The sequence below is a fragment of the Zea mays genome, chromosome 4 (assembly GCF_902167145.1).
Source record: "Zea mays cultivar B73 chromosome 4, Zm-B73-REFERENCE-NAM-5.0, whole genome shotgun sequence".
Lineage (NCBI taxonomy): Eukaryota > Viridiplantae > Streptophyta > Magnoliopsida > Poales > Poaceae > Zea > Zea mays.
In genome coordinates, this window is record NC_050099.1 from 41,603,234 (window position 1) to 41,673,772 (window position 70,539).

Below are 70,539 nucleotides of genomic sequence, written 5' to 3' on the forward strand. Positions count from 1 at the left end.
CTCCAGAACCACGATGCTTCCGTTCTTTTGTTTCACAGTTTCATGTATAGGCTTTTTAAAGAGAGATCGTGAGCTTAATCCAAAAATAATACTAAATGAAACAGAGAAGAGCTTTGCTGTGAACAAACTTTGTAAAATTCCATACTTAGGTACCATATCAAGAGATGGTCCTTACTGTATTTCCACCGCAGTGAATGTCATATTCTTGAAAAGAGAACTCCAAAATTAGAGCGTAGCCTATCCTTTCTATAATGGAAGATCACTAGTAGTGAACTAGAGATAGATGTTGACATTAACTCCCATATATAAAGTGGTGATCCAACTGCAAATCCTGAGCTGCTAGCGCAGAGTAGCTACCAGTACATTAGTCAGCCATGCATGCATAATTTTTTAGAAGACGAAGATCGCATATATACTTAGAAATATAGGCCAAAAGAAAGGCGCGATCCCTCTAAGCAAGCACACCAAAACGTCAGTGCTTACTGTCCACAAGTAACGAATATATGTACCACCTTGCTATGTTACATTACATATAAACTGGACCAATCTACCTAAGGATGACTGATCGAATCGTAGCATCAGTTATAAAACCAAGAAAAAAAGGTAGCTATTGCATTGTTCTTGATCCTCTCTATACAATGTTAGCAGAAACGACATAAAAAACGAAGTAGATCAACCAACAAATCACAGAGCACGACATAGAGATTTACGTGGAAAACCCTTTGTTGACGCCTTTTCGGAGCGCCAAACACTCAACCAGAACCGTGGCGGTGCCCTCTGCACAGGGGCGGACGGTCCGCGCGCAGGGGCCGGACGGTCCGCGGCCTGGTACGAGGCGCGGTGGTGCTCTCTGCGCAAGGGCGGACTGTCCGCGGCCTGGGGCCGGACTGTCCGCGACCTGGTGCGCGGCTAGGGCTCCCTGCCTGACGGCCGGACGGTCCGCGCGTACGCAGGGATGGCGGAAGATCGCCGACGGCGCCTGGATCTCACTCCCGGGAGGGACCCCGTCGGGGAGTAGAGATCCTAGGTTGTGTCTAGGCTCGGGCTGGCCGACCTAGACTCCTCTAATCGACGTAGAGCCGAAGAGAGACGAAGAATTTGGGGATTGGATAGCTAAACCTAAACTAGACTAGAACTACTCCTAGGATAAAATGTGAAATAGAAGTTGTATTGATTCGATTGATTATTGCAAATCGGCCGTAGACCTCTCTATTTATAGAGGAGGGGGGCTGGACCCTTTACACAACTGATTCCGAGCTAATCCCGCGAATATAGTTAACAATCGTAGCACAAAACTCGGAACCCTAAACTGCTCTGCGCAAGCACGGACCGTCCGACCCATAGGCGCGGACTGTCCGGACCGCGGACCGTCCGGCCTCAGGGCCGGACCGTCCGCCGGCTCAAAAGTGTGCTCAACATATGCCCCCGTGCCTTTTGGTGGAGCTGAGCAAACCAAAAGCAACTAACACGATGTGATTACATCGGTTCTCTTAGGCATCCTGCCACATACTAGGATGGTACTGTTTGAGGAAACGCCCATTCAAAGCCTTAGGCAAGTCCTTGCCTTGTAATGTTTGTAGCAAATAGGCGTTGCCAGACATCACCTGTTTTACTTTATAAGGGCCTTCCCAGCTTGGTGACCATTTCCCGAACTTCGGGTCTTTATTCCTTAGAGGCAGAATGGTCTTCCACACCAGGTCCCCTACTTGAAATGATTTTGCTTTGACCTTCTTGTTGTAGGCCCTGGCTACCATGATTTTGTCCTTTTCTATTGCTCCCAAAGCTATCATCCTTTTGTCAGTCACCTCATCAATATTATCCATCATTGAATCATAATAATCGGTAGCAGTTAGATCATTTTGTCTGGCGAACCTGACAGCATTTAAACTTATTTCCACAGGCAACACTGCTTCCTGCCCATAAACAAGCTCAAAAGGAGATACTTTAGTAGCCCTATGTTTAGATATTCTATGAGCCCATAAAGCTTCAGACAAAATCTTATGCCAATGTTTAGGATTATCAGATATTTTCTTTTTTATCAAATTAATCAATGTCCTATTGCTAGACTCGGCCTGACCATTGGCCTGATCATAATATGGAGATGAATTAAGCAGCTTAATTTTGTATAATTCAGCAAATTCACGTACCTCCTTTGACATAAAAGAAGTACCTTGATCTGTATTTAAGGTCTGGGGAATGCCGAATCTATGAATAATATGCTCAGTTATAAACTCAATTACCTCCTTGTGTGTCATGTTCTTTAGAGCAACGGCTTCAGTCCATTTGGTGAAGTAGTCAGTGGCAACTAACACAAACCGATGCCCCTTTGATGATGAAGGATGAATTTCTCCAATAAAGTCTAATCCCCACCCTCTGAACGGCCAAGGCTTGATGATAGGATGTAATTCGGCTGCAGGGACCAACTGTAGGTCGCCGAATTTTTGACACACTTGGCAACCCTTGTAGTACTTGAAACAATCAGCTATCATACTAGGCCAATAAAAACCAAACCTTCGCAACAACCACTTCATCTTTGGAGCTGATTGATGAGTACCACAAATTCCTTCATGTACTTCGGCCATGGCTAATATAGCATCATCTGGGCCCAAGCACTTAAGCAGGATATCATTGACCGTTCGGCGGTAAAGTTCATCACTCATCAAAACATACTTGAAAGTTGTTCGCCGAATGTTCTTATCTGTCCTGATATTGGGATTTCGTAAATAATTAAGTATAGGTGTCCTCCAATCACTTGCATCGGCTTCATTGTCAGCCGAATCGATTAAGAGAACTTTTCTGGTAACCCCGGACGGTCCGGCGTCATCACGCGGACGGTCCGCGACCTGGGAATTTGGTTCTGCACTGGTTATCAGATTTTCAGTTTTGTGAAATTTCCCTCTCTTTATCCGATAACCTGATGCATCTTGTGCCAAATTGTTAGCTCTATGATTCTCAACTCTAGAAATATGCCGAATACTGAATTCGTCAAAAGAATGGATTATGCTCCAACATTTCTCAAGGTAACTATTTAGAGTACCATCAAAACATTGATATTCTTCTAACACTTGTTGGATAACCAGCTGAGAATCACCAAATACCTTCACATGTTTTACTCTCATACCATTTAAAAGTTCTAAGCCGAATAGGAGGGCCTCATATTCAGCTTGATTATTAGTGCAATAAGTTTTCAATCGGCTAGAGAAGTCAAAGGAGACATTACTTGGTGAAACAAGTACAATGCCAATTCCTTGCCCTTCATTGCAAACCGATCCATCAAAATATAAAGTCCAAGGAGTAATAGTGAGGTATGACATGTCTAGCTCATGAATATCATTAACCCGATGTTCTACAATGAAATCCGCTACGACTTGGCCTTTCATAGATTTCAGTGGTTCATAGGCCAAGTCATATTCTATTAGTGCATAAGCCCACTTACCAATTCTACCACTCATAATTGGGTTATGCAACATGTATTTGATCACATCGGCTTGACTAGAAACAGTGCAATGACTAGACAGTAAATAACATCTACATTTGGTGCAGGCATAAAACAAGCATAAGCATAACTTTTCAATAAAAGTGTACCTTGTTTCAGCATCCACCAACCTTCGGCTTAGATATGTCACCACATGCTCCTTCCCCTCAGTTTCTTATGTCAGAACAGCCCCAATGACCTTATCCTCAGCTGCAATGTATAATCGAAATGGCACTCCTGCTCGTGGTGCTTTTAATACGGGAGCCGAAGATAAGTATTTTTTGATGAGATCAAATGCTTCTTGCTGTTCCGCCCCAAGCGAATTCGGCATCATTCTTAAGCCGAAGAATAGGGGTAAACGCATCAATCTTCCCGGCTAGGTTAGAAATAAACCTTCGTAAATAATTCACCTTGCCGAGGAACCTCTGTACCTCGACCTTAGAGGTCGGAGGCCCCACATTCCGAATAGACTTGATTCGGTCAGGGTCTATCTCTATACCATGTTCATGTATGACAAATCCTTAAAACTTACCAGCCGACACTCCAAAAGCACATTTACGTGGGTTCATTTTCAAACCATACTGACGCATTTTATCAAAGGCTTTGCGCAAATCAGCTATATGAGAACTAAACTCAGCCGATTTGACTACAATATCATTAATGTAAACTTCCACAGTGTTTCCTAACAATTCATGGAAGATCAAATTCATAGCCCTCTGATAAGTGGCACCAGCATTTTTCAGACCAAATGTCATGACAACCCACTCAAATAAACCAATGAAGCCTGGACATATAAAGGCCGTTTTAGACGCATCTTCTTCGGCCATGAAAATCTGATTATATCCGGCATTACCATCAAGGAAGCTAATAATTCTATTTCCTGATGCATTATTGATTAATGTGTCGGCTATGGGCGTAGGATATTCGTCTTTAGGAGTTGCTCTATTTAAATTGCGAAAATCAATGCATACTCTAAGTTTACCTGACTCCTTCTTCTCCACCGGCACAATATTGGAGACCCACTCTGCGTATCTGCAAGGTCTGATAAAATCAGCTTCTAGTAGCCGGTGGATTTCGTCCTTGATGCGTGGGAGAAGATCTGGACGAAATGTTCTAGCTCTTTGCTTGAAAGGTCTGAAACCAGACTTGATAGGCAGCCGATGCTCTACGATCTCTCGGCTTAATCCAGGCATCTCAGTGTAATTCCAAGCAAAGCAATCTGAATATTCCTTCAATAGACCGATCATCTCATTTCTAGGATCGGTCTCCAGGGTCTTGTTTACAAAAGTCGGCCTTGGAGTTTTACCATCTCCTATGTCAATCTCCTCCAAAGGATCGGCCGATGTAAACCCCTGTCCTAGTTTATCAAGATCTCGGAATTCCTCTATCATGTTCCTCGCAGAGGAATTAGATGATCTTTGTATGATGGCGGACTTTCCGGTCTCGGGGACCGGATCATCCATAATACTATCCTTTTGTTGTGATATATGTTCGGTCTTAAAGTCCGAACCCTTTTGTGAAAGACCAGACCATCCGGCCTTGGAAGCCGAACTGTCCGTGGCCAGAGACTCATGAGTTTTGTGTGTATTCATCATTTAAACTTTATTTAGGATTTAGCCGATTCTCCATCGGCTCTAGCATTACAGGAATGAAACCTTTCTTATCTATACTTATGAATTGATAATTAGAAAAATCTACTCCTGTGAGACATGTAGCAGTCTCATAAGTCCAGAGTACAGGGGCATCGGCCACAGCGATGCAGGCCGATACATCAGCATGTACTTGTTCTATGTCATCGCCTACCCATTGTATTAGCATTTGATGTAATGTAGAAGGTATACATTGATTGGCGTGAATCCAATCTCTGCCTAGAATTAAACTGTAATTTCCTTCTACATCAGCGACGAAGAATGCAGCAACAAGGGTCTTAGTCCCGATGGTTAATTCAACGGACGTGACTCCCCTGGCTTTGATCGAACTATCAGTTCCAACACCGCTGAGGGTCATGTTGGTCTTGACAAGTTCGTCATCTTGTTTACCTAATTTTCTGTATAATGAATAAGGCATTAGATTTACAGCCGCCCCTCCGTCTACCAACATCTTAGCAATCGGTATCCCATCAATGTGACCGCGCACGAAGAGCGGCTTTAAATGATTTACCGATTCCTTTGGTTTAGTAAAGGCGGCTTCTTTAGGACCAAAATCAAACTGGGCAACAACAGGTTCATCGTCGCTGATGATAGTACAATCGGCAAAAAATGTAATAATATTTACATCCATACCTGGGCGTTCTGGAGAAGCCTCGTAGTCGACCAGGTCTTCTCCCAGCAAGTCGTCCTCTTCCATTGATGTTGTCGTGTCGTTGGAGGCCTCCTGGTGAATGGCGGACGGTCCGCACGCGGGGGCCGGACGGTCCGCGCCTGGTGCAGGTTGTCCAGAGGCTTCCTGGTGAACGGCGGACGGTCCGTGCGCGGGGGCCGGACGGTCCGCGCCTGGTGCAGGTTGACTTTCTATTTCTGTGGCCGTGTGTTTTTTCTCAACGGCCTTCGGTCTCCATTTCTTTTGCGGTGGTGGGTATAGTGGATGTGTGTCATTAAATGTCTTTTCCGCCTCCTTCTCCTGGCTCTCCTTTGCTCTTAGGCGCTGTAATTTTCTCTTTTGGGATCGTGTCAATCCCGCTGGGCACCATCGAGGCATGGAGTATTTTGGATCGGCTGTTTTGATGGTAGCCGTATCCTTTTCGGTTGTGTTGGCCGATTCGCCGAAAATCATCGGCCTTTTATTGTCTCCCTGTATGACAACATCTGCGGTGCCTATTTTGATGATGTCCTTTTTTGTTGTTCTTTGAGTTGCTATAGGCATATGCCCCCCTGCCGGATTGGTCGGCCTTGAAGGCCGAGTAGTCCGGCAATCCTGTTGGGTTTGTGCCTAGTGACCGGATTGAGCAGTGCTCAATCGGTCTTGTACTGGTGGCGTCAACCTGTCAAAAACAGATGTTTGGGGTGCCCCCCAGGCGGGGTACTGTGGCATCCCAAATGGATATGGTGGCATGCCCCACATTTGATTTGGGACATACAGCGGAGGTAAATATGTGTATGGATATGGCATAGGTGGATATGGAGGTGGAGGTGTCCATGCAGGTAAGTTAGGTCTCGCTTGTATAGTATGACCTTTCATTTCTTCCGATTGGTGGGGTGGTCCAATCGGCCTGACCTGGCGCTGCTCATGAATGGGTGAGCGGGGTCGCTTTGCTGGCCGGTCACTGGGGCCGGCCTTCTTTTTTACGTATTTAGACAATAATTGATCAAAAGTTGGGCCGGCTTTAACCAACCGACCAGCTGCCTTGAATGTATTTGTTTTCCACGTACCTATCTCTGGTCGTCGTGGTTTGAAAGTACGTGGCCGTTGCGAGTCCTGAGTACGGTCGGACGTCCGCCGGAGCTCTCCGGACCGTCCGGTGGGGTCCCGGACCGTCCGCGCCTACGTGCCGGACCGTCCGGGATACGCAGCACGGGTTCCTGCATATGTCTCCCTGTCTGCGCTTGCCCCCAAGTGCTAGAGGCTGTGATGGTCACCTTCAGGGTCTCCCCTCCATCGGGAGTCTTCTCGGCCACCACTTTCCTGCAAGAAACTTTACAATCCCCATCGGCCTTTTTAGCATTGCCGATGATTGTTTCCTTGCCTTTGCCTTTATCGGCTGTATTTGGCCGAACCAGGACTTTCTTGCCCTCGAAGTCAATCATGTTCATCGGAAAGGGCTCTGTATCCACCTGCATTTCCTGAAATTTCAATCGTCCTTCGTTAATGGCCGATTGAATCTGTCGCCGAAATACATTACAATCATTAGTGGCATGAGAAAATGAGTTATGCCACTTGCAATATGCACGACGTTTTAGCTCGTCGGCGGATGGAACAGTGTGATTTATTTTAATATTGCCATTTTTAAGTAACTCATCAAATATTTTATCACATTTACCAACATTAAATGTAAACTTTACCTCCTCTTGCCGTTTCTTTTGAACCGGCTGTAAGGAAGCACAAGCCGAAGATTTGGCCTGTTTTGGCCAAACCATTTCAGCAGCGTACATTTCTGCTGATTCGTCATCTGAGCTACTTTGATCGCATTCTACTATGTGTACGCTGTGACGCATTGTTTTAGCAGTTTCTTTGCTCCGGCTTTCGCAAGCCAAAGCCCTCTGGTGTAACTGTGCTAGTGTAAAAAATTGGATGCCTTCTAATCTCTCTTTTAAATAATATCGTAGACCATTAAAGGCTAATCCTACTAGCTGTTTTTCTGCTAAATGAATTTGAAAGCGTCGGTTTCTTGTATCGCGGAATCTCCGGATGTAATCATTAACCGATTCGTCTTTTGTCTGTCGCAATGACACTAAATCTACCAAATCGAATTCATAATCACCAGAGAAAAAATGATCATGAAATTTTTGTTCCAGATCCCCCCATGATGAAATGGAATTAGGAGGTAAAGTGGCATACCATGCAAACGCGGTTCCTGTTAGCGATAATGAAAATAAACGCACGCGAAATGCCTCTATGTCTGCCAATTCTCCCAATTGTGCTAAGAACTGGCCTATATGTTCGCGCGTGTTTTTCCCTTGATCACCCGAAAATTTTGTGAATTCGGGTATTCTAGTTCCCTGTGGGTACGGGTGGTGATCAAATCGGCTGTCATAAGGTTTCCGATATGATTGCCCCCCAGGGACCATGCTTACTCCGAGCTTATCTCGGAACGCCCCGGCTATTTCTTCCCTCACTATATCAATGGCAGCCGGTGGAAGACCACCGGCTCTCTGGTCAAACACAGGTGGGGTTGGTTGCATATTAGTATGTTGTCGTTCCCCCCATGGGTTTGAGCTACGTGGTGCATTTCCATTTGCCCTATATGGCTCATAGGTTTGATCGTTTCTTTCCGGCCTTTTAGGTGGGGCCGGAAAGCTTTCCTGGGCTCTGGATCCTGAATTAATGGGTTGGTGCATTGCATAATGTGATGGGAAGTGTTGCTGGGACGGGCGAGGATTCAGGTAATAATCCTCCTCAAAAGACTCATGCGCGGACTGTCCGGATACGTACCCGGACCGTCCGTTGTTATATGCGGACCGTCCGTCATTGTATGCGGACCGTCCGACTGGGTAGTTTGGGTTCTGTGTCATATGTGGTGGCTCGGGTGCATATCTAGGTAACTCATTAAAAATAGGCCCGACTGTTGTTGGTCCGGACGGTCCGTGCTCACGTGCGGACGGTCCGGGCATGTGCAGATCGGCTGATTTGCTGCCGATTTGCGGTTGCTCAGGGTACGTGTCCATCGGCATCCCATAAAGGGGTTGTGACTGGTCGTGACAACCTGTAGCCGATGTGTTATGCGTGTTACCTCCTAACTCAACCTCGTGCGAAGGAAAATTGGCGATACTAGATTTATCAAATGCACGTACTAGCCTCTTAAGATCGCTTTGCATACCCCCTATGATGTTCTGCATTTGTTCACGCTGATCTTCTACATAATTTCTAAGAGATTGCAGATCGTTGGTATTACTTACATTGGGGATATCTGGCGTGGGTTGGAGCGAAGCCGGATCCGTCGCCCGATGTCGGACGACCTTGTTGTTCCTGTCCACTTTGAAGTTGGCCAAGAACTTTGCTTTCGCCTCCTGGATCATCCGCTCCTTGTGCTCCTCGAACTGGAGCTGCTCGTCAGCCGGCAAGGTTTCCCAAGTCGGCTCTATGATGTTGCTTGGAGAAATATCAGAGCTATCCCTTGAACCGGCCATTGAGGGCCGATTTGATGAGCTTAGATGTGTTGTCCCCAGCGGAGTCGCCAAAAAGTATGTTGACGCCTTTTCGGAGCGCCAAACACTCAACAAGAACCGTGGCGGTGCCCTCTGCACAGGGGCGGACGGTCCACGCGCAGGGGCCGGACGGTCCGCGGCCTGGTGCGAGGCGCGGTGGTGCTCTCTGCGCAAGGGCGGACTGTCCGTGGCCTGGGGCCGGACTGTCCGCGACCTGGTGCGCGGCTAGGGCTCCCTGCCTGACGGCCGGACGGTCCGCGCCCTGGGGCCGGACGGTCCGCGCGTACGCAGGGACGGCGGAAGATCGCCGACGGCGCCTGGATCTCACTCCCGGGAGGGACCCCGTCGGGGAGTAGAGATCCTAGGTTGTGTCTAGGCTCGGGCTGGCCGACCTAGACTCCTCTAATCAACGTAGAGCCGAAGAGAGACGAAGAATTTGGGGATTGGATAGCTAAACCTAAACTAGACTAGAACTACTCCTAGGATAAAATGCGAAATAGAAGTTGTATTGATTCGATTGATTATTGCAAATCGGCCGTAGACCTCTCTATTTATAGAGGAGGGGGGCTGGACCCTTTACACAACTGATTCCGAACTAATCCCGCGAATATAGTTAACAATCGTAGCACAAAACTCGGAACTCTAAACTGCTCTGCGCAAGCGCGAACCGTCCGGCCCACAGGCGCGGACTGTCCGGACCGCGGACCGTCCGGCCTCAGGGCCGGACCGTCCGCCGGCTCAAAAGTGTGCTCAACACCCTTCAAGACGAAAGAGAAAAACCACATGCACCATATAGGCGAAACCTTCACTATATATGGAGTGTTTACAGAATGCCGTTCGTAAACAGCGGCTTACAAGAGGAGTAAAACTGATGACACGATGCAAACCCTAATTAGAGTCACTTATATATACTAGACGACGTGTCTCCGCTCTGCTCGCCAACACAGCCTCCATATGCAGAATTTAGATCACAAACTTAACATACAACGACAGCTCCTCGCATGCCCATGTCGATCATTAACAAGAGTAATGTTGTCGTCCAGCATCTATTCTTCACACGCATGTAGCTAGCTAGCACAAGAAGCTTTGCTAAAAGCCGCTCTACTTTTCACCGGCCGGTCAGCTTTATCACCACTCACTTGCATATATGCATCGTTCCTCTTTACCAGGGCACAGCTAGCCATCTCTTGTATCGTATCAAGGAATATAAGCACAATTAAACCTATTAATTAGTAGGCCCCTAGCCTAGCCTAGCCAGCCCTAAGTAAGTTCCAATCTACCATGATTGGCCCGCGGCCGCCTACTAATCGCGTATCATCGTCGCTTGTTTGCTCATCAAGCTAAAGAGAACTACTATCCCATAATCCCCTCAGGGAAAAAAAAAGAGAACCCCATGATATAGTATATAACAGTAGCCACCTTTCCCTTTAGCACATATCTCTTGCTTAGTGGGTAAGGAGTAGGCGGTTTAATTGCGTTGATTGACAGGCGACGAAGACATGCCGGTGTCCGATTTCCGACCAGAAGGTGTTGCTGAACGCCGCCGCGCGCGTGAGTTTCAGCAGGCTCGCAGTGATGGTGGGCGTCCGGTTGCTTGTTGCTCCAATTATTGGTTGGACCGTTGGAGCTAGCATGGGAAAAGATTCAGGTTGCAGTTTCACAGGGAGATGATATGATGCCTCGTAGGTCTGTGGAGGCTCTTGTCTTGTCGCCATTGTGCATCCTGACTGCACAGTTATGGCGAGACTGGCGTCGGCCCTTACTTGTCTGAATCCTGTCTGAAATAAAATCGGGGAAGGAAAGGTTAGCTTTTTAGTTCTTGCAAATTAAATGAGCCCCCCTAGTAATCGCGATCCAGATAGTATTTGCCTGCAAACAGGCCACTGGATCGGTTTGGTTTGAGGTAGGTAGGTAGCTATGCGTGATGATCTTGTTCATCACTTGGCAGCTTTGTTTGTGTCGCCAGGTATGCGTGATGATCTAGTTCTTGTGTGCTAGGCTCTTTTCTTTTCCTTGTATATCTGAACCTAAGTGTTGGAAGATGAACTGTTGTATTGATAATAGATGGGGTTACAATATATAGAGACAGGAAACCTTAACCTTAATGGGCCGGCAGCCCAACAGTGGATATGGGTCGAAGTGGATATGGTTCATGACCCATGGGTCGAAGTGCAGATGGCTTTGCTGCAGCTTTGTTTGTTTGGTCAGCCAGCCAGGATAAGGCCCAAGCTGGCGAACAGGGAGAGAGCAGAGAACACATGTGCTTCTTGACGATTTAGCCAAGGGAAGGGAGACACGGCGAAAACAGATCTGTTGTCTCATAATAGTGTTGGCGCCGATATGGACGCCAAACACGGAATGAATCACCTGACGGTGCTCTTTGCGGAGACGTGACAGTCCCCGGCATAGGGCCGGACGGTCCGTGACCTAGACGCAGGAGCGGATCCTCCTCAGCACGCTTCCGAACTGTCCGCGTCTGGGCCGGACGGTCCACGATAGCGCAGAGGGTCCTCTTCTCCGCGAAGAACCCTAGAACTCGCACCAAGAGAGATCCTATCGAGGAGGAGAGATCCAAGGTGTTGATCCGGGTCGTCAGGCTGCCCGATGCTCCTCTAATCAACGTAGAATCGAAGAATGACAGTTGTGTAAGACTAAACTAGATCTAAACCTAAGGCTAAATTACTCCTGCTCCTAGTAATTGGAAGAACGATGCAAATAAGGTGAAATTGATAAGTAGATTTGATTGGATCGATTGTGAGGCGTTCAATCGGTCGTAGCCCTTCATCTATATAAAGGGGAGGGTCTGAACCCGTTACAAGTCGGTTCTCGAGTTAATCCCACAGGTTTAGCTAACAAATCTCGCTAGAAATCCGGAATCCTAACTGATTCTGCGCTACCGTCCGCGTCACCACCGCGGACAGTCTAGATCACGGATCGTCCGGCCCTAGGGCGAACAGTCTGCATGTCACCTTTATTGTTCAACATATACCCCCTGTCTTTCGGTGAAGGTTGACAAACCAAAAGCATATGTACTAAGCCTGATGCGAATCACCGACTTTTCAATCCAATAGGGTGATCATTCAACATAGCTCTAATGTATAAAGGCCATTTCGGATTGCATCTTTCTCGGCCATGACCATCTGATCAATAGATCGAAAGGTATAAAATAGAGATGCCCCTCAGCCTGAAAAGACAAAGGGGCTATGCATATACCACGGGTTCATCGTCGTACCATTCCATATTTGGACATGACAATATATCACCGATGAGTAGGCGGATGGAAGGTATCCTGGAATCACTGGATGAATAGACTACGCTTGTTGTGTTGCCTTTCAGGACATTTTATTCGGCTGTTTTGTTCAGGGTTTCTTTGTTGGCCGATCGTGTAGAACGTCCTTCTTGCTAGCATGTTTGGAGAGCGATTGATCAAAAGTAGGGCCAGCTTTGTCCAACCGACCATGTGTGTTACATATGATTTGCCCTTGTATCACCTTCTTTGATTTATGTGGAGGTCGACGCCTCTGGTCATGGGCGGACTATCCGACTGAGTCGGCCGGACCGTCTGTATGAGCATCGGACCGTCCAAACGCAGATGTCGGACAGTCTGTGATGCTCGAGTCAGGGACCTTTCCTAGACCGCTCGATTGAGCCTGTCCCCCGGCGCCTCCGGACTTGTTAGTATTTCTGTCCGAAGCTTTTCAAGCAATCCCTTCTTATGATATATTTGATGTGCGAGGCTCGCTGATGATGATGTTTTTCCTTTGCCTTTATCGGCCACTTCTGGCCGAACCAAGACCTTTTTGCTTGTTAGCTCTATTATATTGATAATAAATTGCATGTCCACTTGCATCTCCTGAAAACTCAGTCGACCCTCGTTTATAGCTGAAAGTTGCCTAGAGGGGGGGTGAATAGGGCGAATCTGAAATTTATAAACTTAAGCACAACTACAAGCCGGGTTAGCGTTAGAAATGTAAACGAGTCCGAGAGAGAGGGTGAAAAACAAATCGCGGGCAAATAAAGAGTGAGACACGATGATTTGTTTTACCGAGGTTCGGTTCTTTCAAACCTACTCCCCGTTGAGGTGGTCACAAAGACCGGGTCTCTTTCAACCCTTTCCCTCTCTCAAACGGTCACTTAGACCGAGTGAGCTTCTCTTCTCAATCAAACGGAACACAACGTTCCCGTAAGGACCACCACACAATTGGTGTCTCTTGCCTTGATTACAATTGAGTTTGATCACAAGAAAGAATGAGAAAGAAAAGAAGCAATCCAAGCGCAAGAGCTCAAATGAACACAAATGTCGCTCTCTCTAGTCACTATTTGATTTGGAGTGATTCCGGACTTGGGAGAGGATTTGATCTCTTTGGTTGTGTCTAGAATTGAATGCTATAACTCTTGTAATGTGTTGAAGGTGGAAAACTTGGATGCTATTGAATGTGGGGTGGTTGGGGTATTTATAGCCCCAACCACCAAAATGTGGTCATTGGAAGGCTGCTGTCGCATGGCGCACCGGACAGTCCGGTGCGCCACCGGACACTGTCCGGTGCGCCAGCCATGTTATCCGGCCGTTAGGGTTCGACCGTTGGAGCTCTAACTGGTGGGGCCTCTGGGCTGTCCGGTGGTGCACCGGACAGGTCCTGTAGACTGTCCGGTGCGCCAACTGCGCGTGCTCTGACTTTGGCGCGCACTATAGCGCATTTAATGCGGTTGCAGTCGACCGTTGGCGCGAAGTAGCCGTTGCTCCGCTGGCACACCGGACACTGTCCGGTGCTTCACCGGACAGTCCGGTGAATTATAGCGGAGCAGCCTCCCATTTTCCCGAATGTGGCAAGTTCAGCTTTGAGTTCCCTGGTGCACCGGACACTGTCCGGTGGTGCACCGGACAGTCCGGTGCGCCAGACCAGGGTGCCTTTTGGGATGTCTTTTGCTCTCTTTGTTTGAACCCTTTCTTGGTCTTTTTATTGGCTTATTGTGAACCTTTGGCACCTGTAGAACTTATAGACTAGAGCAAACTAGTTAGTCCAATTATTTGTGTTGGACAATTCAACCACCAAAATCAATTAGGAAAAAGGTGTAAGCCTAATTCCCTTTCAATCTCCCCCTTTTTGGTGATTGATGCCAACACAAACCAAAGCAAATATAGAAGTGCATAATTGAACTAGTTTGCATAATTGTAAGTGCAAAAGGTTACTTGGAATGAAACTAATATATTCTCATAAGATATGCATGGATTGTTTCTTTATATTTTTAACATTTTGGACCACGCTTGCACCACATGTTTTGTTTTTGCAAATCCTTTTGTAAATTCTTTTCAAAGTCCTTTTGCAAATAGTCAAAGGTAAATGAATAAGATTTTGAGAAGCATTTTTAAGATTTGAAATTTTTCTTCCCCTGTTTCAAATGCTTTTCCTTTGACTAAACAAAACTCCCCCTTAATAAAATCCTCCTCTTAGTGTTCAAGAGGGTTTTAGATATTAATTTTTGAAGAGGGTGTTCCAATTTGAAATTGTATCGAAAATAGGATACCAATTGAAAAATTCATCATTTCAAAACCTTTTCTTAACTTTAAATTTTGAAAATTGGTGGTGGTGCGGTCCTTTTGCTTTGGGCTTATACTTTCTCCCCCTTTGGCATGAACCGCCAAAAACAGATACTTGAGTGAAATATAAGCCCTTTTTCAACTACTTTTCTCCCCCTTTGGCAAACAATAAGATGAGTGAAGATTATACCAAAGTTGGAGAGATGCTCGGAGCGACGTCGAAGAATGAGTAAGTTGATGGAGTGGAGTGGAAGCCTTGTCTTCGCCGAAGACTCCAATTCCCTTTAAATCTATGACTTGGTTTGAAATACACTTGAAAACACATTAGTCATAGCATATAAAAGAGACATGATCAAAGGTATATTAATGAGCTATGTGTGCAAAATATCAAAAGAAATTCCTAGAATCAAGAATATTTAGCTCATGCCTAAGTTTGTTAAAAGTTTGTTCATCTAGGGGCTTGGTAAAGATATCGGCTAATTGTTCCTTGGTGTTAATATATGCAATCTCGATATCCCCCTTTTGTTGGTGATCCCTTAGAATATGATACCGAATGGCTATGTGTTTAGTGCGGTTATGCTCAACGGGATTATCCGCCATGCGGATTGCACTCTCATTATCACATAGAAGAGGAACTTTGGTTAATTTGTAACCATAGTCCCTAAGGGTTTGCCTCATCCAAAGTAATTGCGCGCAACAATGGTCTGTGGCAATATACTCGGCTTCGACGGTAGAAAGAGCTACAGAATTTTGCTTCTTTGAAGCCCAAGACACCAGGGACCTTCCCAAGAACTGGCAAGTCCCCGATGTGCTCTTCCTATTAATTTTACACCCCGCCCAATCGGCATCCGAATACCCAATTAAATCAAATGTGGATCCCCGAGGGTACCAAAGCCCAAACTTAGAAGTATAAACTAAAGATCTCAAGATTCGTTTTACGGCCGTAAGGTGAGCTTCCGCATACATTAGAATCTTGCACACATGCATACAGAAAGCATAATATCCGGTCGAGATGCACATAAATAGAGTAAAGAACCTATCATCGATCGGTATACCTTTTGATCTACGGATTTACCTCCCGTGTCGAGGTCGAGATGCCCATTAGTTCCCATGGGTGTCTTGATGGGCTTGGCATCCTTCATCCCAAACTTGTTTAGAATGTCTTGAATGTACTTCGTTTGGCTAATGAAGGTGCCTTCTTGGAGTTGCTTCACTTGAAATCCTAAGAAGTACTTCAACTCCCCCATCATAGACATCTCGAATTTCTGTGTCATGATCCTACTAAATTCCTCACAAGTAGATTCGTTAGTAGACCCAAATATAATATCATCAACATAAATTTGGCATACAAACAAATCATTGTCAAGAGTTTTAGTAAATAAAGTAGGATCGACCTTTCTGACTTTAAAGCCATTAGTGATAAGGAATCTCTTAGGCATTCATACCATGCTCTTGGGGCTTGCTTGAGCCCATAAAGCGCCTTAGAGAGTTTATACACATGGTTAGGATACTCACTATCTTCAAAGCCGGGAGGTTGCTCAACATAGACCTCTTCCTTGATCGGTCCATTGAGGAAGGCACTTTTCACATCCATTTGATAAAGCTTGAAGCCATGGTAAGTAGCATAGGCAAGTAAAATGCGAATTGATTCTAGCCTAGCTATGGGTGCATAGGTTTCACCGAAATCCAAACCTTCGACTTGTGAATATCCCTTGGCCACAAGTCGGGCTTTGTTCCTTGTCACCACACCATGCTCATCTTGTTTGTTGCGGAAGACCCACTTGGTTCCTACAACATTTTGGTTAGGATGTGGAACTAAATGCCATACCTCATTCCTAGTGAAGTTGTTGAGCTCCTCTTGCATCGCCACCACCCAATCCGAATCTTGAAGTGCCTCCTCTACCTTATGTGGCTCAATAGAGGAAACAAAAGAGTAATGTTCACAGAAATGAGCAACACGAGATCGAGTGGTTACCCCCTTTTGAATGTCGCCGAGGATGGTGTTCACGGGGTGATCTCGTTGTATTGCTTGGTGGACTCTTGGGTGTGGCGGTCTTGGAACTGTTCATCTTCCTCATCTTGATCATGGGCATCTCCCCCTTGATCATTGCTATCCTCTTGAGGTGGCTCAACTTCTTGATCTTCTTCTTCATCATTTTGAGCCTCATCCTCATCTTGAGTTGGTGGAGATACTTGCATGGAGGAAGATGGTTGATCTTGTGCATTTGGAGGCTCTTCGGATTCCTTAGGACACACATCCCCAATGGACATGTTCCTTAGCGCGACGCACAAAGCCTCTTCATCATCTGCCTCATCAAGATCAACTTGCTCTACTTGAGAGCCGTTAGTCTCATCAAACACAATGTCACAAGAAACTTCAACTAGTCTCGAGGACTTGTTAAAGACTCTATATGCCCTTGTGTTTGAATCATAACCTAGTAAAAAGCCTTCTACAGTCTTAGGAGCAAATTTAGATTTTCTACCTCTTTTAACAAGAATAAAACATTTGCTACCAAAGACTCTAAAATATGAAACATTGGGCTTTTTACCGGTTAGGAGTTCATATGATGTCTTCTTGAGGATTCGGTGTAGATACAACCGGTTGATGGCGTAGCAAGCGGTGTTGACCGCCTCGGCCCAAAACCGATCCGAAGTCTTGTACTCGTCAAGCATGGTTCTTGCCATGTCCAATAGAGTTCTATTCTTCCTCTCCACTACACCATTTTGTTGTGGGGTGTAGGGAGAAGAGAACTCATGCTTGATGCCCTCCTCCTCAAGGAAGCCTTCGATTTGTGAGTTCTTGAACTCCGTCCTGTTGTCGCTTCTTATTTTCTTGATCCTCAAGTCGAACTCATTTTGAGCTCGTCTCAAGAATCCCTTTAAGGTCACTTGGGTATGAGATTTTTCCTGCAAAAAGAACACCCAAGTGAAGCGAGAATAGTCATCCACAACAACTAGACAGTACATACTGAGAGCACCTAGAGGGGGGGTGAATAGGTGATCCTGTAAAACTTTAAACTTAAGCCACAAAAACTTGGTTAGGCGTTAGCACAATAATCGCCAAGTGTCTAGAGACGAGTCTCAACAAAACACAATAACCACGAAGATATCAATCACAGAGATGGCACAGTGGTTATCCCGTGGTTCGGCCAAGACCAACGCTTGCCTACTCCATGTTGTGGCGTCCCAATGGACGAGGGTTGCAATCAACCCCTCTCAAGTGGTCCAAAGACCCACTTGAATACCACGGTGTTTTGCTTTGCTTTTCTTAATCCCGTTCGCGAGGAATCTCCACAACTTGGAGTCTCTCGCCCTTACAAAGATGTTCACAAAGAAGCACGGAGTAAGGGAGGGATTAGCAACTCACACAAGACACAAAGATCACAGCAAGTACGCACACACAAGACCCAGACTTAAGCTCAAAAGACTAGCACACTAGAACGGAGCTCAAATCACTAGAATGTCGAACAAGTGCGCAAGAATGGAGTGTGAGTGATCAAGAGTGCTCAAGGAATGCTTGGTTGTCGTTCTCCATGCGCCTAGGGGTCCCTTTTATAGCCCCAAGGCAGCTAGGAGCCGTTGAGAGCAATCCAGGAAGGCAATTCTTGCCTTCTGTCGCCTGGCGCACCGGACAGTCCGGTGCACCACCGGACACTGTCCGGTGCGGATTTCTTTCCTTCTGTGGCATATCCGACCGTTGGAGCCTGGGAGCCGTTGTCGCACCGGACACTGTCCGGTGCACACCGGACAGTCCGGTGCCCCCTCCCGACCGTTGGCTTGGCCACGTGTCTCGCGCGGATCGCGCGGCCGACCGTTGGCTCACCGGACAGTCCGGTGCACACCAGACGTCTGGTGAATTATAGTCGTACGCCGTCAAATTCTTCTCGAGAGCAGCAAGTTCGCCTGAGCCAGTCTGGCACACCGGACACTGTCCGGTGCACCACCGGACAGTCCGGTGCACCCAGACAGAGCTAGCTTTGGCTGAAACAAAGCTATCTCTCTCCAATTTGTTTTCTCCTGTTTCTAGCACTTAGACACAATACATTAGTCCATAAAACAATGAACTAAGTCTAGAAACATACCTTTTGACATGATTTGCACTTTGTCCACTACATTGCATAGATTAACACAAAAGCACTTGCGTTGGCACTCAATCACCAAAATACTTAGAAATGGCCCAAGGGCACATTTCCCTTTCAATCTCCCCCTTTTTGGTGATTTATGCCAACACAACTTAAAACAACTAGAACAAGTGCAATATCAATTCAAATAAGAACTCAAATTTGTTTTGAATCAAATTTGGCATATATGGATCATTCTTTGCCACCACTCGGTTTGTTTTTGCAAATCAACCTCAAATTTCTATCTCTAAGTCAAACACACTTGTTAAGACATAAAGAGAGTCATTCCAAGAGAAATTGATTCAAGATTTCAAAAACTCCCCCTCTTTCTCATAATCAACACTTCTCCCCACAAGAAGCCAACTATTGATAAAAAGAGCCAATAAGAGTATTTTGACAAAACAAAAGCTATATTCTATTATTTTCAAAATTCTCAAGTGGTAGCTGATCCATTTATTGCTTTGGCCTTTATTTTCTCCCCCTTTGGCATCAAGCACCAAAACGGGATCAATTGTGGCCCTTTAACCCTATTGCCTCACCAAAATCTTCAACTAAGAGTAAAAGGCAATAAGATCATAAAGATGAACTTGGAATAAGTTACCCTCTCATCGGAGTGCAGTGGAAGTCTTGCATGGTCCAAGTCCACCTGTTTCCTTTCAATCCTCCTTCGAGACTGAATCAAGCAAACTCAAGCACATGGTTAGTCTCAAAGGGTCAAGTTGTAACACATCTCCCCCTAAATATGTGCATCACTTTGCAACAGACTTGTGAGGTCCGGGGAGTGCTTGTACAACTTGAGCACCATAAATAAGCAACACAATGCAAAAGGAACATGATCATAGGCATAAACACATGTATGCTATAAATCAATCCAGGTTCCGCGAATCTAAGACATTGAGCTCACTACGCAACTTGCAAAAGGTCTGCTCATCTAAAGGCTTGGTAAAGATATCGGCTAGCTGATTCTCGGAGCTAACATGAAACACTTCGATATCTCCCTTTTGTTGGTGGTCTCTCAAAAAGTGATGCCGGATGTCAATGTGCTTTGTGCGGCTGTGCTCAACAGGATTTTCCGCTATTCGGATAGCACTCTCATTATCACATAGGAGTGGGACTTTGCTCAGATTGTAGCCAAAGTCCCGGAGGGTTTGCCTCATCCAAAGTAGTTGCGCGCAACACTGTCCTGCGGCAACGTACTCGGCCTCAGCGGTGGATAGTGCAACGGAAGTTTGTTTCTTAGAATTCCATGACACCAGGGACCTTCCTAAGAATTGGCACGTCCCCGATGTACTCTTCCTATCGACCTTACATCCAGCATAGTCGGAATCTGAATATCCAATCAAGTCAAAATTAGACCCCTTTGGATACCAGATCCCGAAGCAAGGCGTAGCGACTAAATATCTAAGAATTCGCTTCACGGCCACTAAGTGACACTCCCTTGAATCGGATTGAAATCTAGCACACATGCATACGCTAAGCATAATATCCGGTCTACTAGCACATAAATAAAGCAAAGAACCTATCATTGACCGGTATGCCTTTTGATCAACGGACTTACCTCCTTTGTTGAGGTCAGTGTGTCCGTCAGTTCCCATTGGTGTCTTTGCGGGCTTGGCGTCCTTCATCCCAAACCGCTTTAGCAAGTCTTGCGTGTACTTCGTTTGGGAGATGAAGGTGCCGTCCTTGAGTTGCTTCACTTGGAACCCAAGAAAGTAGTTCAACTCACCCATCATCGACATCTCAAATTTCTGCGTCATCACCCTGCTAAACTCTTCACAAGACTTTTGATTAGTAGAACCAAATATTATGTCATCGACATAAATTTGGCACACAAAAATATCGCCATCACAAGTCTTAGTGAAAAGAGTTGGATCGGCTTTCCCAACCTTGAAAGCATTAGCAATTAGAAAGTCTCTAAGGCATTCATACCATGCTCTTGGGGCTTGCTTAAGTCCATAGAGCGCCTTAGAGAGCTTACACACGTGGTCGGGGTACCGTTCATCCTCGAAGCCAGGGGGTTGCTCCACGTACACCTCCTCCTTGATCGGCCCGTTGAGGAAAGCGCTCTTCACATCCATTTGGAACAACCTGAAAGAATGGTGAGCGGCATATGCTAGCAATATACGAATAGATTCTAGCCTAGCCACAGGAGCAAAAGTCTCCTCAAAGTCCAAACCTGCGACTTGGGCATAACCTTTTGCCACAAGTCGAGCCTTGTTCCTTGTCACCACCCTGTGCTCGTCCTGTTTGTTGCGGAACACCCACTTGGTTCCCACAACATTTTGCTTGGGACGAGGCACCAGTGTCCAAACTTCATTACGCTTGAAGTTGTTGAGCTCTTCCTGCATGGCCAACACCCAGTCCGGATCTAGCAAGGCCTCTTCTACCCTGAAAGGCTCAATAGAAGAGACAAAATAGTAATGCTCACAAAAATTCACCAATCTAGAGCGAGTAGTTACTCCCTTGCTAATATCACCCAAAATTTGGTCGACGGGATGATTCCTTTGAATCGTTGCTCGAACTTGGGTTGGAGGTGCCTGAGGTGCTTCTTCCTCTTCAACTTGAACATCATGTGCTCCCCCTTGATCATGCGCCTCCACTTGAGGTACCTGTTCGTCATCTTGGGTTGGGGGATGCACCATTGTTGAGGAAGAAGGTTGATCTTGCTCCAAATGTTCCTGTGGTCGCACATCGCCAATCGCCATGGTGCGCATAGCGGCCGTTGGAATGTCTTCTTCATCTACATCATCAAGATCAACAACTTGCTCTCTTGGAGAGCCATTAGTCTCATCAAATACAACGTCGCTAGAGACTTCAACCAAACCCGATGATTTGTTGAAGACCCTATACGCCTTTGTATTTGAGTCATAACCTAATAAAAACCCTTCTACAGCTTTGGGAGCAAATTTAGAAGTTCTACCTTTCTTCACAAGAATATAACACTTGCTCCCAAATACACGAAAATATGACACATTGGGTTTGTTACCAGTTAGCAGCTCATACGAAGTCTTTTTGAGGAGACGGTGAAGGTAGACCCGGTTGATGGCGTGGCAGGCCGTGTTCACGGCTTCCGACCAAAAGCGCTCGGGGGTCTTGAACTCTCCAAGCATAGTCCTCGCCATATCGATGAGCGTCCTGTTCTTCCTCTCTACCACACCATTTTGTTGTGGTGTGTAGGGAGCGGAGAGCTCGTGCTTGATCCCTTCCTCCTCAAGGAACTCCTCCACTTGAAGGTTCTTGAACTCGGACCCGTTGTCGCTCCTTATCTTCTTCACTTTGAGCTCAAACTCATTTTGAGCTCTCCTGAGGAAGCGCTTGAGGGTCCCTTGGGTTTCAGATTTATCCTGCAAAAAGAATACCCAAGTGAAGCGGGAAAAATCATCAACTATAACAAGACCATACTTACTTCCTCCTATACTTAGATAGGCGACAGGTCCGAAGAGGTCCATATGAAGCATCTCCAAGGGTCTTGATGTGGTCATCACATTTTTGGTGTGATGAGAGCCTCCCACCTGTTTCCCTGCTTGACAAGCTGCACAAGGTCTATCTTTTTCGAAAAGTACGTTAGTTAGACCTAACACGTGTTCTCCCTTTAGAAGTTTGTGAAGGTTCTTCATCCCCACATGTGCTAAGCGGCGATGCCACAGCCAGCCCATGCTAGTCTTAGAAATTAAGCATGCATCTAGACCGGCCTCCTCTTTTGCAAAATCAACTAAATACAGTTTGCCGTTTAATACACCCTTAAAAGCTAATGAACCATCACTTCTTCTAAAGACAGACACATCTACATTTGTGAAAAGACAATTATATCCCATATTGCATAATTGACTAACAGATAACAAATTATATCCAAGAGACTCAACTAAAAACACATTAGAAATAGAGTGCTCATTTGATATTGCAATTTTGCCTAAGCCTTTCACCTTGCATTGATTCCCATCACCGAATATGATTGAATCTTGGGGATCCTTGTTCTTGACATAGGAGGTGAACATCTTTTTCTCCCCAGTCATGTGGTTTGTGCATCCGCTGTCAATAATCCAGCTTGAACCCCCGGATGCGTAAACCTGCAAGGCAAATTTAGGCTTGGGTCTTAGGTACCCAACTCATGTTGGGTCCTACAAGGTTAGCACAAATATCCTTAGGGACCCAAATGCAAGTTTTGTCTCCCTTGCATTTTGCCCCTAATTTTCTAGCAACTATCTTCCTATCCTTTCTACAAATAGCAAAGGAAGCATTTAAAGCATGATATATTGTAGAGGGTTCATTTACTTTCCTAGGAACATTAACAACATTTCTCCTAGGCCTATGAACAAAATATCTCCTAGACATATCTCTACCATGCATCTAGGAAGAACTAGAAGCAAACATGGCATGAGAGTCATAAACATGTGAATCAAAAACATCATAACTTCTATTTGCATTTCTAGCATGTCTCCTATCATGATACATAAAAGCATGGTTCTTTTTAGCACTACCAGCCATAGGGGCCTTCCCTTTCTCCTTGGCGAGGATGGGAGCCTTATTGCTTGTAAAGTTCTTGGCTTCCCTCTTGAAACCAAGTCCATCCTTAATTGAGGGATGTCTACCAATCGTGTAGGCATCCCTTACAAATTTTAACTTATCAAATTCGTTTTTGCTAGTCTTAAGTTGGGCACTAAGACTAGGCACTTCATCATTCAATTTAGAAATTGACACTAGGTGTTCACTACAAGCATCAATGTCAAAATCTTTGCACCTCTTGCAAATCATAACATGTTCTACACAAGAGTTAGATTTACTAGCTATCTCTAACTTGGCATTCAAATCATCATTCATGTTCCTTAAGCTAGAAATTGTCTCATGGTAAGAAGATAGTTCACAAGAAAGCATTTCATTTCTTTTAACTTCTAAAGCATAAGATTTTTGTGCCTCTACAAATTTGTCATGCTCTTCATATAAAAGGTCCTCTTGTTTTTCTAAGAGTCTATCCTTTTCATTCAAGGCATCAATCAATTCATTAATCTTATCTACTTTAGTTCTATCCAAACCTTTGAACAAACTAGAGTAATCTATTTCTTCATCACTAGATTCATCGTCACTAGAAGAATCATAAGTAGTACTGTCTCGAGTACATACCTTCTTCTCCTTTGCCATGAGGCATGTGTGACGCTCGTTGGGGAAGAGGGATGACTTGTTGAAGGCGGTGGCAGCGAGTCCTTCATTTTCGGAGTCGAATGACGAACAATCCGAGTCCCACTCCTTTCCAAGGTGTGCCTCGCCCTTAGCTTTCTTGTATGCCTTCTTCTTCTCCCTCTTGCTCCCTTGTTCCTGGTCACTTTCATTATCGGGACAGTTAGCAATAAAATGACCAATCTTACCGCATTTGAAGCATGAACGCTTCCCCTTTGTCTTGGTCTTGCTTGGCTGTCTCTTGCGACCCTTTAGCGCCGTCTTGAAGCGCTTGATGATGAGGGCCATCTCTTCATCATTGAGCCCGGCCGCCTCAACTTGTGCCACCTTGCTAGGTAGCGTCTCCTTGCTCCTCGTTGCCTTGAGAGCAATGGGTTGAGGCTCATGGGTTGGACCGTTCAACGCGTCGTCCACGTACCTTGCCTCCTTGATCATCATTCTCCCGCTTACGAACTTTCCAAGGACTTCTTCGGGCGACATCTTGGTGTACCTAGGATTTTCACGAATATTGTTCACCAAATGTGGATCAAGTACAGTAAAAGACCTTAGCATTAGGTAGACGACGTCGTGATCCGTCCATCGCGTGCTTCTGTAGCTCCTTATTTTGTTGATAAGGGTCTTGAACCGGTTGTATGTTTGGGTTGGCTCCTCGCCCCTTATCATTGCAATTCTTCCAAGCTCGCCCTCCACCAACTCCATTTTGGTAAGTAAGGTGACGTCGTTCCCCTCATGAGAGATCTTGAGGGTGTCCCAGATCTGCTTGGCATTGTCCAAGCCGCTCACCTTATGGTACTCGTCCCTGCACAAGGAGGCTAGCAACACAGTAGTAGCTTGTGCATTTCTATGAATCTGTTCATTGATAAACATAGGACTATCCGAGCTATCAAATTTCATTCCACTTTCCACAATCTCCCATATGCTTGGATGGAGAGAGAACAGGTGACTACACATTTTGTGGCTCCAAAATCCGTAGTCCTCTCCATCAAAGTGAGGAGGTTTGCCAAGTGGAATGGAGAGCAAATGAGCATTTGTACTTTGCGGAATGCGAGAGTAGTCAAAAGAAAAGTTCGAATTAACCGGTTTCCTTCTCTCGTAGTCGTTGTCATCGTTGTCCTTTTGGGAAGAAGTGGACTCATCGCTGTCGTCGTAGTAGACGATCCCCTTGATGCGTCTTGTCTTCTTCTTCTTCCCATCTTTGCGTTTGTGGCCCGAGCCTGAGTCGGTAGGCTTGTCATCCTTGGGCTCGTTGATAAATGACTCCTTCTCCTTGTCATTGATCACAATCCCCTTGCCCTTAGGATCCATCTCTTCGGGCGGTTAGTCCCTTTCTCGAAGAGAACAACTCTGATACCAATTGAGAGCACCTAGAGGGGGGGTGAATAGGTGATCCTGTAAAACTTTAAACTTAAGCCACAAAAACTTGGTTAGGCGTTAGCACAATAATCGCCAAGTGTCTAGAGACGAGTCTCAACAAAACACAATAACCACGAAGATATCAATCACAGAGATGGCACAGTGGTTATCCTGTGGTTCGGCCAAGACCAACGCTTGCCTACTCCACGTTGTGGCGTCCCAATGGACGAGGGTTGCAATCAACCCCTCTCAAGCGGTCCAAAGACCCACTTGAATACCACGGTGTTTTGCTTTGCTTTTCTTAATCCCGTTCGCAAGGAATCTCCACAACTTGGAGTCTCTCGCCCTTACAAAGATGTTCACAAAGAAGCACGGAGTAAGGGAGGGATTAGCAACTCACAGAAGACACAAAGATCATAGCAAGTACGCACACACAAGACCCAGACTTAAGCTCAAAAGACTAGCACACTAGAACGGAGCTCAAATCACTAGAATGTCGAACAAGTGCGCAAGAATGGAGTGTGAGTGATCAAGAGTGCTCAAGGAATGCTTGGTTATCGTTCTCCATGCGCCTAGGGGTCCCTTTTATAGCCCCAAGGCAGCTAGGAGCCGTTGAGAGCAATCCAAGAAGGCAATTCTTGCCTTCTGTCGCCTGGCGCACCGGACAGTCCGATGCACCACCGGACACAGTCCGGTGCACCACCGGACACAGTCCGGTGCGGATTTCTTTCCTTCTGTGGCATATCCGACCGTTGGAGCCTGGGAGACGTTGGCGCACCGGACACTGTCCGGTGCACACCGGACAGTCCGGTGCCCCCTCCCGACCGTTGGCTTGGCCACGTGTCTCGCGCGGATCGCGCGACCGACCGTTGGCCCGACCGACCATTGGCTCACCGGACAGTCCGGTGCACACCGGACAGTCCGGTGAATTATAGCCGTACGCCGTCAAATTCTTCCCGAGAGCAGCAAGTTCGCCTGAGCCAGTCTGGCACCACCGGACACTGTCCGGTGCACCACCGGACAGTCCGGTGCACCCAAACAGAGCTAGCTTTGGCTGAAACAAAGCTATCTCTCTCCAATTTGTTTTCTCCTGTTTCCAGCACTTAGACACAATACATTAGTCCATAAAACAATGAATTAAGTCTAGAAACATACCTTTTGACATGATTTACACTTTGTGCACTACATTGCATAGATTAACACAAAAGCACTTGCGTTGGCACTCAATCACCAAAATACTTAGAAATGGCCCAAGGGCACATTTCCCTTTCACATACTCCCGCCGATGCTTATGTAAGCTATCAGGCCGAATAGATCCATGTGTAGGAGCTCGAGTGGCCTGTCAGTCGTCATTATGTTCTTGTGTGGATGATGAACACCAACTTGCTTCCCTGCCTGACATGCGCTACAAATCCTGTCTTTCTCAAAATAAACATCTGTTAGTCCCAAAATGTGTTCTCCCTTTAGAAGCTTGTGAAGATTCTTCATTCCAACATGTGCTAGTCGGCGATGCCAGAGCCAGCCCATGTTAGTCTTAGCAATTAAGCAAGTGTCGAGTTCAGCTCTATCAAAATCTACTAAGTATAGCTGACCCTCTAATACTCCCTTAAATGCTATTGAATCATCACTTCTTCTAAAGACAGTAACACCTATATCCGTAAAAAGACAGTTGTAGCCCATTTTACATAATTGTGAAACTGAAAGCAAGTTATAATCTAAAGAATCTACAAGAAACACATTGGAAATGGAATGGTCAGGTGATATAGCAATTTTACCCAATCCTTTGACCAAACCTTGATTTCCATCCCCGAATGTGATAGCTTGTTGGGGATCTTGGTTTTTCTCATAGGAGGAGAACATCTTCTTCTCCCCTGTCATGTGGTTTGTGCACCCGCTGTCGATGATCCAACATGAGCCCCCGGATGCATAAACCTACAAAACAAGTTTAGTTCTTGATTTTAGGTACCCAAACGGTTTTGGGTCCTTTGGCATTAGATACAAGAACTTTGGGTACCCAAACACAAGTCTTTGATCCCTTGTGTTTGCCCCCAACAAACTTGGCAACTACCTTGCCGGATTTGTTAGTCAAAACATAAGATGCATCAAAAGTTTTAAATGAAATGTTGGAATCATTTGATGCACTAGGAGTTTTCTTCTTAGGCAATTTAGCACGGGTTGATTGCCTAGAGCTAGATGTCTCACCCTTATACATAAAAGCATGATTAGGGCCAGAGTGAGACTTCCTAGAATGAATTCTCCTAATTTTGCTCTCGGGATAACCGGCAGGGTACAAAATGTAACCCTCGTTATCCTGAGGCATGGGAGCTTTGCCCTTAACAAAGTTAGACAATCTTTTAGGAGGGGCATTAAGTTTGACATTGTCTCCCTTTTGGAAGCCAATGCCATCCTTGATGCCAGGGTGTCTTCCACTATAGAGCATGCTTCTAGCAAATTTAATTTTTTCATTTTCTAAGTCATGCTCATTAATCTTAGCATTAAGTTGAGTTATGTGATCATTTTGTTTCTTAATTAAAGCTAGGTGGTTATGGATAGCATCAACATTAATGTCTCTACATCTAGTGCAAATGGAAACATGCTCAACGGTAGATGTAGAGGGTTTGCAAGATTTTAGTTCAACAATCTTAGCATGTAAAATGTCATTCTCACTTCTAAGATTGGAAATTGTAACATTGCAAACATCTAAATCTTTAGCCTTAGCAATTAATTTTTCACTATCATTTCTAAGGCTAGCAAGAGAGACATTCAATTCTTCAATCTTAGCAAGCAAATTAACATTATCATCTTTAAGATTGGGAATTGAAACATCACTAACATTAGAATCAACCTTAGCATTTAGTTTAGCATTTTCATTTCTAAGGTTGACAATAATATCATTACAAGTGCTTAGCTCACTAGATAATTTTTCACATTTTTCTACTTCTAGAGCATAAGCATTTTTAACCTTAACATGCTTCTTATTTTCCTTAATTAGGAAGTCCTCTTGGGAGTCCAAGAGTTCATCCTTCTCATGAATAACACTAATTAGTTCATTTAATTTTTCCTTTTGTTGCATGTTTAGGTTGGCAAAAAGGGTACACAAGTTATCCTCCTCATCACTACAATTATCCTCATCACTAGAGGTTTCATATTTAGTGGAGGATCTTGATTTTACCTTCTTCCTTTTGCCGTCCTTTGCCATGAGGCACTTGTGGCCGACGCTGGGGAAGAGGAGGCCCTTGGTGACGGCGATGTTGGCGGCGTCCTCGTCGGAGGAGGAGTCGGTGGAGCTCTCGTCGGAGTCCCACTCGCGGCACACATGGGCATCGCCGCCCCTCTTCTTGTGGTACCTCTTCTTTTCTCTCCTCTTGCCCTTCTTGTCGTCGCCCCTGTCACTGTCACTAGATAGTGAACATTTTGCAATAAAATGGTTGGGCTTACCACACTTGTAGCACACTTTCTTGGAACGGGGCTTGTAATCTTTCCCCTTCCTTTGTTTGAGGATTTGGTGGAAGCTCTTGATGATGAGCGCCATCTCATCATTGTCGAGCTTAGAGGGGTCAATGGGTTGTCTACTTGATGTAGACTCCTCCTTTTTCTCCTCTGTTGCCTTGAATGTGATCGGTTGTGCTTCGGGAGTGGAGGGACCATCTAGCTCGATGATTTTCTTTGAGCCTTTGATCATCAACTCAAAGCTCACAAAATTTCCTATCACTTCCTCGGGAGACATTAGTGTATATCTAGGATTACCACGAATTAATTGGACTTGCGTAGGGTTAAGAAAAACAAGTGATCTAAGAATAACCTTGACCATTTCATGGTCATCCCATTTTGTGCTCCCGAGGTTGCGCACTTGGTTCACCAAGGTCTTCAAGCGGTTGTACATGGCTTGAGGGTCCTCGCCTTGGTTGAGTCGGAACCGACCGAGCTCCCCCTCGATCGTCTCCCGCTTGGTGATTTTGGTCACCTCATCTCCTTCGTGCGCGGTCTTGAGTACGTCCCAAATCTCCTTGGCGCTCTTTAGCCCTTGCACCTTGTTATACTCCTCTCGACTTAGAGAGGCGAGGAGTATAGTGGTGGCTTGAGAGTTGAAGTGTTGGATTTGGGCGACCTCGTCCGAATCATAGTCTTCATCCCCCGGTGATGGTACCTGTACTCCAATTTCAACAACATCCCAAATGCTAGTGTGGAGTGAGGTTAGGTGATGCCTCATTTTATCACTCCACATATTATAATCTTCACCATCAAACATAGGTGGTTTGCCTAATGGGACGGAAAGTAAAGGAGTACGTTTGGAAATGCGAGGATAACGTAGGGGAATCTTACTAAACTTCTTGCGCTCATGGCGCTTAGAAGTTACGGACGACGTGTCGGAGCCGGAGGTGGATGGCGACGAAGAGTCGGTCTCGTAGTAGACCACCTTTCTCATCTTCTTCTTCTTGTCACCGCTCCGACCCGACTTGTTGTGTGAAGGGGATCCCTTCACTTTGTTGGCGGACTCCCCGGATGGAGCCTTCCCATGGCTTGTGGCGGGCTTCTCGCCGGTCCCGATCTCCCTCTTGGCGGATGCTCCCGACATCACTTTGAGTGGTTAGGCTCTAATGAAGCACCGGGCTCTGATACCAATTGAAAGTCGCCTAGAGGGGGGGTGAATAGGGTGAATCTGAAATTTATAAACTTAAGCACAACTACAAGCCGGGTTAGCGTTAGAAATGTAAACGAGTCCGAGAGAGAGGGTGAAAAACAAATCGCGGGCAAATAAAGAGTGAGACACGATGATTTGTTTTACCGAGGTTCGGTTCTTTCAAACCTACTCCCCGTTGAGGTGGTCACAAAGACCGGGTCTCTTTCAACCCTTTCCCTCTCTCAAACGGTCACTTAGACCGAGTGAGCTTCTCTTCTCAATCAAACGGAACACAACGTTCCCGTAAGGACCACCACACAATTGGTGTCTCTTGCCTTGATTACAATTGAGTTTGATCACAAGAAAGAATGAGAAAGAAAAGAAGCAATCCAAGTGCAAGAGCTCAAATGAACACAAATGTCGCTCTCTCTAGTCACTATTTGATTTGGAGTGATTCCGGACTTGGGAGAGGATTTGATCTCTTTGGTTGTGTCTAGAATTGAATGCTATAGCTCTTGTAATGTGTTGAAGGTGGAAAACTTGGATGCTATTGAATGTGGGGTGGTTGGGGTATTTATAGCCCCAACCACCAAAATGTGGCCGTTGGAAGGCTGCTGTCGCATGGCGCACCGGACACTGTCCGGTGCGCCAGCCACGTCATCCAGCCGTTAGGATTCGACCGTTGGAGCTCTGACTGGTGGGGCCTCTGGGCTGTCCGGTGGTGCACCGGACAGGTCTTGTAGAGTATAGACTGTCCGGTGCGCCAACTGCGCGTGCTCTGACTCTGGCGCGCACTGTAGCGCATTTAATGCAGTTGCAGTCGACCGTTGGCGCGAAGTAGCCGTTGCTCCGCTGGCACACCGGACAGTCCGGTGCGCCAGACCAGGGTGCCTTTTGGGATGTCTTTTGCTCTCTTTGTTTGAACCCTTTCTTGGTCTTTTTATTGGCTTATTGTGAACCTTTGGCACCTATAGAACTTATAGACTAGAGCAAACTAGTTAGTCCAATTATTTGTGTTGGACAATTTAACCACCAAAATCAATTAGGAAAAAGGTGTAAGCCTAATTCCCTTTCAATAGCCGATTGTATCTGTCGACCGAAAACATTACAATCATTGGTGGCATGAGAAAAAGAATTATGCCACTTGTATTAAGCACGTCTTTTTAATTCATCTAGAGGAGGAATAATATGCATTAATTTAATATTCTCATTTTTAATAGCTCGTCAAATATTTTATCACATTTGGCAACATTAAAAGTAAATTTAACTTCTTCTTGCCGATTCTTTTGAGCCGACTTCAAAGAAGAACATATAGAAAATTTAGCATGTGCTGACCAAACAAGTTCGGCGGTATATACATCTGCAGATTCGTCATCTGAATTATCGCGCCTCACTAGATGCATTTTATGGCTAGCAGATTTTGATGCCTCTTTACTTCGGCTTTCACAGGCCAAAGCTCGCCGGTGCAAGTGCACTAACCAAACAAGAACTGAGTGCCATCTAATTTCTCTTTTAAGTAAGGTCGCAACCCATTAAAAGCCAACCATGGTAGCTATTCTTTCGCGACATGGATCTAAAGGCATCGGTTTCTAGTGTTCTGAAACCTCCGGATATAGTCGTTAACCGATTCTTTGGGCCCTTGTCATACTGAAGCTAAATCAGCTAATTCTAACTCATATTCTCCTGAGAAGAAGTGTTCATGAAATTTCTGTTCTAATTCCTCCCAAGAGTTAATAGAGTTAGGTGGCAAGGCTGCATACCACGCGAAGGCAGTACCAGTTAGTGATAGCGAGAATAAACGAACACAATAGGCTTCCCTATCAGCCAAATCTCCTAGGTCTCTGCTAAGAACTGACTTATGTGCTCATGCGTGCTTTTCTCGCTTTCACCAGAAAATTTAGAGAAATCTGGTATCCTAGTCCCTTATGGATATGGCACGGCGTCAAATCGGTGACTGTAAGGCTTCCTATACGACTGCCCTGTGCCTGATACACTAACACCGAGTTTGTCTCTGAACAATCCGACTACCTCATCCCTAATTTTTTCCACCACGTTTGTCGACCATCCATTAAGTTTGTGGGTGGAAATCTCAGGTTGTCTGACATCATTTTGTCGACTTTTCTCCCATGGATGTTCGATATGTGTGTTAGGTGTCCTATTAATGCCACCACCTCCTGGTGGCCGAAGAATATTCAGCCCCGTGTACATGAGGTGGCACGTCATGATTATAATATGTTACCGGTGGAGCACCGTAGTGTTGCGATGGGTGCGGGAACTATGCATATTGTATAGCTCCTGGTTCTGTGTACACATACCCAGACGGTCCGGCGTAAGGGGTCAGACAGTCTGCGACTGGGCCGAACGGTCAGAGTGCATATTCGGACTGTCCGGTCGTATATGGTGCTGCCTGGGTAGTTCTGTATCCGAACGGTCCGACGTGAGGGGCCAAACGGTCCACGATCTAGTCAAATTGTCCGAGGTTGTACCTAGATAGACCGGCCATGTGCGGTGTGACCTGGGTGGTCTACGCGTGGATTCACACGGGGTCGGACGGTCCGGTCAAACACGTTGGATGGTCCGTGACGTATCCAGATGGTCCGGCGTAAGGGGCCGGATGGTCCGTGACCGGGCCGAACGATCCAGGGGTACACCTAGATGGTCCGGCCGTGTATGGCACTATCTGAGTGATCTGCGCGCGGGCTTGTGGAGGGCCGGACTGTCCGAGATGACTTGTCGACGGTCCGATTGTGTCCAAAGCCGGTCGCGTGCCTGGCGGCGTCGGTTGTGATGGTGACACGAACGTGTGCATCGGCATACAATACGATGGTTGGGCCAAGGGAGACCCATTTGTAGCCGATATGTTTGGCGCGGGTGGCTCCGTATTGGATTCACGCGAAGGAAAACTATGGGCAGTAGGTTTCCTATATGAAAGCGCCCATTTTTTAATAGATTCATCTACATATTCTTTCAACAGTTTCCCTCGTTGTTCCATGAAAGCATCAAAAGATGGATCTGGGGTACTTACTACGGGATCTGCAGTGCTCTTTGCGGAGGCGTGGATGGTCCGCAACAGAGGGTTGGACGGTTCGTGACCTGGGTGCAGAAGCAAATTCTCTTCTACACACTTCCGGACGGTCCACGATAGCGTATAGAGTATTCTTCTCCGCAAAGAACCCTAAAACTCGTCCCGGGAGAGATCCCGTCGAGGGGTAGAGTTTCAAGGTGCTGCTCCGGGTCGGTAGGCCACCCGATGCTCTTCTAATCAGCATAGAGTCGAAGAGAAATTGTTGTGGAAGACTAAACTAAATCTAAACCTGAGGCTAAATTACTCCTACTCCTATTAATTGGAAGAACGATGCAAATAAGCAAATCTTTTTATTTAATAGTCACTCTGTCCCACCGCAAAAAAAGAAAAGAAAAGATGTAGCTAAAGGTGGAGCAATTTCTTAGTGACGTCCTTTGTTCCTTGCCCCTTGCCCCAGAGAATTGTCCGGGATGTTTTTCCTGATGGTTTCCATTTCACGGCTTCCAGAGTTGACGATTGGGTTTGTGGAATCATTCTGTTGCATTGTTATTTTTTCCATTGCAAACCAGAAATAACAAGGCCGAATGTGAGTTCCAGTAACATAGTTCCTAACTACAGTTGTCTACCGGTGCAGGCTTAGGAACTGGCTGGTGTTCAGTTCAGAGGAAGCAGACCAGATTCCCTGCGACAGTAATAAATTTTCATTATAAACCAGAAACAACACGGGCGAACCCAAGGGTTCATGACTCATGGGCCGAAGTCAGGGTGCATATGGCTTTGCTGCAGCTTTGTTTGTTTGGTCAGTCAGGACTCAGGATAAAGGCCCATGCTGTGGACGAACAGGGTTCATGACTCTTGACGATTTGACAAACGTTTAGGAGACACGGCGAAAGCCAAGCGAGAAATCTGCGCGCTTTTATTTATTGGTATCGTCTGGCCCAGGGGCCTGGAACCACGCCACATGACTGATCACCTCGCCCACGCCCATCGTCGTCACCCATTCACTCCATGATCTCGACCACAGCTCGGCCGACGATCTTGCCCTGGTCGAGGTCCTCGTAGGCGCCGTTCGCCTCCTCGAACCTGCACTTCCTCGATACGGTGTTCCGGAGGCTGAAGGCGCCGCTCTCCGCCAGCTTCACTATCTGCGGAAGGTCCTGCCTGGCCCTCGCGCCGTACGAGCCGATGATCTTCACCTGGTTTTGTTTCCAAGCAGACCGCGAGACAAGGAGAGGATGAGCGACGAACCATGCGTGCAGTGCAGTGCAGTGCGATAGCGATGCAGCGGCGGACACGTCCGACGACGTACCTGTCGCCGGACGAGGCGGGTTATGTCGACCTCCCCCACCACATTCGTCGCCGCGAGCCCGATCATCACCGCCTTGCCTCCGTCGCGCACGCTCCTGGCGCACTGGGAAAACGTGAGCGCCTTACCGAGCGCCTCGACAGCCACGTCGACACCCCTACCGCCAGTGATCTCCTGTGAACAGCAAGGAAGATTCAGATCTGAAGAATAGGCACATGTGAATCTTGTGATGAAGTAGATACATAGAATTTAGACTCTGACGATCGAGCTGACAAGACATATATACCTTTATCCTCTCAACGGCGTCCTCTTTCGCCGCGTTCACAGTGTGCGTCGCGCCGAGCGTTGTGGCGTTCCGGAGCTTCTCGTCGAGAACGTCCACCGCGATGACCTCGGAAGCTCCAAAGGCCTTTGCTATCTGCAGACAGCTGCAGGACAGAAGACGATCTGCTTCTAATTAAGAGACGAGCAAGAGGGAAGGAGAACGAATGGGCATGCATCAGCTCTGCTCTGGCCGACCTCGATCCGACCCCTCCGACTCCGATCACGGCCACCGAGTCGCCCGCCCGCATCTCGGCGGCGTGCCTCAGGGCGCCGTACGCGGTGAACACCGCGCACCCCAGGATCGCCGACTCCGTGTACGGCAGCGAGGCGGGGAGGACCGCCAGCGCGTTGGCTGGCACCACGCAGTACTCCGCAAGGCCTCCCATGCTGTACATGTACACCGGCTTCCCTGAAGCAGGCGGAGGATGCTTAGTTTTTCAGGGCCTGGTGCGTCCGGCGATCGATTGTGCTGCAGTGATGCGTGACATGCATGATGCGGGTGTGTTTACCGTTGCCCCGTAGGAACAGCCGCGTCTCGCCGTCGTAGAGCGTCCCTTTGGCGCGGTTGTACGCGAAGAAGGACTCGCACAGGTCCTCTTGGCCCTGTACATCAATGCACATGAGCATAGTCAGCAAGAATGAAAAGCGCAGAACACAGGAGAGGAAAATGAAAGGGATATATATGCCATGACATTCGACCAAGAGAAGCTCTACCTTAACGCAGTAGAAGCAGTTCCCACATGGCATTATGAACGCGCCGACGACGTGGCTTCCTACTGGGAACCTGAAACGACGACGTACGTTCAGAAGAAGGGGACCGTGAAGACGGCAGTATGATATCTGACGAACTGAACTGAACTAGCAGCCCCTGCCCCCTGGTAGTGCTAGTGCATGGCCGGCCAACAGCAAATCTGTCGCCTTCACCTCGGGCGGTAGATATAGCATACCTGCTGATGATCTCCGCGGGGGTGTGCGTGCCATGGTCGACGACCTCGCCGGTGATCTCGTGGCCCACGACGCAGGGGCTGGAGAAAGGGAGCTCGCCTTTCAGGACGTGGAGGTCGGAGTGGCACACCCCGCAGGCTGCACACCAAGTCGGCGAACAACACCTTGTCAGACGAGGGTGCTGGGAGGAGTCATCAGATCAGTCCGTCGAAACGAATCCCCCCCAGGGAATCCAGTCTGCCACTCCCGCACTCGAATGGAGAAGCATCGGGAAAGGCGGGACCTTTGGTCTTGATGAGGAGCTCGCCGGCCTTGGGTCGCGGCATGTGGAACTCCTCCAGCGTGAGCGGGCGCCCGGGCTCCCAGAACACGGCGCCGCGCATGTAGCTGGGCCCGCCCGCGACGTGGTACCCTACGGCGGCGGAGTCGGGGCCGGCCGCGGCGTCGGAGAAGGAGCGGCGGCGGAGAGCCCCCCCGATCCGGCGGAGGAGGGCGCGCGACGAGGACATGGCCATGGCCCTGGACCAACTGAACTCGGCAGCAGGCAGCAGGTGCAGTGCAGTGCAGTCAACCGAAGCAAAGCTTCCGTGCAGACTCTCAGAAGCAACTGCCCCCGGCACACTTACTTATTTTAACACCCAGCGTCGTTTGGATTTGGATGGGCTCCTTGACTGATATGGTGAAGTGGTGATCATACCTAGCTCCATAGCAGCCTTTGACATGGATAAGGATTACCGCAGCCGACCATCCAATCCAATTCTGCTGCACTGCACATGAATAATAACCCCTTGATAAAAAAAAAGATTACCTAGACTTCACATGCATCGGACTCGGTCCGGTGGCTGCTAATCCGAACAAATCACCAACCACTCCTCCAAATGCAGACACCGAAGACTGCCGGCAGCGGCTGCTGCATCAGAATCTTGATACCAGCCATGTGCAGCAGAACACTCCAATCCATCAAACGCTGTGATATTTTGCTTACAACCAAATCACCAGTTCTTTAAATCCGGACTAGTTCTGTAGAAATTAGTATAGATATTTATATCTGCAAGGTGTGATCTTCTGTTTATAACCAAATCAGTTCTTTTAATCCGGACTAGTTCTGTAGAAATTAGTATCAATATATTTATATCAGCAAGTTGAAGGAGATAATCTTCTTTTTTTTTCCTTGCGTGGGGACTACCGACTACGCGGCGTGCATGGGCCGCCGATTTCTGCCCAGAACTATCGAGCGCTGCAGCATTCCGGCCCACTCCGAGCTCCAACCGAGGCCGAAGCCGAACGGCTCGCGTCAGCCTCGTGAAGCAATGGAAAAGAGACAGAAAAAAGTAAGGCCCATCACCAGATCCAGTGACGGCGAACGCCAGCCAAATCGCGAACTGCGAATCGCGATGGCGACGAGCCGACGAGGGATTGTTTTTTTTTCTTTCTGCAACTTGCACTTCTCAAAGGCAAGCCGAAGCTGCCCTTGCCCACTCTTCTTCTCCTCTCCCCCCTCTTTCTACTAAAAAAATACTCCTCCCCACACTAAACTAGTGCCAAATTGCTTCCGCATTCCCTCCCTGCATTCCCCTCCTCCGAGTATCCGACCCATCGGCGGTCCTCTCCCTCGTGGCGACGGCCGCTCCACCGCCGCTGCCGAGTGGGTCTTGGCCGGCGACGACCGCCCACCGGATACAGCAGCAGGGTATGTGTGCCCGCCGCCCCACCCCTTCCCCTCTCCTCGCTCCCTTCCATGCCTTGCGGGACTGTAACCGGACACCCCTAAACCCTAGCTGGATCCGATCTAGCCAGCAGCCTGTATGTATACTCCGCGTATTGTGTACTAGCATATATATTTGTATGTATGCCTACTGGTAACTTTGCCTTTTTTATTTTATTTAAATTTTTTTTTGCAACAATTACGAGTGTACTTACATACATGCCGCTTTACTGCGCCTGCGCGCGGATTAGCCGCGCCGATCGTCGCTCGTGCGCGGGGGTTCCTCGACGTAGCTAGCTCGCCGTATGTTTTTTCGACCGTTGCTCGCCTACTTGTTTGCCCACTTAAAAGCCACTGTAGGTTCTTTGTTCATGGCCACACCAGTCCTGCTGGCACTGAACCTGACATGCACTGGGGCTATTGTGCCACACATTTATTGAGTTATTGTTCTTGGTTGGCACTAAGGCGCCACGCCGCCACCGCCCGCCCACGCATTAATTAATCTTGCAACCGTAAGAGCATGTCAAACAGGAACGAGTTATGAATCCTTAAGATAACTTCTTTGATATTGTTATGAATCAATACGACACAAAGTAGATCAAACACAGAAAATACACAGATTTAACGTGGAAAACCCCTCCAAGGCGAATGGGAAAAAACCACAGCGCCGGCCAGCAACAATCTCACTATTTTCGGGTGGTTACAGATCGTAGGAGATTTACAATGAGATAACTACGCCCCGGCCCAAGCCTTCCGGCGACGGGCCTCCGCTTTGCTCGACAACTTGGCCGCCTTCTTCAAAATTTGGATCACAAACTCAACATATAGGATAGCACCACCTTTCCGAATCCAATCCTGACCGATGTTTCTTCGTTGCACATCATTTGTCGCTGTCAATAAATCTGGGTGGTTGTTTCCCCACTTGTGTAGTAGTGTGTAGCATACTACCTGAAACTACTGTTAATTTCTCATGTAGTATGTGTTGAAGAATGGTTTGGAGCTAACAATACAGACACCAACTTTTGGTAATGATCGGAACCGACTGGAGTGTAGCAATGAATCTCTAATTGCTTGCAATATAACCAGATACCTCATTCACATGGATTTTTTTTCATGTTACAGACTAGTAGCCAAGAACAAAGAGGCTAGCTAGCGGTGATAAAGTTTTCATAGGTACAACAATAAAACTGAAATTTGTGGTATGCAAATAATACAGTTATCTTTCTTCATATGTATTGCACTTAGAGCAACCAATCATAGTGATTAAACATGGCCAATTTAACCCAATTCTCAAGCACTCAAATTGTGCTATTTCACAAAACTACCTGATCATCAAACTGTCTGCTTGTTTGTTTTAACATATCCTTTTACACTCCATTCAGGTGTATGTTTGGGAGCCTTATTTGGATCCTGGTATCTTCTATCAGTCATATATCTACTGTTGCTGATATTGTATCTCTGTTTCATTATCTGACAGCTTTATGCTGGAAACTTCTGCAGAAAAACACACAACAATAATGGGGCACGACCATATGTCTCGTATAAAGGTATCTTAAATCTGTTCTTTGAGTAACATGTATAGGTATATGATCAATCACATCGTCCTAATTTTTTGTGTTCTTTTCTTTGAATTCAGATGCATATGGCAGAAGGTTCTTTTGGTGGTATGTCTGCCCCATGCCTCAATGTTTCCATAGCTTGTGATCTCGCAAGGACGCATCTCTATTTTGGAATTTTAAGAAGACATGCTGTTACATATTTTATGTTCCACTGAGCTGGTGAATTCAGATGATGCTGATTTTCTGACACATTCCATGTGCTACTGTTGGTTGATAGATATCTTTTATCATGAATTCTGGAGCTAATATATGTTATGTTGGTGTAACCAATTACTTTTACTTTGTTGTGTTTTGCTATCAGTTTTTTTCCTTTGTTTGGTGTTTTGTTTCATATTTATATCAATTGTATTGTGTTTGATACATTTCTAATATACTAATTTCCTGTAAAACAGACAGGAACCGGTGCCAGCAACCTGGGTGCAATGAGGTTGTCGATGGAAGGGTAGTGTACTGCAAAACTCACAGCGGAGAGTTGTCATGCCAACAGTTCAGTCACCTCCAGAGCGGACTGGAGAGCTCAGGTTTATCGGTGCGTCCTGTAACTCCTGTTAATGACAGCCAGTTTAAGGGATCTGTTTCCATTGCAGCAGTACCATGCACTGAGCAAGAGTTACATGTCAAGCACGAAGGGGATGATCGAGGTAAACTAAAGGATAGTTCTGGGTACACTTTGGGTCAGACTGCACAATTTGTCTTCCCTGGGGCAGGCATGTTTTGCAAGAACGATAGCTGCAGCAAGCAAGCACATGAGAACTCAATCTACTGTAAGTTGCATAGCGGTGTTAGCAAGGGCTGCATGGTCCGAGGCTGTACAAGAGGTGCACATGGAGGCACACCTCTGTGCATTGGGCATGGAGGCGGGAAACGGTGTGTGATCCCTGGATGCCCAAATGCCGCGTGTGGTCAAGGCCTCAGTGACCGCTGTGTGAGGCATGGTGGTGGCAGGAGATGTAGATTCGAAGGGTGTGCGAAGGGCGCACAGGGGAACACCGATTACTGCATAAGGCACGGTGGGGGAAGGCGGTGCAAGTTTGAAGGTTGCACGAAGAGTGCGCAGGGACGGACAGATTTCTGCATTAAGCATGGTGGTGGCAGCCGGTGCAAGTTCCAAGGATGCGGCACGAGCGCAAAATGGGGAACAGATTTCTGCTCTATCCACAGGAAGGCTTTGTTGGGAGGCGACAATGCCGCCGTCCCTGAAGCTTTGCCTGCCGCTTCAGAAAAACGACGTCGTGCCAAGAAGCCCAAGAAGGCGGCGAAACTGTCTGAGGCCTCCCAAGAGAATGCCACAGCAGCAGCAGCTATTGCTGGTAACAGCACTCAACATATGGGCGGTCTTCTCATAGCTATCCCTGTTGCTAACCGTGACATGTTAACCAAAGCCGTGGCAGCGACGGGGCAAGCTGCAATAGCCTCCGCACAGATAGTGGCGCCGCTGTCCATGAAATCGCCGACGCCATCTGGAGCAGCGGCGGCTACCTTGACTGGGAGGGAGGCGGGAGCAAGCAGGGAGATGCTGGGTCTGTAGAAAGATGGTGGCAGTGCATAATTCGGGAGGCTTGGCGACACCCCTTGCCCAGATAGTTCTCTGATTATTGCCTTCTTTTTAGACTGAGAAAAACCTCGAAACTTTAGGAGGGTTGTGCATTTTGACAGACTCGGGCCGTCGACTGACTCTAGTGATGTTCTGTGCCTTTCTCGTTTGTAAATTGCAATGTTCTCGTGTATTTTCTCTTGTGACCATTTGGACAGTAAGCAATAATATTGGTGTTCTAATCTCAGACCATTATTTGTGAAATATCGGTGTAGATTGCAATGTTCTCTGGGCCGTATCAGTCATGAAGCCTGTTGGGCTGTATAAGGATTGCCAACAGAAGGTTCCTCCTGGTCCACCTGCATATACAAGACAAGATCACAGCACGTGCTGCGTACACAAGCCTACTGGTAATGGACAAGGAATTGCAGCACAAAACCCAACAAGTTCATGTGCTTATTACAGTGCTGTTGATCTTACAGCAAAGCGCGGGAAATTCACCTAGTTTATCTTAATTGAAAGACAACTTCTGCCATATTTTTTCCAAAAAAGAAAACAATGAACAGTTTACACAGTTTTTGTCCAAAACGATAGTTTATCAAAATTTCATCTGTATAGACAGCCCAAGGTGGGGCTCTCGCATGCTTTGAACAGTAGCTTTTCCCAAGGACACAGCTCTGGCAGACCTCCAAGCGCTACACCACACACACAGGAGCAGGAAGCCAAAAGGGGTAAAGTCACAGCAATGCTTCAGACCCAAGCATACCCCATGCAGTAGATGTAGATCACAATCATCTATAGATCTGAAAGAAAAGAACCCACACCGCCACCAACACAACGGTCTCCCAATAATGTCACGGCAAAGGTGAAAAGGAGGAACAAAATGCTACCAAGTGTACACAGGTCAGCATGAAGAAGAAGCTCACGGCCAAGCCAAACTCCGGCGCAACACCAATGTATGGCCTGCCTGGCCAAGTGGGAGACCAACAACCCCCAAGAAGGGAACCCCTATATGTACCACTGCTCCCCCTTCAGTCGCCATAATCAGTGCTGCCGCTACACGAGCTGCTGCTGTCCCGGCTGTGCTGCGACAGGCCCCTCAGGTGACCCGGCAGGCTGGCCACTCCGCCGTCGATGCTCGTCGATGCTCTTCTCCTGGAAGAACCTCTCCCTCTCGGCGTGCTTTGCGGGCGGCGGCGGGATCAGCGGAGCGGGATCATGCCTTGGCTCCTCACCGTCCGGCAAGTGGATGTTCAGCGCGCCCAGTCTCTTGTCAGGGTGAGGTGATTGGATGGTCAGCGGCCGCCGCAGCTTGTCCTCGGGCATGGACCGGAACGACGGTACCGAGTCATCTGTGTAGTCCTGTGACAGAGCTTTCCCCTTCCGCAGTCTGTTTTAGTAGGGAGAGAGGACCCTGTAAGAGGCTGCATTCCACCGTTCAGAAGGAATATGGTGCATGATCCTACCTCCGATAGAGACTTTCAGCATTCTCTTCCTCATTGATATTAGAAGCTACTGTTGTTGTCGGATGAACTGAGAGCAACACATCATGCCGGACGAGAACCTTATGTAGCTCTTCGTTTAGCTCTATAGCTTGTGACACCACCATTTCATCCCTAGCAGATATTAGTGGCGACACAAAACATCAGTGTGGCTGTAGCATACAGCGACAAGTAACAAACGCGGCGATAGATGTGCACAGATATTCCAACACCATGCCAAAGCAACAGTCATGAAACCGGATCCGTACCTTGATGTCATAACAAGGTGCATCATCCGTTGCTTCTGAAACGTACATTGCTCGACAAGATCCAACACAAATTCATCCGTTGCTCCCTGCAAGAACACAGCACTAGGGCATAAGTTATACATAGTAAAAGCATTTTAGCTACAAATGCAAGAGGGTACAGAGATGCATCAATTCAACAAGTAATCGAAGTAGAGAAGGATACAGATATATTGATGATGTGGATATTAGTTTAACACATACCTCAGGGTGTCTAGGATCCATAGAATTAAGCACATCCCTCAATACTTCCATGACACTACAGGCTTTCTGGACTATACTGAAAAACATCAAAATGCACAATTAGAACATAGGAATAACAGTCCATAAAGATGAGGCAAAATTTGTCGCATCAAGATCCAGTTATATTGTCCTAAGTATTAAATCAACAATGAAGGTATCACAGATGCTAGCATGGCATCCTGAGGACACCTGTGAAAACAACACATGACATTACCATGTGGCACACCAATTCCAAAAGCAAATCAAAAGGTACAACAAACTGCGTACTAATGGTTACACAACCACATGCAGTATATCATCATAATGACTCGCAACAAATTAGCAATATAGCATCAAGGCATGTTCACTAAAAAATACTATTATTTCCTTATCATTATTCACCAGAAAAAAGAAAAGCATGAGCAGTACAATTTTTTGATATGTTGGGATGTTAACACGCTAGGCACCCGTGCAACAATAACTAACAGGACATACGAACCAAAAGAAAGAGGCACCAAAATTTCAAAAAAGAATCTTGAGATGCGAGTAGATTGAAATGTACCATACAACGCAAAATTAACATTTCAATGCCAAGAAAGAAAGTACCTTGTATCCAGAGCAGGCTGAGTGTGCACTTCCTGTTGAGCTTCATGCAATCGGGCCGATAAACTCACATTATTTGGTTCTGTTCTCGTTTCTGGGACTGGCACTTCTGCTCGTGTGACAACAACATTTGGGCGATTTGAAAATTGCACACCAGCAGACTATGGAGGCAAGATAAATGATAGGCTTCAGCTATATATCATAATAAACACTGCAACAACCAAAAAAACTACTTTCTATTGTAAGCTAACAACAACATAATATGCTGAAGAGAAGAAATTTGTTTCAGTTATTGGAGTCATAGAAGTGGTTAAGGAATAAATCTTGCAATCACCAAGCAAACACACAGCACCACAGAAGTATGTATGACATTTTATGACTCTAACACATATTTATCAATAAATCAACAAACAGTTTGCACATGTGTTTCACTTGAGCAGGTAAAAACTTCTAGTTAAAAAGAATAAACACACCAAGAGTTAAAAACAGTGCTACCAAAATTCCCAATACAAATACATGGGAGGAAACAAAGGAAGCCAAGCAAAAGAAGAAAACTGTAAATATGGTACCTACCACCAGCTCATAGTATGCCTCATAGTACTGAGGAAACTTTGCTTTAGCTCCACCAAGGGATGTTTGCGTGGCATCTAACAGAAGAAATATTTTTTCTCGAACTGGTAAATCCGTCTGCAACCAAGATAGTGTGCTACATCAACATCAAAGTTTCAAATGAGAACAGGTTTCATAACTGACATTCTCAATTCAGCGAAAAAGAAGTTACTTTTTTCTTCACTATCTTCACAAGTATTGGAAGAAGGCTATTATCAACAACCTGCCTATGGACAGGCTCTCCGCAATTATTCAGAAGCATCTCCAATAGCTGAAACAAATAGAAGTGAATCTGAATCAAGCCTAAAGCTTAACCATAAAAGCACATCCGCAAATTATGTAATGAGCTAATTAATTTTAAAATAAATAAATAAATGAGAAATGATAGACCATTTAAGTACAGTGACATCAAGATCAAGACCTAAATTTAGAGTTTAAAAAAATTCAAGGCGTACATATAAAGTGCAGAATTAACCCAGCAGACAAGAAAACATCTGAAGTACTACCATGCCCCCACTACATCAAATGAACAGTAACCATCAGCACGAGTAGCTCTTTTTGCCTTATGGAGTTTTTTTTATTGTGGGCGACTGGGTGAGCAGAAGTACAACTCGTTCTCCCTCCTTACATGTCTACGATTCATGATCAAATATATAAAAGGAATTGGAATGTGTTCCTGTGTCTAGTATAATCATCTAGATACATATTGCGCACCAGTTGATGATGGAATCAGGATCCAAGAGGGCTGCTTCTGTGAAAATAACTCACCATAACAGCAAAGTGTTGAGTGCTCTTGTTCTTGCTCCCTACAGACTTCTTTATAGACTTGATCACATCCTTCGCATTCCTGGTGACAGTAACAGGAAACAGAAAATTAACACACCATCGGCAACCATTTCGAAATGGAAACCCATGCGCCACGACTTATGTGCAACAAGAAAAATCATAGCCAACTGACAACGAGAAACTGACACCTCTTCAGATCAATTCGCCGCGCACTCAGAAATCGTGACAATAAGAGAGTACAATATCGAATTCATCGCAGCAACCTTCAGCCAGCGAAGTTGCAATGCTACTCGGTAACCAGTGGTTCCGAAGGGTGAAAAACAGGGGGAGGGAGGGAACAGAAAGGAGGGAATGGCAAGCATACCCCGGATCCTGCGCCACGAGCTCGCAGATTTCGATGTTCTTTGCCCAGTCCATCTCCTTGAGCTTGTCGCTCGTCGCCGCCTTCACCATTTCCGCAGCCATCTTCTCCCCAAGACTCCTTCACCCTATTACTCGCTCTCTCCTCTCACTCCCAAGCAAATCCAGGCCCGTAATAATCCACAGGACAGGACGAGAAGAAATCCCTGTCTCCTGTAACGAAGCCATCCCGAGCGTAAAGATCGCGCCTTTGAGCACAAAACCGCAGCCCGCGAGGAGCCATTCTGCCCTGGCCGAAGGAGGAAGAAGAAGGAGATGCAATCTGGAGCTAGAAGATCGCATCGACGGGAGAGGGAGGGAGGCGGTAGCGCGCACCAACCTAGATCGGCCGCAGGTGCACCCCCGACGCGCTGCTAGTAGGTTTGGTCTGGCGACGGCGGTGGCGCGGCCATGGCGCCGGCGGCACGCGCACTGGATCAGTGATCTCAGTCGGGGGAGAGGAATTTGTCAAAACATGTCGATGTATGTTGCCGCTCTGCAAAATATACCGTGTCTAGGTGAACTCGTCAAAAAATATCGCTTAATCGAGCTCGTTCATCAAAACAGGTCACGAGTAAATTTGAGGGGTCTCACAGGTGGGACCGCGAAGCGTCGTGCCTATTATGCCCTTACGGCCTTCACGCACGCCGTCTCCTTAAATTCCTCTCCAGGCTGCCTCGCGGCATGTAGTCGTACACGAGCATCAGCCTGTCCCTGCCGCCGTCGACGCAAAACCCGACGAGGGACATGGCGTTCTCGTGCTCCACCGAGCTGCACCTTGCCTCCTACGGTACACCCCCTGTAGACCCGGCTGGCGCCGCCTTTCCCAACAAGGCGATCTGCACGACAAAATCAATTCAAACCAATCCATCATCGATCGCTCAGCTCGATTTATCTGTAAACAAGTTTTTTTCCCCAAGTCTTGGCATTGCAATGGAGACGTACGGTCGGTACCTGGAGAGAAGCCATTGGTGATCTTGGCTAGCTCAAGCATTCCGTGTTCATGAAAACCTGGTTTACAATACCTTGGCACACTTTTGAATGAAAAGTTTCAGATCATGTAATTTGGTGTTCCGATATTGTGTAAGCTGATCCTTCCAAGGGCCAGGAATAAGATGTTTTTCCAATAGAGAAACTGGACTATCATAAACTTACCCATGATCAGTTAGGACAACATCAGTTGAATTGAATTTCCAAACAAGTGTCCAGAATATGCAATCCTTCCTGCACATAGAGATTCAGATTAGAGCAGCTTTCGTATGGCATAATCTAGCAAAGCAAGAAAAGGTGATGCAAGTGGCATGGCTCGCTGAGATATATTTTTGTTGTAGAAAAAAATGACCGAGGTCTTGTTTGCATCCAATGGAGATAATAGTTAGCTGTTAAAAATTATCTCCTTGGATCCAAACAGGTCTAGTTAATTGTTAGCTGAGTACACAACTAACAACTATTTCTCTAGTTGGACCAAACTAGCTAATAGCAGCTAATGTTAGTTGTGATCTATTAGCTAGATAACTATTAGCGGCTAATGGATCTAAACAGGCCCTGAGAAGGGTGGAATATATCAATATAAGTTTGCACTAGATACAGACAATGAGACATTATCGTTATCACCTAACTAGTGCATATTAAGCTGAATGGTAACTAGACAGCTCTATGGGCTTATCATCAAAGTTCCATCTCATCTTTTCTCATAACACTGTTAGAGGCACCAAATACTTGAACTGAAACAAGATCCTTCCAAATAATAATGAGAAAGGAACTGCATGCCATGTCATTCAACAACTGCAGAGCAAGCCTGCTGAACATCTCCAGTTCACACCGACGACAAGTAAAAATTAAATCAACAAGGCAAAGCACCTGTAATTGTGTTGCGACCGGTTCTGCTCTCTCTTGGCCATGCCCCTGGGGAGAAAGCAGAGCCTGACGCCACGGCGGTGCGCCGCCTTGCTGAGGTAGAACAGCCATCTGGGCAGCTGGGCGCCGCCTGATCCCCGTCCCTCGTAGTTGTGGCCGAAGCCGCCGATGAGCCTGTGCGCGGAATCGTGGGCCTGCTTCACCTCCTCCAGCAAGTTGTAATCTTTGACGACAGCGACATGCACAGCGCGGACACAACAACAAGGTAGCAATTCAAGGTGCTCGTGTACGACTACATGCCGCGAGGCAGCCTGGAGAGGAATTTGTCAAAACAGGAGAACAGAGAGGAGAGGCAGAATTGAATTTGAGGAGACGGCGTGCGTAAAGGCTGTAAGGGCATAATAGGCACGATGCTTCGCGGTCCCACCTGCTAGACCTCCAAATTTACTCGTGACCTGTTTTGACGAATGAGCTTGATTAAGCGGCCCTTTTTGATGAGTTCACCTAGACGCGATGTATTTTACAGAACGGCAATATACAACGACCTGTTTTAACAAATTCCTCGTCGGGACAGAACGCGGACGAGGAGGGAGGACCGAAGAGTCGGGAAGCTAGTATGCCTTGTCGTTTTACAGATTACACCCTGAATGTTTCTGGTGTGGGTTTGTCGGTACCCTACCATTTGACTCTACCGGCTCTGCCGCCACGTCATCAGGTTTACCACCTGACTAGAATTTTTCCACGCAATTCATGTTCCGTCCAACTTCGTCAGTAGAGCATTTTTTTTCTTATTCCTTTTCTAAGAAGCATTATTTTTTGTACTTGCGAGCTGTATTATTTGTAACCAGTTAAGTAGTTGAAGAAACAACTTCGGGGTTGTTTGCAACCAAAGCGATTTTAGAGTTGAGATTACAATATGGTATTGAAGAGTACTATGGTACTTCATCCTTCCTAAAATATAATTTTTTCTAGTCTTTTTTTTCCGTCCGATAATATAGACATATATACAACTACAGTTTTAGATTAACTAATGAATGTATGTTTAACGTAAAATGAATTATATTTTAGAATAGAGGGTGTATCATTTTTACCAATGAGTGTTCAGCTATTTTCTCTGCTTTGAATATTATAGTTTAGTAGTTACCAAGATATTTTGGAGTATTTGAAACTCCACTCCAATATAATTTTTTTTGTCTATAACTAGATTTTAGTATATCTATATATGTAAATAAAATACTACTATCGGTACCCTGAAACAAGGGTACCCCTTACTACAGTATGAAGACGCGGTACCCACGCGGCTATCTTTAGTCGCGTGGTAAACAACACCCGACCCCACCACGTGGACGGCTCCAGAGCCGCCACGTGGCCAGAGAAGACGATATACTCCAAGGTATCAACAGTGGGTCCGGACCCCATGGGAAAGTGTCGGACCCCTGTATATGCAGATCGGACCTCTGGGTAAGGTCCAGGACCTCCACGGGCGCAAACCGGACCCCTATGGCAGGTCCCGGACCCCTCGGTGTGGGGTCCGAGCCACTCACAGCAGGGTCCCGGGATTCTGGGACAAAGAATACCCAGGCCTTAATCAAGGCCAGGCGGGGGTCCGGAACCGACACGTGTTCGGACCATACCGTATAAGCTTCAGCTCCCCGCTCAGGCGGAGCCCCGATGCTGCCACGTGGCATGGTGCACGTGACGTAAGCCAACGGGCGGAGCCTGACCTAAGGCCTCTGGGCCGAGCGGCCTCTATATTTATTGCGGATAAGGCGCGCCGCCTGTCCATTCCACTGGCAGGTGATGTGCCGCCTCGGCATTTAATGAGCCCTGTCCACTCCGCTGACGGGCGGCGACCAGGCCATCCCGCAGGCGGCGTGCCTGTCCATTCCACTAGCAGGCAGTACGCCCGTGTTGTGGCGTACACTATGCTCATCATCACTCGCGCGTTACGGAGGAAGCAGTCACGACATATCAATATCGTATGGACTACGGACATTATGGCGCTCGGAGATCGTCCAGGCGTTACAGGCATTAGTTACTTCCTTTCATTTTGCCCCTGGGCCCACATGTCGGGGCTCAATATCCTTGTATGTGCCTCCCTTGGGCTATAAAAGGGAAGGCACACGACGTTACAAAGCAGATCCAACTTACACGCTCTCAGACTGACTTAGACCCAACTCAGATTCACAAGTCCATACAAGCTCTCAAGCTCAATACAACACACAGTGGAGTAGGGTATTACGCTCCGGCGGCCTGAACCACTCTAAGCCCTTGTGTGCTCTTGTGTTCATCCCGAATCCATCTAGCAGGCAAAACGCTTAGGCCCCTCCTCATCTTAGGATTTAGGGCGGGTGCGTTCCGCCACCCGGCCGGAGAATTTCCTCTCCGACATTTGGCTTGCCAGGTAGGGGGCTTGGCATTAGGTTTTTGCTTGTTTTTCTGCTCGACACCATGATCCACATCGTCGAGCACCATGATTTCATGCCCGAGGACTTCCCGGTGGAGGAAGAGGTCGCGTCTTCCACACCGCGGGCCACCAACCGCCCTACGCCTAGTGTTGCTGTTGTGCACTCTACGCGACAGCACACTCCTGTGCAGACATCCAGAGCGTCGAGGGCTGTGCCTGGGGCGCTGTCTGCGGCTAGAGAATTGCTGCGCCACCCTCCTAGCTCCACGGCCTCGCCGGGGGCCATGGAGCAGTGGTGCGACGATGTCGACTGTTTGCTCGGCATGGCGCATTCTGGCTCAGCCAGGCCTAGGCCTCGGTCATCCCGGCGTAAACATGAGGCGTCGGCGTCAGTGCGCTCACCCTCGGTGAGGGCTGCACCGACTGAGGACCTGCGGGCGGAGCTCAACCACAGGCGTGCGGGAAAGGACGCTCCAGTCTCTCTAGAGAGGCCCAGTGACCTGCGGACAAAACTCAACCACAGGCGTGCGAGCGAGGATGCCCACATCTCTCTGGAGAGGGCGCGTGAGCACCGACAGAATGTCGAGGGTCGCAACCTCGACTACGACTTCGCTGCGGTTGCACCATAAACTCCAACGGGTGCCCGGATCCAGGCGGGTGTCCCCTTGGCCGGCGTGGGCTGCGCCGCACTAGCGGATCATCTCCGCGCGGCAACTTGGCCATCCAAGTTCCAGCCACACCTGCCGGAAAAGTACAACGGTACGTCAAACCCGTCGGAATTCTTGCAGGTGTACGTCACCGCCATTACGACAGCAGGTGGAGACACCGCTGTAATGGCAACATATTTTCATGTAGCCTTGTCTGTGCCAGCCCGGACTTGGCTCATGAACCTTACCCCGGGATCGATCTACTCCTGAGAAGAGCTCTACGCGCGGTTCACAACGAACTTCGCCAGCGCTTATCAGCAGCATGGTGTGGACGCCCACCTCCACGCAGTGAGGCAGGAGCCCAGGGAAACTCTCTAAGCGTTTATCTCCCGCTTCACCAAGGTACGAGGCACTATACCTCGTATTTCCGATGCTTCCATCATCACCGCTTTCCGCCAGGGAGTACGTGATGAAAAGATGTTGGAGAAGTTAGTCACGCATGATGTGGAGACTGTCACCACACTCTTCGCTCTAGCTGACAAGTGTGCCAGAGCTGTCGAGGGCCGTGCATGGCACTCGGCACCACAGACCGAGGTCGCCTAGACGGGTGGCTCGGGTGCCGTTACTCAGGACGGTAAAAAGAAGAAGAAGAAGAAGAACCGCGGCCATGTGAAATCGCAGTCTGCCGCTCCGATCGTCGCAGCTACGACTGGGGGCCGGAGCGAGCGCAACAAGCGCTCCCAGCCACAGGGAGGCAACAGCGGCACATGCCCTGTGCACCCCAACAGTCGCCACAGCACCTCGGAGTGCCGCGAGATCATCAAGCTCGCGAAGCGCGTCAGCGAACGATGCGAGTAGACCTCCAAGGATGGCTCCCCACCCCGTCGCAGGCCTGGCAAGGAGAGGGTCGACGACGATGATGTGGCCGCAAGGGAACGAGAACTCGGGTATCAGTCACCCGAGGGGGTCTTCAAGGACGTATTCACTGGAGACCCCGACTCCGGTGACTACGGCGATCGCCACAAGACGCTGTACGTGATGTACGGCGGGAGCTGGGAGCTCACCTCTCGCAGGAACGTCAAGTCCCTGCGCTGGGAGGTCCTTTCGGCGGTCCTGGGGGTCCCAAAGGCTGCTCCACATCAGTGGTGGAGGAGCACCACTATCTCCTTCGGGGCATCCGACTGCCCCGAAAACATGGCAGGGGCCGGTGTACTACCGCTCATCACCGCCCCTGTCATCGCCAACATGCGGCTGCACCATGTTCTGATTGACGGAGGGGCCGACCTCAACGTCATCAGTCATGCTGCATTCAAGCAGCTGCTGATCCCAGGGTCCCGGCTGGGACCCTCTTGCCCATTCTCCGGAGTGGGCACACAACCGGTGTATCCCCTTGGGAGCATCACACTCTCGGTAACATTCGGGACCGAGGAGAACTTCCGCACGGAGAACATCCAGTTCGACGTCGCGGAGGTTAACCTCCCCTTCAACGCCATCATCGATAGGCTGGCCCTGTACCGGTTCATGGCCATTGCCCATTACGGGTATTTGGTCCTCAAGATGCCGTCTCCGGCCGGGGTCCTCACCGTGCGAGGCGACCGTGCCGCTGCGCTTGCGGCTGTGGAAAAGCTGCACATCCTAGCGGCAGAAGCTGCTCGCCCAGACGACGGAGGGAGGAACCCCTCAACCTTCGGGACCAAGGCGCCTACCAAGGTGCCAAAGGTGCGGCCATCCGGAGCGGACGACGTCCCCGTCAAGGCCGTCCAGCTTAGCGTGGGTTCCTCCCAGACCACTCGCATTGCGGGTGATCTGGAAGAAAAATAGGAACTCGCGCTCGTCGCCTTCCTCTAGGCAAATGTCGACGTGTTCGCATGGGAGCCGTCGCAGATGCCTGGGATCCCTAGGGAGGTGATTGAGCACCATCTGAAGATCAACCCTAACGTCAGGCCGGTGAGTCAGAAGCCTCGTAGACAGTCCGTCGAGCGGTAGGACTTCATCCGAAAGGAGGTCCGGAAGCTGCTAGATGCCGGCTTCATCGAAGAGGTCCATCACCCAGTGTGGCTGGCAAACCCAGTCATTGTCCCCAAGGTGAATGGGAAGCTTCGGATGTGCATCGACTACACCAGCCTTAATAAGGCTTATCCCAAGGACCCGTATCCACTTCCACGGATAGATCAAATCGTGGATTCTACCTTCGGGTGTGACATATTGTCCTTCTTAGATGCTGTCGGAGAGCAAATCTCCGACCGGGTGGCGGAGTGCACCCACCCTAAATCCTAAGATGAGGAGGGGCCTAAGTGTTTTGCTTGTTAGTCGGGAAAACGGGAAGAACACAAGAACACACAAGGAATTAGAGTGGTTCGGGCCGTCAGAGCGTAACACCCTACTCCACTGTGTGATGTATTGCTCGTGAGCTTGTATGAGCTTGTGAGTGTCCGAGTGAGCCTAAGATTGTGTCCTGTAACGTCGCATGCCTCCCCTTTTATAGCTGAAGGGGGGCATGCACAAAGGTACTGGGCCTCGACATGTGGGCCCAGGGACATAAAGAATATAGCACTTGGGGTTACAAATGTTTGCTGCTGGAGCAGTCTTCTTGTGCCCTGGCATTCGAGATCTGTGTATCCCCGGCATGCAATGGAAGCTTCTTGTAGAAGGGATGATGAGTACAGTGCGCCGTTCGACACGGGCGCACTGTTTGTCAACAGACTGGTCAGGCGCGCCATCTGCTGGATGACCCTAACGCCGTCTGCCAGCGGATTGGATAGGACACATTAAATGCTGAGAGGGCACGTCGCTCGTTAGCGTGGTGGCAGGCGGCGCGTTCTCTCCGCAATAAATGCAGTGGCAGCGCGGCTTTATGGGCCTTACGTCAGACTTGGCCCGATGGCTTATGTCGCGGGCCACAAGCCACGGCCAACGAGGCAGCATCGGGTTTCCGCCTGAGCAGGAAGCGTAGGGTAAGGCCTCGACACGTGCCGGCGCTGGACCCCTACTCATACCGGGGTCCTTCTTGTCTCGGGACCTTGCTAAGGCTCGGACCTTACTCGGAGGGACCTGGGGCTCACCCGAGGGACCCGGCATGCCCTCTTGGGAGCTCCAGACTTGTACATACAGGGGTCCGGTGTCCCTCTATGGAGGTCCGCACCCAACGACGCATCCTGGGATGTATTACCTTTTCGCGCCATGTGCTGCCCTTAGATCTGCCCATGTGGTAGGGTTGGGTGCCATTCTCCGTGTGGCTTGGAGGTGTCGTATGGGTGCAGCGTCTTCATACTGTAGAAGAGGGTACCCCTGATTTAGGGTACCAATAGTGGCCCCCAAGCCTGCCTCAGGGGAGGATGCGAGCCTGCAGGTGGGGCCAGAGTCTGATTAGCGGTTGGTCTGCTACTCCTGCGCGCCTGTTGGCGCAATTACAGCCGGCCCGCTTAGGGTCATGCCGACTACTACGCCTATTCCTACGACTGACTGGCCTGTGACCTTCGTACTTAATGTCACTATTGGGCCATGCACGGGATGCCTCGAGTCGCTGCACTGGTTCTGAAAACTTATCCTTTCAATCTTCCGCGACGACCCCGAGAAGACGTGTCATTGGCGCGAGCGGCGGCTGAAAGGGAATTAGGCTTACACCTAGTTCCTAAATTGTTTTGGTGGTTGAATTGTCCAACACAAATAATTGGACTAACTAGTTTGCTCTAGATTGTATGTTCTACAGGTGCCAAAGGTTCATCTACAACTATACTAATTCGACTGTCCGGAATACCGTAGATTATTCCGGACAGGAGAAGCTTTTTGGAAAAACAGGCCAAGCACGGACCGTCCGGGCCCCTGCGGCGGACCGTCCGTGACAGAAGAATGACCCTCGGACAGAACCAATGCAAAAACACAAGTTTCCACTACAGACTGTCCGGAGGAAAAGCGAAGACCGTCCGAGCCCTCGCGCGGACCGTCCGGCCTCAGGCACGGACCGTCCGGTCGGTAAGAAACCGAAAAACCCGAAGGTGACGGGTTCGGAGAAATGAATTATAGGGGGCCTCGTGGACCGTCCGGGGTGCACGACCGGACCGTCCGCGACTGGCCCTGTCTGACATCTGACGTCGCATTAAATGCAATATAGCCGTTACTGCTGACCGTTGCATTTTCAGCCGTTGATCTACAGGGGCGGACCGTCCGCACCAGGAGGGCGGACCGTCCGCGCTCAGCAGAATGGCCCAACGGCCAGGAAGTGGTTGGTGGCTATAAATACAACCCCAACCACCTCCATTCAAAACATCCAAGCATTCCAACCTTCAACATTCAATACAAGAGCTAGCAATCCATTCCAAGACACATTCAAAGCCTCCATCTCTCCAAGTTTCACAATTAAGAAAAGAGATCATTTGTGATTAGTGGCTTGAGAGAGAAAGTGATCCGTGTGTTATTTGTCGCTCTTGTCGCTTGGCTTTTTCAATCGTGCTTTCTTGATTCTTCCATTGTGATCAAACTCACTTGTAATTGAGGCAAGAGACACCAATCTTGTGGTGATCCTTGTAGGAACTTTGTGTTCCAAGTGATTGAGAAAAGAAAGCTCACTCGGTCCGAGGGACCGTTTGAGAGAGGGAAGGGTTGAAAGAGACCCGGCCTTTGTGGCCTCCTCAACGGGGAGTAGGTTTGCGAGAACCGAACCTCGGTAAAACAAATCCTCATGTCACACTCGTTATTCGATTGCGATTTGTTTTACACCCTCACTCTCTCGCGGACTTATTTCTATTTCTAACGCTAACCCGGCCTGTAGTTGTGATTATTTTTGAGAGTTTCAGTTTCGCCCTATTCACCCCCCCCCTCTAGGCGACTTTCAATTGGTATCAGAGCCCGGTGCTTCATTAGAGCCTAACCGCTCGAAGTGATGTCGGGAGATCACGCCAAGAAGGAGATGGAGACCGGCGAAAAGCCCACTACAAGCCACGGGAGCACTTCATCGGAAGAGTCCCGCACCAAGAGAAAGGAGAAGAAGAAGATCTCCTCCAACAAAGGGAAGGAGAAGAAATCTTCTTCTCACCACAAAGAGAAGAAGGAAAAATCTTCTTCCCACAAGCCGCATCGGAGTGTGGACAAGAAGAAAAGGATGAGGAAGGTGGTCTACTACGAGACCGATTCTTCATCGGCATCCACCTCCGGCTCCGACGCGGCATCCGTCACTTCTAAGCGCCAAGAGCGTAAGAAGTTTAGTAAGATCCCCCTACATTACCCTCGCATTTCTAAACATGCACCTTTACTTTCCGTTCCATTAGGCAAACCACCAACTTTTGATGGTGAAGATTATGCTAGGTGGAGTGATTTAATGCGTTTCCATCTAACCTCACTCCACAAAAGTATATGGGATGTCGTTGAGTTTGGTGCACAGGTACCATCCATAGGGGATAAGGATTATGATGAGGATGAGGTGGCCCAAATTGAGCACTTCAACTCTCAAGCGACAACAATACTCCTCGCCTCTTTAAGTAGAAAGGAGTATAACAAAGTTCAAGGGTTGAAGAGCGCCAAGGAGGTTTGGGATGTGCTCAAAACCGCGCACGAGGGAGATGAGCTCACCAAGATCACCAAGCGGGAAACGATCGAGGGGGAGCTCGGTCGGTTCCGGCTTCGCAAAGGGGAGGAGCCACAACACATGTACAACCGGCTCAAAACCTTGGTGAACCAAGTGCGCAACCTCGGGAGCGTAAAGTGGGATGACCATGAAGTGGTTAAGGTTATTCTAAGATCTCTTATTTTCCTTAACCCTACTCAAGTTCAATTAATTCGTGGAAATCCTAGATATACTAAAATGACCCCCGAGGAAGTAATCGGGCATTTTGTAAGTTTTGAGTGCATGATCGAAGGCTCGAGGAAGATCAACGAGCTTGATGATCCATCTACATCCGAAGCTCAACCCGTCGCATTCAAGGCGACGGAAGAAAAGAAGGAGTCTACTCCAAGTCGACAACCAATAGACGCCTCCAAGCTTGACAATGAGGAAATGACGCTCGTCATCAAGAGCTTCCGCCAAATCCTCAAGCAAAGGAGAGGGAAAGACTACAAGTCCCGCTCCAAGAAAGTTTGCTACAAGTGTGGTAAGCCCGGTCATTTTATTGCTAAATGTCCATTATCAAGTGATAGTGACAGGGGCGACGACAAGAAAGGGAGAAGAAAGGAGAAGAAGAGGTACTACAAGAAGAAGGGCGGCGATGCCCATGTTTGTCGGGAGTGGGACTCCGACGAAAGCTCTAGCGACTCCTCCGACGACGAGGACGCCGCCAATATCACCGTCACCAAGGGACTTCTCTTCCCCAACGTCGGCCACAAGTGCCTCATGGCAAAGGACGGCAAAAGGAAGAAGGTAAAATCAAGATCCTCCACTAAATATGAAACCTCTAGTGATGAAAATGCTAGTGATGAGGAGGATAACTTGCGTACCCTTTTTGCCAATCTTAACATGGAACAAAAAGAAAAATTAAATGAATTAATTAGTGCTATTCATGAAAAGGATGACCTTTTGGATTCCCAAGAGGATTGTCTAATTAAAGAAAATAAGAAACATGTTAAGGTTAAAAATGCTTATGCTCTAGAAATTGAGAAATGTGAAAAATTATCTAGTGAGCTAAGCACTTGCCGTGAGATGATTGACAACCTTAGAAATGAAAATGCTAGTTTAAATGCTAAGGTTGATTCACATGTTTGCAATGATTCAACTTCCAATCCTAGAGATAATAATGATTTGCTTGCTAGGATTGAAGAATTGAACATTTCTCTTGCTAGCCTTAGAGTAGAAAATGACAATTTAATTGCTAAGGCTAAAGATTTTGATGTTTGCAAAATTACAATTTCCGATCTTAGAGATAAAAATGATATTCTTCATGCTAAGATTGTTGAACTTAATTCTTGCAAACCATCTACATCTACCATTGAGCATGTCACTATTTGTACTAGATGTAGAGATGTTGATGTTAATGCTATTCATGATCATATGGCTTTAATTAAACAACAAAATGATCATATAGCAAAACTAGATGCTAAAATTGCCGAGCACAACTTAAAAAATGAGAAATTTAAATTTGCTCGTAGCATGCTTTATAATGGGAGACGCCCGGGCATCAAGGATGGCATTGGCTTCCAAAGGGGAGACAATGTCAAAATTAGTGCCCCTCCTAAAAGATTGTCCAACTTTGTTAAGGGCAAGGCTCCCATGCCTCAGGATAACGAGGGTTACATTTTATACCCTGCCGGTTATCCCGAGGACAAAATTAGGAGAATTCATTCTAGGAAGTCTCACTCTGGCCCTAATCATGCTTTCATGTATAAGGGTGAGACATCTAGCTCTAGGCAACCAACCCGTGCTAAGTTGCCTAGAAAGAAAACTCCTAGTGCATCAAATGATCATAACATTTCATTTAAAACTTTTGATGCATCTTATGTTTTGACTAACAAATCCGGCAAGATAGTTGCCAAATATGTTGGGGGCAAGCACAAGGGCTCCAAGACTTGTGTTTGGGTACCCAAAGTTCTTGTGTCTAATGCCAAAGGACCCAAAACCATTTGGGTACCTAAAGTCAAGAACTAAACTTGTTTTGTAGGTTTATGCATCCGGGGGCTCAAGTTGGATACTCGACAGCGGGTGCACAAACCACATGACTGGGGAGAAAAGGATGTTCTCCTCATATGAGAAAAACCAAGATCCCCAAAGAGCGATCACATTCGGGGATGGAAATCAAGGTTTGGTCAAAGGTTTGGGTAAAATTGATATATCTCCTGACCATTCCATTTCCAATGTTTTTCTTGTTGATTCTTTAGATTACAACTTGCTTTCTGTTTCTCAATTATGTCAAATGGGCTACAACTGTCTATTCACTGATGTAGGTGTCACTGTCTTTAGAAGAAGTGATGATTCAATAACATTTAAGGGAGTGTTAGAGGGTCAGCTATATTTGGTAGATTTTGATAGAGCTGAACTCGACACTTGCTTAATTGCTAAGACTAACATGGGTTGGCTCTGGCACCGCCGACTAGCCCATGTTGGGATGAAGAATCTTCACAAGCTTCTAAAGGGAGAACACATTTTAGGATTAACAAATGTTCATTTTGAGAAAGACAGGATTTGTAGCGCATGCCAAGCAGGGAAGCAAGTTGGCACTCATCATCCGCATAAGAACATAATGACGACCGACAGGCCACTGGAACTCCTGCACATGGATCTATTCGGCCCGATCGCTTACATAAGCATCGACGGGAGTAAGTACTGTCTAGTTATTGTGGATGATTATTCTCGCTTCACTTGGGTATTCTTTTTACAGGAAAAATCTCAAACCCAAGAAACCTTAAAGGGATTCTTGAGACGGGCTCAAAATGAGTTCGGCTTAAGGATCAAGAAAATTAGAAGCGACAACGGGACGGAGTTCAAGAACTCTCAAATTGAAGGCTTCCTTGAGGAGGAGGGCATCAAGCATGAGTTCTCTTCTCCCTACACTCCACAACAAAATGGTGTAGTGGAGAGGAAGAATAGAACTCTATTGGACATGGCAAGGACCATGCTTGATGAGTACAAGACTTCGGATCGGTTTTGGGCCGAGGCGGTCAACACCGCTTGCTACGCCATCAACCGGTTATATCTACACCGAATCCTCAAGAAGACATCATACGAACTCCTAACCGGTAAAAAGCCCAACATTTCATATTTTAGAGTCTTTGGTAGCAAATGCTTTATTCTTGTTAAAAGAGGTAGAAAATCTAAATTTGCTCCTAAGACTGTAGAAGGCTTTTTACTAGGATATGATTCATACACAAGGGCATATAGAGTCTTTAACAAGTCCTCGGGACTAGTTGAAGTTTCTTGTGACGTTGTGTTTGATGAGACTAACGGCTCTCAAGTAGAGCAAGTTGATCTTGATGAGATAGGTGAAGAAGAGGCTCCATGCATCGCACTAAGGAACATGTCCATTGGGGATGTGTGTCCTAAGGAATCCGAAGAGCCTCCAAATGCACAAGATCAACCTTCCTCCTCCACGCAAGCATCTCCACCAACTCAAAATGAGGATGAAGCTCAAGTTGATGAAGTAGAAGATCAAGCAAATGAGCCACCTCAAGAAAATGGCAATGATCAAGGGGGAGATGCAAATGAGGAAGACAAGGAGGAAGAGGAACAAAGACCGCCACACCCAAGAGTCCACCAAGCAATTCAACGAGATCACCCCGTCGACACCATCCTAGGCGACATTCATAAGGGGGTAACTACTCGATCTCGTGTTGCACATTTTTGTGAACATTACTCGTTCGTTTCCTCTATTGAGCCACACAGGGTAGAGGAAGCACTCTAAGATTCGGATTGGGTAGTAGCGATGCAAGAGGAGCTCAACAACTTCACTAGAAATGAGGTATGGCATTTAGTTCCACGTCCTAACCAAAATGTTGTAGGAACCAAATGGGTCTTCCGCAACAAGCAAGACGAGCATGGTGTGGTGACAAGGAACAAAGCTCGACTTGTGGCCAAAGGATACTCCCAAGTCGAAGGTTTGGATTTCGGTGAAACCTATGCACCCGTAGCTAGGCTTGAGTCAATTCGCATATTATTAGCCTATGCTACTTACCATGGCTTTAAGCTTTATCAAATGGACGTGAAAAGTGCCTTCCTCAATGGACCAATCAAGGAAGAGGTCTATGTTGAGCAACCTCCCGGCTTTGAAGACAGTGAGTATCCTAACCATGTCTATAAGCTCTCTAAGGCGCTTTATGGGCTCAAGCAAGCTCCAAGAGCATGGTATGAATGCCTTAGAGATTTTCTTATTGCAAATGGATTCAAAGTCGGAAAGGCCGATCCTACACTCTTTACTAAAACACTTGAGAATGATTTGTTTGTATGCCAAATTTATGTTGATGATATTATATTTGGGTCTACTAACGAATCTACTTGTGAAGAGTTTAGTAGGATCATGACACAGAAATTTGAGATGTCTATGATGGGGGAGTTGAAGTACTTCTTAGGATTTCAAGTGAAGCAACTCCAAGAGGGCACCTTCATTAGCCAAACGAAGTACACTCAAGACATTCTAAACAAGTTTGGGATGAAGGATGCCAAGCCCATCAAGACACCCATGGGAACTAATGGGCATCTCGACCTCGACACGGGAGGTAAGTCCGTGGATCAAAAGGTATATCGATCGATGATAGGTTCATTACTTTATCTTTGTGCATCTCGACCGGATATTATGCTTTCCGTTTGCATGTGTGCAAGATTCCAAGCCGACCCTAAGGAAGCTCACCTTACGGCCGTGAAACGAATCTTGAGATATTTGGCTTATACTCCTAAGTTTGGGCTTTGGTATCCTAGGGGATCCACATTTGATTTGATTGGATATTCGGATGCCGATTGGGTGGGGTGCAAAATCAATAGGAAGAGCACATCGGGGACTTACCAGTTCTTGGGAAGATCCTTGGTGTCTTGGGCTTCAAAGAAGCAAAATTCGGTCGCTCTCTCCACCGCTGAAGCCGAGTATATTGCCGCAGGCCATTGTTGCACGCAATTGCTTTGGATGAGGCAAACCCTGCGGGACTACGGTTACAAATTGACCAAAGTCCCCTTGCTATGTGATAATGAGAGTGCAATCAAAATGGCCGACAATCCCGTCGAGCATAGCCGCACTAAACACATAGCCATTCGGTATCATTTTCTTAGGGATCACCAACAAAAGGGAGATATCGAGATTTCTTACATTAACACTAAAGATCAATTAGCCGATATCTTTACCAAGTCTCTTGATGAACAAACTTTTAACAAACTTAGGCATGAGCTCAATATTCTTGATTCGCGCAATTTCTTTTGCTAGATTGCACACATAGCTCATTTATATACCTTTGATCATACCTCTTTCATATGCTATGACTAATGTGTTTTCAAGTCTATTTCAAACCAAGTCATAGGTGTATTGAAAGGGAATTGGAGTCTTCGGCGAAGACAAAGGCTTCCACTACGTAACTCATCCTTCGCCGTCGCTCCAAGCAACTCTCTGTACTAGGGGGAGAAAGTAAGAGCCCAAAGCAAAAGGACCGGACTTCGTCTTTGGTATAATCTTAACTCAGTTATTTATGACCAAAGGGGAAGAAAGCGCTTCGAGGGCTCTAATGATTCCGTTTTTGGCGATTCATGCCAAAGGGGGAGAGAGTAAGAGCCCAAAGCAAAAGGACCGCACCACCACCAATTTCAAAAACTTAAAGTGTTGAATATTTTCAATTGGTATCCTATTGTGTTCAAAAGGGGGAGAAAATAGTATTTCAAAAACAACATATCAAAAACCCTCTTGAACACTAAGAGGAGGATCTCATTTAGGGGGAGTTTTGTTTAGTCAAAAGAAAAGCATTTGAAGCAGGGGGAGAAAATTTCAAATCTTGAAAATGCTTTGCAAATCTTATTCATTTACCTTTGACTATTTGCAAAAGAACTTTGAAAAGGATTTACAAAAGAGTTTGCAAAAACAAAACATGTGGTGCAAACGTGGTCCAAAATGTTATATAAGAAAGAAACAATCCATGCATATCTTGTAAGTATTTAGATTGGCTCAATTCCAAGCAACCTTTGCACTCACATTATGCAAACTAGTTCAATTATGCACTTTTATATTTGCTTTGGTTTGTGTTGGCATCAATCACCAAAAAGGGGGAGATTGAAAGGGAATTAGGCTTACACCTAGTTCCTAAATTGTTTTGGTGGTTGAATTGTCCAACACAAATAATTGGACTAACTAGTTTGCTCTAGATTGTATGTTCTACAGGTGCCAAAGGTTCATCTACAACTATACTAATTCGACTGTCCGGAATACCGTAGATTATTCCGGACAGGAGAAGCTTTTTGGAAAAACAGGCCAAGCACGGACCGTCCGGGCCCCTGCAGCGGACCGTCCGTGACAGAAGAATGACCCTCGGACAGAACCAATGCAAAAACACAAGTTTCCACTACAGACTGTCCGGAGGAAAAGCGAAGACCGTCCGAGCCCTCGCGCGGACCGTCCGGCCTCAGGCACGGACCGTCCGGTCGGTAAGAAACCGAAAAACCCGAAGGTGACGGGTTCGGAGAAATGAATTATAGGGGGCCTCGCGGACCGTCCGGGGTGCACGACCGGACCGTCCGCGACTGGCCCTGTCTGACATCTGACGTCGCATTAAATGCAATATAGCCGTTGATATAGCCGTTACTGCTGACCGTTGCATTTTCAGCCGTTGATCTACAGGGGCGGACCGTCCGCACCAGGAGGGCGGACCCTCCGCGCTCAGCAGAATGGCCCAACGGCTAGGAAGTGGTTGGTGGCTATAAATACAACCCAACCACCTCCATTCAAAACATCCAAGCATTCCAACCTTCAACATTCAATACAAGAGCTAGCAATCCATTCCAAGACACATTCAAAGCCTCCATCTCTCCAAGTTTCACAATTAAGAAAAGAGATCATTTGTGATTAGTGGCTTGAGAGAGAAAGTGATCCGTGTGTTATTTGTCGCTCTTGTCGCTTGGCTTTTTCAATCGTGCTTTCTTGATTCTTCCATTGTGATCAAACTCACTTGTAATTGAGGCAAGAGACACCAATCTTGTGGTGATCCTTGTAGGAACTTTGTGTTCCAAGTGATTGAGAAAAGAAAGCTCACTCGGTCCGAGGGACCGTTTGAGAGAGGGAAGTGTTGAAAGAGACCCGGCCTTTGTGGCCTCCTCAACGGGGAGTAGGTTTGCGAGAACCGAACCTCGGTAAAACAAATCCTCGTGTCACACTCGTTATTCGATTGCGATTTGTTTTACACCCTCACTCTCTCGCAGACTTATTTCTATTTCTAACGCTAACCCGGCCTGTAGTTGTGATTATTTTTGAGAATTTCAATTTCGCCCTATTCACCCCCCCCTCTAGGCGACTTTCAGCGGCACAGTTTTTTCGCACCCGGTAACCGGCGCGCCGGTTGCATGACATGTGGGCCTGGGCCCCCATGTTGGACCGCCGGTTGCAGCGAAGCTGAGGTGGCGCATAACCGTGGGGCAGTTGCATGCTCCTTGTGCGGTGGTCCGCCTTCTTCGTTCTTCGGGCCAGTCTTTATGACATGTGGGGTCTGACCCTCGTGTCTTAAGGTAGGAACCCTAGTGCACGTCGGGGGAGACTTTGCCCGTGACCCTTCGGGGCGCGAGTGGGGAGATCTGCCTTTAAAAAGGGATTGATCTCCCGGGCAGTAGCCATGCCATGCTCCTCTTGTATTCATCGCGCCTTTCCGCCTTCCGGGCCTCCAGATGGGGTGCGCCTGTGTTCTCTGGAGGGATCCGTGTCATGTCCGCCCCTTCTGGCGATCTCGCCACCGAAGAGCTCGCGCTCGTGGTGGTGTTGCCTATCTTGTTTTCTTCTTGCTGCTGTTAGAGGAGTGCAACCCCGCAGGGATTGGCGCTCTTTCGTCATCGTTCAGCTTCAAGGATTTTCATCACGTAGCCCAGCCGCAACCTCCGGCCGGTGGTCATCCACAAGGATGACTACCAGCCTTGTGGTGGAGAGAAGCGAGCCGGGCTGCGACCTCCCCTCTGCCCTCAGCTTCAAGGATGTTCATCATCCTCGCTGGGGCGGAAGGCGAGCCGAGTTGGGGTCCTGCCTTCCGCATGGGCTGGCGACCCGCTTCTTCCTCCAGCATTTGGGGGAGAAGGGCGTTCACCAGCCTTGCGGAGGAGGCGAACTTCGGCTACGCGGGGTCGGACGACTGCAGGCGCCATCAGCTGCAGCGTGTCTGGCTCCTCGGCCTGGATGGCTTTGGTGCCACCTCCGGCGCTGCCTCCTGCTGCTTGGTCGGGGCATAGTTGTCCATCCACCGCACGGGCGACGGTCGCGCCGTGCGCAGGTCGGCCACATCCACGGCTTCTCCCGCGCCGCCGGCCGCACCGGGGGGTCATACAAGATGTCGTACGCCGCGGGGGCGGCGTCCGCGTTCTTGGATGGTCTTGTCCTCACTCCCGTAGTGAGGACAGGAGCGACGACCTCTTCGCGCACGCTGGGGCGGCCGCCATTCGCCGGTACGGCACTGGTGCGCAGGTGGCCGCTGTCGTCAGTGCTGAGGTGGTCGCCGCCGCTGGTGAGGCTCCCCACTGCAGAGGTGGTTGCCTCCGCTGGTGAGACCGTTAGTGCCACCTGCCGCCGGGCGTTCGACTCTTTGGCTTTAATGGCCTCGTTGTCGCCCCCCGTAGGAAGACAGAGGTGAGGACCTTTTCGCAGTGGCGTACGTGCTGAGGTGATTGCCACTGCTGGCGAGTCGTCAGTGCAGAGGTGGTCGCCGCTGTTGGTGCTGAGGTGGTTGCCTCCGCTGGCGAGCCGCTCGGAGCTAGCTATTCCGCGGCCCTACCGGTGTTGAGGTAGTTCATACCTGCAGAGTAGAGATGGAACTAGGGCTCCACTTGAAAACAGATGTAATACTTTCGCTTTTTGTAAGGTACTCAAGAGTACTATATATTAAGCAGTATTAGCAATTATCTATTTTCAACTTGTTTCTGCTGTGTGCCATATTGTTGACTCCTCCCTGGTACCTGGCCCCCCGCCTGGGATGCAGGCTTGTTGTGTTGAGGCTGGATACCAGCGCATCTGAAAAGGTTGTCAACAATTCTCGGGAGTGAGAGCACCTAGAGGGGGGGGGTGAATAGGTGATCCTGCGAAACTTGAAAGCTTAAGCCACAAAACTTGGTTAATCGTTAGCACAATAATTGCCAAGTGGCTAGAGAGGAGTCAAACACAATAACCACAAGAAATCAATCACAGAGATGGCACAGTGGTTATCCCGTGGTTCGGCCAAGACCAACGCTTGCCTACTCCACGTTGTGGCGTCCCAACGGACGAGGGTTGCAATCAACCCCTCTCAAGCGGTCCAAAGACCCACTTGAATACCACGGTGTTTTACTTGCTTTTTCTCAATCCCGTTTGCGAGGAATCTCCACAACTTGGAGCCTCTCGCCCTTACACTTGAAATTCACAAAGAAGCACGGAGCAAGGGAGGGATTAGCAACGCACACAAGACTCAAAAATCAGAGCAACAACACGCACACAAGTCGCAACAAGAGCTCGCAACACAACTCAATGAGTTCACAACTCCACTAGAGCTCTATATGCTAACACAATGAATCAAAGGCGCAGAATCGATGTCTTGGTGCTTAGGAATGTTGTAGGAATGCTTGGTGTACTCCTCCATGCGCCTAGGGGTCCCTTTTATAGCCCCAAGGCAGCTAGGAGCCGTTGAGAGCAATCTGGGAAGGCAATTCTTGCCTTTTGTCGTCTGGCGCACCGGACAGTCCGGTGCCCGATTTCTTTCCTTAACTGACGCAGCCGACCGTTGGCTGACTTGGAGCCGTTGGCGCACCGGACATGTCCGGTGCACACCGGACAGTCCGGTGCCCCCTTCTAGCCGTTGGCACGGCCACGTGTCCCGCGCAGATCGCGCGGCCGACCGTTGGCCCGGCTGACCGTTGGCTCACCGGACAGTCCGGTGCACACCGGACAGTCCGGTGAATTATAGCCGTACGTCGCCGGTGAAATTCCCGAGAGCGGCCAGTTCGCTCGAACCAGCCTGGCGCACCGGACACTGTCCGGTGCACCACCGGACAGTCCGGTGCTCCCAGACTGAGCAGATTCTTGGCTGCTCGAGCCAAGACATTTTCAATTGGATTTTTCCTGTTTCCAGCACTTAGACACAATACATTAGTCCATAAAACAATGTACTAAGTCCGAGAAACATACCTTTATCCTTGGTTTGTACTTTGTCCACCATTTTACATTTAAGCACTTGTGTTAGACACTAAATCACCAAAATACTTAGAAATGGCCCAAGGGCACATTTCCCTTTCAATCTCCCCCTTTTTGGTGATTTATGCCAACACAACATAAAGCAAGTAGAACAAGTATAAAATCAATTCAACTAAGAACTCAAAGTTGTTTTGAATCAAATTTGACATATATGGATCACTCTATGCCACCACTTGGTTTGTTTTTGCAATTCAAACTCAAATTCCTATCTCTAAGTCAAATCCACTTGTAGAGACATAAAGAGAGGTTTTCCAAAGAAATTTGATCAAGGATTTCAAAAACTCCCCTTTTTCCCATAATGAACACTTCTCCCCACAAGAGGCCAACTTGACATAAGAGACAATAAAAGAGTTTTGACACCCAAAAGCTCTAATCTACTATTTTCAAAATTTCTCAAGTGGTAGCTGATCCATCTATTGCTTTGGCCTTTATTTTCTCCCCCTTTGGCATCAAGCACCAAAACGGGATAAATCTTGGCCCTTGAACCCCATTGCCACACCAAAATCTTCAATAAGAATACAAAGGCAATAAGAGTACATGAGATGAACTTGGAATAAGTTACCCTCTTATCGGAGTGCAGTGGAAGTCTTTCATGGTCCAAGTCCACCTTTTCCCTTTCAAACCTCCTTTGAGACTAAAACAAGCAAACTCAAGCACATGGTTAGTCTCAAAGGGTTAAGTTGTAACACATCTCCCCCTAAACATGTGCACCACTTTGCAACGGACTTGTGAGGTCCAGGGAGTGTTTGTACAACTTGAGCACCATTATTAAGCAACAAAATGTAGAAGGAACATGATCAAAAGGCATAAATACATGTATGCTACAAATCAATCCAAGTTCCGCGAATCTAGGACATTTAGCTCACTACGCAACCTGCAAAAGGTCTTCTCATCTAGAGGCTTGGTAAAGATATCGGCTAGCTGGTTCTCGGTGCTAACATGAAACACTTCGATATCTCCCTTTTGTTGGTGGTCTCTCAAAAAGTGATGCCGGATGTCTATGTGCTTTGTGCGGCTGTGTTCAACAGGATTTTCCGTCATGCAGATAGCACTCTCATTATCACATAGGAGTGGGACTTTGCTCAGATTGTAGCCAAAGTCCCTGAGGGTTTGCCTCATCCAAAGTAGTTGTGCGCAACACTGTCCTGCGGCAACATACTCGGCCTCAGCGGTGGATAGGGCAACGGAAGTTTGTTTCTTAGAGTTCCATGACACCAGGGACCTTCCTAAGAATTGGCACGTCCCCGATGTACTCTTCCTATCAACCTTACATCCAGCATAGTCGGAATCTGAATATCCAATTAAGTCAAAGGTAGACCCCTTTGGATACCAGAGCCCGAAGCAAGGCGTAGCAACTAAATATCTAAGGATTCGCTTCACTGCCACTAAGTGACACTCCTTAGGATCGGATTGAAATCTAGCACACATGCATATGCTAAGCATAATATCCGGTCTACTAGCACATAAGTAAAGTAATGACCCTATCATTGACCGGTATGCTTTTTGATCAACGGACTTACCTCCTTTGTTGAGGTCGGTGTGTCCGTCTGTTCCCATCGGAGTCTTCGCGGGCTTGGCGTCCTTCATCCCAAACCGCTTCAGCAAGTCTTGTGTGTACTTCGTTTGAGAGATGAAGGTGTCGTCCTTGAGTTGCTTCACTTGGAACCCAAGGAAGTAGTTCAACTCGCCCATCATCGACATCTCGAATTTCTGCGTCATCACCCTGCTAAACTCTTCACAAGACTTTTTATTAGTAGAACCAAATATTATGTCATCGACATAAATTTGGCACACAAATAAATCACCATCACACGTCTTAGTGAAAAGAGTTGGATCGGCTTCCCCAACCTTGAAAGCATTAGCAATTAAGAAATCTCTAAGGCATTCATACCATGCTCTTGGGGCTTGCTTAAGTCCATAGAGCGCCTTAGAGAGCTTACATACGTGGTTGGGGTACCGTTCATCCTCGAAGCCAGGGGGTTGCTCCACGTACACCTCCTCCTTGATCGGCCCATTGAGGAAAGCGCTCTTCACATCCATTTGATACAACCTGAAAGAATGGTGAGCGGCATATGCTAGCAAGATACGAATTGATTCTAGCCTAGCCACAGGAGCAAACGTCTCCTCAAAGTCCAAACCTGCGACTTGGGCATAACCTTTTGCCACAAGTCGAGCCTTGTTCCTCGTCACCACCCCGTGCTCGTCCTGTTTGTTGCGGAACACCCACTTGGTTCCCACAACGTTTTGCTTGGGACGAGGCACCAGTGTCCAAACTTCATTGCGCTTGAAGTTGTTGAGTTCCTCCTGCATGGCTAACACCCAGTCCGGATCTAGCAAGGCCTCTTCTACCCTGAAAGGCTCAATAGAAGAGACAAAGGAGTAATGCTCACAAAAATTAACTAATCGAGATCGAGTAGTTACTCCCTTGCTAATATCACCCAATATCTGGTCGACGGGATGATCCCTTTGGATCGTCGCTCGAACTTGGGTTGGAGGTGCCTGAGGTGCTTCTTCCTCTTCAACTTGAACATCTTGTGCTCCCCCTTGATCATGCGCCTCCACTTGAGGTACCTGTTCGTCATCTTGGGTTGGGGGATGCACCATAGTTGAGGAAGACGGTTGATCTTGCTCCAATTGTTCCCGAGGCCGTACATCTCCAATCGTCATGGTGCGTATCGCGGCCGTTGGAACGTCTTCTTCATCTACATCATCAAGATCAACAACTTGCTCTCTTGGAGAGCCATTAGTCTCATCAAATACAACGTCACTAGAGACTTCAATCAAACCCGATGATTTGTTGAAGACCCTATATGCCTTTGTATTTGAATCATAACCTAACAAAAAACCTTCTACCGCTTTGGGAGCAAACTTAGAATTTCTACCCTTCTTCACTAGAATGTAGCATTTGCTCCCAAATACACGAAAGTAAGATACATTGGGTTTGTTACCGATTAGAAGCTCATACGACGTCTTCTTGAGGAGGCGATGTAGGTAGACCCTGTTGATGGCGTGGCAAGCCGTGTTTACGGCTTCCGACCAAAAGCACTCGGGGGTCTTGAACTCTCCAAGCATCGTCCTCACCATATCGATGAGCGTCCTGTTCTTCCTCTCTACCACACCATTTTGCTGTGGTGTGTAGGGAGCGGAGAACTCGTGCTTGATCCCCTCCTCCTCAAGAAACTCCTCCACTTGAAGATTTTTGAATTCGGACCCGTTGTCGCTCCTTATCTTCTTCACCTTGAGCTCAAACTCATTTTGAGCTCTCCTGAGGAAGCGCTTGAGGGTCCCTTGGGTTTCAGACTTATCCTGCAAAAAGAACACCCAAGTGAAGTGGGAAAAGTCATCAACAATAACTAGACCATACTTACTTCCTCCTATGCTCAGATAGGCGACGGGTCCGAAGAGGTCCATATGCAGCAGCTCCAGAGGTCTTGAAGTGGTCATCACATTCTTGTTGTGATGTGCTCCTCCCACTTGTTTACCTGCTTGACAAGCTGCACAAGGTCTATCTTTTTCGAATTGCACGTTAGTCAAACCTATCACGTGTTCTCCCTTTAGAAGTTTGTGAAGGTTCTTCATCCCCACATGTGCTAAGCGGCGATGCCACAGCCAGCCCATGCTAGTCTTAGCGATTAAGCATGCATCTAGACCGGCCTCCTCTTTTGCAAAATCAACTAAATAAAGTTTGCCGTCTAGTACACCCTTAAATGCTAGTGAACCATCACTTCTTCTAAAGACAGACACATCTACATTTGTAAATAGACAATTATATCCCATATTACATAATTGACTGAAAGATAGTAAATTATATCCAAGAGACTCAACTAAAAACACATTAGAGATAGAGTGCTCATTGGATATTGCAATCTTGCCTAAACCTTTCACCTTGCCTTGGTTCCCATCACCGAATATGATTGAATCTTGGGAATCCTTATTCTTGACGTAGGAGGTGAACATCTTCTTCTCCCCCGTCATATGGTTTGTGCATCCGCTGTCGATAATCCAGCTTGAGCCCCCGGATGCATAAACCTGCAAGACAAATTTAGGCTTGGGTCTTAGGTACCCAACTCTTGTTGGGTCCTACAAGGTTAGTCACAATTTCCTTAGGGACCCAAATGCAAGTTTTATCACCCTTGCATTTTGCCCCTAATTTCCTAGCAACTATCTTCCTATCCTTTCTACAAATAGCAAAGGAAGCATTTAAAGCATGATAAATTGTAGAGGGACCATTCATAACTTTTCTAGGAACATGAACAATATTCTTCCTAGGCACATGATGAATATTTTTCCTAGGCATATCTCTACCATGCATATAGGAAGAACTGGAAGCATACATAGCATAAGAGTCATAGGCATGTGAATCAAAAGTATTACAACTCCTATGAGTCTGTCTTCTATCATTGTACATAAAAGCATGGTTCTTTTTAGTACTACTTGCCATAGGGGCCTTCCCTTTCTCCTTGGCGGAGATGGGAGCCTTATGGCTTGTTAAGTTCTTGGCTTCCCTCTTGAAGCCAAGCCCATCCTTAATTGAGGGGTGTCTACCAATCGTGTAGGCATCCCTAGCAAATTTTAGTTTATCAAAATCACTTTTGCTAGCCTTAAGTTGGGCATTAAGACTAGCCATTTCATCATTTAACTTTGCAATAGAAGCTATGTGTTCACTACAAGCATCAATATCAAAATCTTTACATCTATTGCAAATAACAACATTTTCTACACAAGTTGTTGATTTACTAGCTATTTCTAACTTAGCACTCAAATCATTATTAATGTTCCTTAAGCTAGAAATTGTCTCATGGCAAGAAGATAATTCACAAGAAAGCATTTCATTTCTTTTAACTTCTAAAGCATGAGATTTTTGTGCTTCTACAAATTTGTCA

The 70,539-nt window shown here is 47.4% G+C and overlaps 3 protein-coding genes across 29 annotated transcripts; 1 reads left to right on the forward strand and 2 right to left on the reverse strand.

Annotated features, from left to right (window-relative positions):
• Nucleotides 1-33,791: 33,791 nt before the first annotated feature.
• LOC100274499 (GroES-like zinc-binding alcohol dehydrogenase family protein) lies at nt 33,792-36,270 on the reverse strand. The gene is made up of 8 exons (NM_001148857.1): nt 35,966-36,270; nt 35,685-35,820; nt 35,452-35,521; nt 35,247-35,340; nt 34,933-35,146; nt 34,700-34,841; nt 34,417-34,587; nt 33,792-34,303 (listed from the first exon to the last, which is right to left on the reverse strand). The coding sequence occupies exons 1-8, from the start codon at nt 36,195-36,197 to the stop codon at nt 34,109-34,111; spliced, it is 1,254 nt and encodes a 417-aa protein (NP_001142329.1). The 5' UTR covers nt 36,198-36,270; the 3' UTR covers nt 33,792-34,108.
• An 811-nt stretch (nt 36,271-37,081) lies between these two features.
• On the forward strand, nt 37,082-40,792 carry LOC100276868 (loricrin-related). 26 transcript variants are annotated; one of them, XM_035966843.1, is made up of 7 exons: nt 37,107-37,372; nt 38,770-38,800; nt 38,888-38,934; nt 39,024-39,051; nt 39,399-39,527; nt 39,597-39,647; nt 39,714-40,792. In XM_035966843.1, the coding sequence occupies exons 3-7, from the start codon at nt 38,905-38,907 to the stop codon at nt 40,532-40,534; spliced, it is 1,059 nt and encodes a 352-aa protein (XP_035822736.1). In that variant the 5' UTR covers nt 37,107-37,372; nt 38,770-38,800; nt 38,888-38,904; the 3' UTR covers nt 40,535-40,792. The 26 variants fall into 26 exon arrangements, with proteins under 26 accessions (XP_008676991.1, XP_035822727.1, XP_008676985.1 ...); XM_020551448.3 differs by adding an exon at nt 38,510-38,560 and having other exon boundaries at nt 37,133-37,372; nt 39,594-40,787; XM_035966840.1 differs by adding an exon at nt 38,510-38,586 and having other exon boundaries at nt 37,177-37,372; nt 39,597-40,787.
• Nucleotides 40,793-40,950: 158 nt separating this feature from the next.
• LOC100282397 (protein transporter) lies at nt 40,951-45,485 on the reverse strand. Of its 2 annotated transcripts, none has more exons than NR_178033.1 (10): nt 45,286-45,485; nt 44,911-45,195; nt 44,529-44,607; nt 43,933-44,031; nt 43,725-43,838; nt 43,155-43,380; nt 42,531-42,606; nt 42,291-42,376; nt 42,007-42,156; nt 40,951-41,930 (listed from the first exon to the last, which is right to left on the reverse strand). NR_178033.1 is itself a non-coding variant. In NM_001155308.3 (10 exons), exons 2-10 carry the CDS (start codon nt 45,009-45,011, stop codon nt 41,597-41,599), a joined length of 1,197 nt encoding a protein of 398 aa, NP_001148780.1. In that variant the 5' UTR covers nt 45,012-45,119; nt 45,286-45,485; the 3' UTR covers nt 40,951-41,596. The 2 variants fall into 2 exon arrangements, 1 of the variants encoding a protein (NP_001148780.1); NM_001155308.3 differs by having other exon boundaries at nt 43,155-43,312; nt 44,911-45,119.
• Nucleotides 45,486-70,539: the final 25,054 nt, after the last annotated feature.

What these genes read in the sequence shown, in the direction of transcription:
- LOC100274499 (NM_001148857.1), bottom strand. Translation starts at nt 36,197, where the DNA reads ATGGCCATGTCCTCGTCGCGCGCCCTCCTCCGCCGGATCGGGGGGGCT. An exon ending in GCTGTTCCTACGGGGCAACG is followed by an intron (nt 35,147 to 35,246) that starts GTAAACACACCC and finishes CGCCTGCTTCAG; the next exon opens with GGAAGCCGGTGTACATGTAC. An exon ending in GTCGGAGGGGTCGGATCGAG is followed by an intron (nt 34,842 to 34,932) that starts GTCGGCCAGAGC and finishes TCTGTCCTGCAG; the next exon opens with CTGTCTGCAGATAGCAAAGG.
- LOC100276868 (XM_008678763.4), top strand. Translation starts at nt 38,869, where the DNA reads ATGCTGGAAACTTCTGCAGAAAAACACACAACAATAATGGGGCACGAC. An exon ending in ACCATATGTCTCGTATAAAG is followed by an intron (nt 38,935 to 39,023) that starts GTATCTTAAATC and finishes CTTTGAATTCAG; the next exon opens with ATGCATATGGCAGAAGGTTC. An exon ending in GGCAGAAGGTTCTTTTGGTG is followed by an intron (nt 39,052 to 39,398) that starts GTATGTCTGCCC and finishes CCTGTAAAACAG; the next exon opens with ACAGGAACCGGTGCCAGCAA.
- LOC100282397 (NM_001155308.3), bottom strand. Translation starts at nt 45,011, where the DNA reads ATGGCTGCGGAAATGGTGAAGGCGGCGACGAGCGACAAGCTCAAGGAG. An exon ending in CACCTTGTTATGACATCAAG is followed by an intron (nt 42,157 to 42,290) that starts GTACGGATCCGG and finishes AATATCTGCTAG; the next exon opens with GGATGAAATGGTGGTGTCAC. An exon ending in GCTGAAAGTCTCTATCGGAG is followed by an intron (nt 41,931 to 42,006) that starts GTAGGATCATGC and finishes CTACTAAAACAG; the next exon opens with ACTGCGGAAGGGGAAAGCTC.